This window comes from Coffea eugenioides, chromosome 8, assembly GCF_003713205.1.
Source record: "Coffea eugenioides isolate CCC68of chromosome 8, Ceug_1.0, whole genome shotgun sequence".
In the NCBI taxonomy this organism is placed as follows: domain Eukaryota; kingdom Viridiplantae; phylum Streptophyta; class Magnoliopsida; order Gentianales; family Rubiaceae; genus Coffea; species Coffea eugenioides.
This window is the reverse complement of record NC_040042.1, coordinates 10,598,578-10,670,666: the sequence shown is the minus strand read 5'-3', so window position 1 is coordinate 10,670,666 and position 72,089 is coordinate 10,598,578. Positions and strand designations below refer to the sequence as shown.

At 39.7% G+C, this 72,089-nt stretch overlaps 1 protein-coding gene, 1 long non-coding RNA gene, 1 other non-coding gene and 1 pseudogene across 3 annotated transcripts; 1 reads left to right on the top strand and 3 right to left on the bottom strand.

The window, feature by feature from the left end:
• Positions 1 to 3,771: 3,771 nt before the first annotated feature.
• LOC113779246 lies at positions 3,772 to 6,464 on the top strand. Its single transcript, XR_003469455.1, has 3 exons — positions 3,772 to 3,932; positions 4,249 to 4,484; positions 6,158 to 6,464. It is a non-coding gene; the product is annotated as an uncharacterized LOC113779246 (long non-coding RNA).
• A 19,705-nt stretch (positions 6,465 to 26,169) lies between these two features.
• On the bottom strand, positions 26,170 to 27,501 carry LOC113779315 (annotated as a pseudogene).
• Positions 27,502 to 34,726: 7,225 nt separating this feature from the next.
• On the bottom strand, positions 34,727 to 34,833 carry LOC113781802. Its single transcript, XR_003469707.1, has one exon. It is a non-coding gene; the product is annotated as a small nucleolar RNA R71 (small nucleolar RNA).
• Positions 34,834 to 46,412: 11,579 nt separating this feature from the next.
• LOC113781507 lies at positions 46,413 to 50,051 on the bottom strand. Its single transcript, XM_027327460.1, has 6 exons — positions 49,943 to 50,051; positions 48,135 to 48,276; positions 47,572 to 47,741; positions 47,165 to 47,447; positions 46,826 to 46,986; positions 46,413 to 46,711 (listed from the first exon to the last, which is right to left on the bottom strand). Exons 1-6 carry the CDS (start codon positions 49,992 to 49,994, stop codon positions 46,548 to 46,550), a joined length of 972 nt encoding a protein of 323 aa, XP_027183261.1. The 5' UTR covers positions 49,995 to 50,051; the 3' UTR covers positions 46,413 to 46,547.
• Positions 50,052 to 72,089: the final 22,038 nt, after the last annotated feature.

Here is a 72,089-nt window from a genome sequence, read left to right as displayed (position 1 = left end):
CGAAATGTGAGGGATAAAACAGGTTATTTTCTCCTCTATATTTCAAGGTGTACAAGAGAGTAGACAAAGTTTTCTTGAATGGCTTTAATGTAGAATAAATTTCTTCTTTCGCCTTTCACAAAGTGGACAAAGATAGAAATTTAGATTGTTTTTGCTGTTAGTTATAAATTTCTTGCTGATTTACTGAATTGTCTTAATTTTGTAATGAATTAATCATGAGGTTTTCCGGATTTATATTGCCTTGAAAATTGAAAATTTCTAATTCATGTTCTCATGATTAGTAATTCAAATATCTTCAATAATTGTGGAGAAGGAACTCCTTCACAGAGTATTCCAATTATTATCAAGGCTGAATCACAAATTCCATGCCTGATGATTTTTTTTTTTTGATGCACATGCCTGATGATTCAATTTCAAATTTCATCTTGAAACTGCGTGTATAGTGTGCTCACTTGAGCACTTTACAAGGTGGCTTCTAAGTTATAAGGATCTTATTGTGCTGATATGAACGGCTTTTAGGAATTTTGTAAGTACTTTTTATTATTTTTTTATAGAAAAAATTATTTCATTCAAACAAATATGCACTAATGACAGAAAATACATCAAACAAACATAACATGCATACATATAGATCTGAAATCAATAGTTATAACAGATCTAAGAAAACAATAAAAATAAAGATAAAGTTGATACTCCTATATATCTTCCATCTAGATGAATCACTGTAACCTAATACATCAGTGTATGTCTGCTGGCAATCGGATCTATTTAAAACTAGTTCAAATTCAAAGAGAAATTTGGATATGATAATAATGGAGAAATTGTAAATCTGAAAAACTAGATTCTAGATCTACAAAATCTCAAATTTCACAAAGATAAAAATCTAAAAATCCCTCACAAGAAAAAACACAGAAGAGAATAAAACTTTTACTAGAACAATTTAAAAGAGAAGAAACTTTCACTAGGAAATCTTAGGATATAAGAATCTCTCTTTAAGAAATTTTAGAAGAGAATTTATTCAAATAAGAAAAATCAAAACTATAAAAGAGTACTCCTTCTCATACGAAAAGACCAGCTTTAATGTTTTTTTTTTGATACCAAGAGTATGACAAGTATTTGCGTGTTAAAAGAAAAATATATTCTTGAGTTTTATCTACTAGATTGTGCATATGACCAAAATAACACATAACTAGCCTTTCCACCTTATAGTTTGTTAGGGGTTATGAAACATATTTATCATATATAGAATTCAATTCATGTGTTATCTAATCTTAAATTCTTATTTATTTGAGATCTAGGAGACCATATTGGTCTAAATTCTCAAATAAGAGACCAACAATGAAAAGCCAAAGTTCTTTTTAACTAAAGCTTATTTGATTTCCACTGTTAGCCATTGCTAATATCTGGTTAGTTGTCTTAATTAGACAAAAATAAGAAATTTTGAGTATCAAAATTATTTTGATAATAATATTATGAATCAGATTGGCATAGAAGCCAAACATTGACAACTAAAACTGCAGTTCGTTCCTTTTCTTGAAATGTACTTAGCAAAAGGATATCTTAGTCAATCAATATGTGAATCATATTAATTCCTAAAGAAATGTCATTAGTATTTGAATATAAAATGTTCGAATGCTATCATTTGACGAGGGTCTGATGACGCCTATGATTCCTCACCTTCAGCACTATTCAACCAACAAAAGACGATGATCCTGAAGAATTGTGCTAGTACTTTATTTAGTTAATAAGTTGCATCATGGGTTGAGAAATTGGTTGCGTGAATAGTTGCTCAGGAATGCTGCTCCCACTTGAGGCTTGGATCAAATAGGTCATTTTCCTGTCCAAGTAAATGTCTGGTGGCTTCAATGTTTTAGCGTTTACGGGCACCAATATTGTGAAAACTTATTACCAAATCAAAATGATATCAAATAAAAATTGTTACTCATAAAAAACTAGAAGAAGAAACAAAGACGGGTGAGCCATAATTTTGCCAGTACTGTATGCATTGAAGAAATAACTTGCATTTTGGTGATGATTGTAGGCCAAGAAATTGTGTGCTACGAGACTCCACGGCCATCGACTGGGATCCACTGCATAATTTTCGTGCTTTTCCAACAGCTTGGGCAGCAGACAGTATGCACCGAGGCCGCGCCAGAACTTCAACAATAGGGACTTTGCTGAACTTTACAATCTAGGTTTGCCTGTTGCAGCAGTTTACTACAATTGCCAGAGGCAGAGTGGTACTAGAGGCAGAAGAAGATAAAGGGCAATGCCATCTATACATTTACTGTTATATGTTACTCGTCAAATATTAGTACGAAAGTGCACACATGGAGACATGTATCATACTACCCTTGGTTAGTACTACATGGTGTGGACCAAAAAAAAAAGGATTTTACTGTATGATGATGTTTTAAGGTCATGGACTTACATAGATCTTCATTAATAGTGAGAAATTATACCATTGTATTGCATCTTGGTGCATATAGTGGGCTAATCTCCATTTGGCATGGGGAATTGCTACTATATAGTAATATAAATTATCTATTTTAGCCGGTACTATGTATGCAATGGGTACGCAAGAACACTAAAGTTGACGATGGTCGACATAGTTTAACTTTAATTGGAAAAGTTAATTTGTATGCCGTCTTATAGTCGAGTGATTAGAAGAAATTTGTATGATTTTAGTAGTACGGTAGTTGTCTTGATTTTCTTTTTCTTTCCTGATCTGTACATGCGTACAGACGAATTTGTTGTGTGTGTATTTGGATTGGCTTGAGATTCTACGTTTCTGGAGTGCACAATTTTGCTATTCAAGTTATGCCAAAAAACCACAAGCATAAATAATCAAGTGGTGGTACATTAAGCAAAGAATGACAAGGACTATTGATCACTTGCCATAAGTGTCAAAAATTATTTATTGAATTCTCAAAACTATAGCAGCGGAGTTCAGGTAATAGTGAAACTTTTATTTTTTTTTTCTTCTAAGTTGAATCAATGGAATGAACTGGAAGAAATCAAGAGGAATTTACTAACAAAATTAAGAAAGCAATATTAAAAACAAATAATATAATCAACAAGTGAAAATCAAGCCAAGAATTTGAAGGGTTTCACTCTGATTGATCATTAACTCCTAGAGATCTAGCCTTTTGATAGGTCATAATTTGTTGCTAAATTTATAATTATTCTTCCCTTGATTTTAGGCAAATATTGTTTTAACTGTCGGATTCTACTTATATTTGGTATTTGGTGTTAATTGTAGGAAAAGGAGCAAAACGTGATTAAAAATGGCAATTTTTCTGTTAATTTGATGGTGGTACGTTCGGGACCTACATTCAAGACCAGAAAGTCGGGATTGATATTAGGCAGTTTTCCAATCCAAGTCAAATTTCGAGTTTTATAGGTACTGGAACTTCCCTATTTGTTTTGGACATTATTTCTGATTAGTGAGAAAGAGATTGAGTGATAATAGGAAACCATTCATTCATTAGTTAACTTATCAACCTATATAGTAAAAGCGCGAATGGTGATTGTTAAGGGTGGTGATTGTTTTGCTGACGTGGCTGGGTTTTATTGGCTGGAATTTGGTCGTCAATCACGTGGGACTCGCGTGCCAAAAATTTTGTTTTAGGGCTTCCCTTGTTTTCTTTCCCCTCATTCATGTCCGCCGCTTCGTTGCTCTCCAGAGCTCCTCTCCTCTCCCCTTCCATTTTTCTTTTCTTTTCTTTTCTTTGTTCCTTTGTTCCTTTTTGTTGTTTTTATTTGGTCCTTTTTTCTCTGTTTTTCCTTCCCGTTTCCCCCCTCCCCCCTTTTTCCTTTCTTCTCTTTCCTTTTTTTTCAATTATATGATTCTAACTGATTTTTTTCCCTTGTTAGAATTGGTCTGGATATGAAGCTACTAAACGCATGAGACACAGAAATCATCTTAATTGGTAAGCTCCAATATTTCCCCAAAGTTTTACAGTTTCCTTTATTCAAGAAAGAAAGACATTTTTCCTGCTAAGATTTGTTAATCTTTCGATTAATAACCCAGAGGTCTGAAATACTATTTTTTCATCTCCTTCTTTGAGCAAACAAAGAAAGCTGTAGTAAAATCTTCATCCAAAAGCAGCGAAAGTCAGAAGTATTTATAAACCCAGAGATCTGCTGTTTTTTATTTTCTTGTTGAGTATGCTTTTGAGTTTGTAGGTGAAATATTAGAAATCTGCTTTCCTACCCGTAGTATGTTTTTTATTTTCTTCTGCTTAGATCTTGCAGGTGAAATATTAGAAATCTCTGGGTTTTCAGTTCCCTCGCAGCTGAAGCGCGGCCAGTTTATTCGAGCAAAGAGGCTAATTTTTCCGAGAAAAGCGCAGGCGAGTCCAACGAAGGTTTCTGCATCTTCGGATGATAATGGAAGCCCTCCCAAATCCTTTGATTACGATCTCATCATTATTGGCGCTGGCGTCAGTGGTCATGGAGCTGCACTGCATGCCGTAAAAAAGGTTCCAAACATTAATTCCATGGATTATTTTTTTTTGCTTTTAAAATGTCGGATTTTATGTGTTTTTGTGCTTTTGCTTATTCCTTTTCCGTTGTATAGTGTTTTGAGCTAAAATTTCAACTGAGTGATTGCACAGACGTCGCAAGCTTTGAAGTTTGAGCACATTAAAGTTGATTTTTTATTATTGCTGTATTTGTGGTGTCATTTAAGCTTAGGAACCAAGCCATAAATAAGTTATCTCATCTGTTGGCTTTGGTTTTTAGTGCAAAAGTTTCATGCTTTTCAGTTTATGCTGTACTATACTACTTGATCATTTGGAGTCTTGGAGCTCAAAATCAAGATTGCATTGGTTATCACTCGAGATGTTATATGCTCAAATTTCCCAGCTCTTGTTTAGTTGTTGCTTGGGATTTTCGAAATAACTTAAATTGTCAATTTTCTTTGTTTCTTTTTCATGTCTCCGCCATTGTCAATTTCCAATGGAATTGAACTTATTTCATCTTTTGATGACTTTAGTTTGAAGTTTTTAATTATAGTTTTGAATAATTTTCAACTAATTGTGGGAAAGGAGGTTAAAGTGGCAAAATTTGTTAGATTGGTTGGTAGATAACACTTTGGCCACAAATGCTGTTATGAAAGGTGTATGTTTACCAAAAAACCTATTATTTAGAAGAAAAAATCCCTAGATCTCTTTTCCTTCTTTGACCATATAGTTTTGGATTCATGGGTTGTTTAAATCTTAGCACAATGTCTTTGGCTACAAACTTGGTGATTATCTTTGTGTAACATTTTACAGCCTTCTTTTTTGCTACTTGTTTCCATTTTGCATATGAACAATTTATTTTTGCTCCTGTTTATTTTTGTTAACTTTTGGGTTGAATTTTATAGGGGTAATGCTTCGTTTAGTACCAGTCAGTCTAAGCCCAAGCTTTGGCCTTTTAGCATAGTTCAGCTTTAGACAAGTAAAGCTGTTTACACTTTATTTAAAAAAATATCTTAGTCAAATAGATGTGCTTGTATACTAATAATTAGTAGATGTCTTTGTTGATTATGTTTCTGTTAATTATGAGAAAATGATTAAGTTTCTGTTAATTGTCTTTTCTGCTATTTAGCTTGCGAACCATTTCTTTGTGTCCTTATTTGGCGTTAAATTAGATGGCTACCTGGCTCTTCATGATGGAATTAGGTATTAAAATTATCGGCATATAATAAAGCAAATAATGGCCTTCTACTACTTTTAAGGTGCTGATTCTAACCTTTTTTCTTTCACCTTTCAGTTTAATGTAACCATCTCTATGAATGGAATTTTTTTTTACAACAGTGTGTATATAATAATGTAATGGAAAATTGTTCATTTGTAGTTATTGCATGTTTTATATTGTAATTGAAGATTGTTCGTTTATTCTTTGGCCACACTGGTGCAGTATGCCCCGACCTATGAATTGTACAAAATCCTTTGCCCCATACTTTTGCCTTCAGGGATAATTATATGGAAAAAACTTGTCTGCCATATAGGTAATTGCATAGATAGGCGCTAATGATGATGTTCCTGTAAGTGAAAAAAGTTAGATTAAAATGGAAGTGACAATGATAAAAGAAAAAAATCTATGATATATTTTTGGAGAATATGGTAATTGTTACTAATATTTAACTATACGAAGTGGATTTTTGCAGTACCACTCAAGAATGCCTCTGCCATTTGATTAACAAAACTACGTGTTTATTTATGTGGGAAGCAGAATCGGCCACCCTTGAAGCTTTATCAAGATCAAAGCCTTGAAGCGTATGACCCTGGATACTAGATTTTGCACTAACTGTAGCTATCTGATCTTTGCATTACCTGCTGTATATGTATGTCAGCTCTTGATGCATTATATCTCACGCGGATGGTGTTATCATAATATTTTTATTTGGTTTAAAATCTTGTGTAACTGGATGAGTTATTTTGTGCCAAGAGTTTGACCATCCCTTTTGCTACTGATGTATTGAGAGGATAGAAGTATGGCCTATATTAATAATCCTCATCCTTTTTTGATCAAATGCAATTTATCCCACTAAGGTTGATACGTAAACACAGTCTCTTTTCATTAGATTTCTTGAAGTTATATGCTAATGAAAACCTTTTTAGTTATTGTACTACAAAGTAATGCATTTTTCGGTCTTTCGGTTATTTTGAAGTGTATGATTCTAATAACAAGGAAAAGGCTTGATGCACACTGTGCATTTCTTTTTTCTTCTTTTTCTTATATTCCTTTTTGAGCTGGAACAGCTTTGATGTGTAATGAGAACCTCTGGAATGCAGTCTACTGGTCGTAAGTTTCATAAATGCAGGCTTTTACATTATCTCATGTACTTGTCTTTCCTTTTACGGGATTCTGGTTGTTGACATGCATCAAATGATCAAGGGTAGAATTGCATCGAGGCCTGTGAAACTTCCTTTTTTCTTTTTTTTTTTGTGTATTAAGTAGTTGACCATCCCCTATGCTATTGATGTATTGAGAAGATACACCTGCATTAGGTAATCCTCCTCCGTTTTTGGTCAAATGCAGTTTATCTCACTACGGTTGATATGTGAGCACAATTCTTTTGCTTTCCGTAGATTTCTTGAAGTTACAAGCTAATGAAGCCATTTTGGTTATTGTACTACAAAGTAATGGGTCTTTCTTTCAGTCTTTGGGTTAATTTGATGCAATTACGAAAATAGTGGATTGGTTGTATCAGAGTCTAAAAATAAGGCTAAGCCTTGCTGCAATACTACACTGCTCTCTCTTTTTTTTTTTGAGCTACAAAGTCACAGATTTTGGTGTACATAAAAAATATAAGGCAGCATTACACAGTGTTATATTATTTTCAAACTAATGACATTGCCATTGCTGTCCAATTAGTCAGCATACCAAAAATGACTGTCATTTAGCAACTAGACTGAAATTGTGGCTCTCTTCATTGCATAATAAAATTATAAAAAATAATCACAAACATTTGGTTGCACCTTCATGTAACTTTTTATATTGAATATCCCAGTTTGAATAATTGAACGTTTTTGGGCAAACTTGAAAATTACACCGCGCATCGCGCGGTGTTCCCCTCCTAGTTCCTAGAAAATAGGGATTTGGCAGGGAGGGGATTCGGTGAAGATTTGGTCGGCAAGGCCATATAACAAAAGAGAAGCCGGATCCCGCATGAAGGATACGAAGAGGGGAGCCGCAGGGCTCTTCCTTGGAGTCTTTTGTTTTCTCTAGTATTTCTCTTGTCAAAGACTTATGCCGCTGGCTTTGGAAAAATGGTGTGAATTGCTTCAATTGGCCATGCGCAACTAAGTTTCTTTTCTAGTCAAGGGTTAATTTAAAGACGCGGTTCCAAATATCTGTGAGATCGAATTATTTTACTTATTTCTTTTATTTATTGGTATTTGTACGTTTTCTGATTTAATTTTTTATGATTATTATGTTATTTGAATGTCAAGGGCCCGATATTCGGATTAACCTAATAATCTACTATCAGATTAAGTGATTGAATCCGTAATTGTTCAATTCATTAACACCAGTGACGACTAGCGTGATTGGTTTCATGTTAGGGAAACGTATGATCTAAATTAAACAAACTCTTGTAGCGTGTTTGTTGGTTAGGGTTGGACTTTTCTAATTCTTAATGCAATCGAGGAATTAAATTTTATGGTCGTACCTAGGGTTATTTCTTGGTTAGAGAAATAGTTAACGGTCGTACCTTGACTATCGAAAAAGTAAGGAAATGTTGGTTGTTTATCGCGTGTATGACAACTATAACCAATCTAGTAATGAGTAATTGAATTATCTTTGCATCAATGATCAGTTGAATGGACTGTGTCTGAAAAGTTGCACCTTTGGCTAGAGTCGTATTGGTTATTGATTAATTTCTGTTTATTTCTAGTAGTTGTTTCATTAGTTGGTTAATTAGTTATTTTATATTTTCCAAAAACCCCCTCATGCTCTGAACTCTAGAAGAAACGAATTATCCCTAGTGCCTGTGGATTCGACCCTGCTTGCCACTGTCTACTAGTTAGTAAATTTTGTCAGTTAATTAATTCTGATATATCGAATTAAGCAAACTCTTCGGAACCAGGGTGAATCAAGTAACTCATTGCACATCCAGAGTCCCTGCTCCAGTACCTGGAATTGATTGTTGATTGTTTTTTGTGGTAGTTAGATTTTTATTATTGCACGTTTTTTGTGGTAGTTAGGTTTTTATTATTGCACAGTCTTGACATTTGTCACCTTTAATCAACCATTCGGCCTAAGTTACCCTGAATTAGTAATAACTCGTAGATTCTCTACAGTCAACAATTAGAATGATACACTGTAGTTGTATTCTTATTATCAAACTATTTAGGTATTAACGCAATTCCAAATTAATCCGATAGTAGCTTTAGGCACTAAGAATCAGCTGAAATTGATGACAACCCGTGACACACGCAATCATCTAATCAACACCACAATTCCCTCTAAGGGTTCATAAAAGAGGACAATCAATTACTAGTCTTATTTTCTACATGAAATACTAAAACATAACAATTACATATCACAATTAGTACTTTGGCATGAATATGACACATATAGAGAATAATTCGCGACTTACTCCACTATACATGCATAAACACAAATCAAGATCAAGGAATTGCAGATAGTTAATTAAAAGTTGGAAAGATCAAATCGATTTCACAATACTAGGAGCCATCACTTCTTTCCTTGGCTTGAATAAAAGAACTAGCAAGACATCATCATTGCAAGAGTAAGAGAGATGCTCATAAGTGAATAAAGAAAACTAATTCATAAAATATACTACGCTAATTCTAGCAAACGAAAAATTATAGAGAAAAATTTGTTGCTTCTCCTTTTGACAGCCCTTTCTAACGGCTCTTACTCGTGTACTTATAAGGTCCCCTCCAGTAGGGTTTTTAGGGTAGAATCAAGTAGTCAACTTAAATTAGAAGTCATTTGTTTAGTACATGTCGGTTCTTGAGTTGGATTGTGAGACAGGCGCCCATCATAACTTAACTTGTCAATTTAATTGAAATCCGCTTTAAAGTCAAATGGGTGTTGTGTTTGGCCCCCATCCTATCACTCATTAGCTGCTGACTTTTTGGACTCAATATTTTCCTGCTAATTGATCTCTTTTTGCATCATTTTTACCGCAAGTGCTTTCTACCCTGTCCAACCATAAAAACATATCTAAATAGCACTTTTTAAAAATAATACATGCATAAAATCATAGTGATAGAGGAACATAAAAATATATGAAACACGACACATCAAATATCTTTTGTTGATTAGATGAAAAGGTTTGTCACATTGTAAAAGTTAGATCAATTACTAAATGCCATAACATGTGTCCTGGTACCAGATTGAGAAGATGGGAGAGCATGAGTAGTAACTAGAATTGAAGATCTTGTTGACATTTGCAAAATTTTACACTTTTTTTCTTTTAAACAAGTTTCACCTTTAAAATGTGCTCCATTAACCTTTTTTTTTTCTCAAACTTTTCCACCCTCCCCATGCTATTCCGCCCCCAACTATTGCCCTTATTACCAGGCACAGGATTTGAACATTGAACTTGATAGTGGAAAAGATTTTAAAAATTCTCATCTGATCACTAAGTACACCCCCAGTGGTTACTTGCTCCATTAACTTGCTAGATTGCAAGGATTTTTTTTTCGGTTTCTATTCTTTTGTTTATATTTTGTTTTCTTGATTTTCTGATATGTCAAGACCAACAAAAGTTCAAATTAATGTATACATAGATGCCTTCTGACCTCGAAACTGGACTACAAATGTTTTCAGCAGTCCGGGTTGTTTTAAGCAGTCCAGGTTGTTGCTTGGCCATTGCTGGGCTTTTTAAACTAGTGCTGGGTTTAAGCGGTTCTTGAATTCTAGTCCATGGCCATGTTCACTGTAAGAGAGAAAAGGAAACTATGTGATTATTTTTATTTTTCTCTTGCAATCTTGAATTCTAGTCCATGTCGCTGCAATCTTGCAATTGCCTCTCTAATATTTCGATTTCGCCAAATCAACCACGAAGGTATTAGGTTTATGTAAAACCTGCCAATTGTGGAGACTCTTTACAAAACATTCCTCTTGACTTTGTTAAATAAATTGGTTTTAACTATTTCCAGCAATCTCATTAACAAATCTTTTTTATTTATGAAAAAACAAACTATAAAGGTATTAGGAATTTTCTCCATCCAAATTAATGAATACCAATTTTCATATTATTCTCCTGATTTTGGAAGCCAATTTATTGATGACAATAACAAAAGATGGACATAAGTTTGGGGGAGGGTTGGGTTCAGTGGTAAGAGGGGAAGGATTGTAAGTAAAACATCATGGGTTCAAGATCTCTCCTTTAACAAAAAAAAAAAGAAGATGAACATAAGCTTTTACACAATAAAATACATACATTAGCTTGATATATAGTACGATAACAACATATAAATTATGAGATTATAATTGAATGATCTATTTGTCAATCTATTTTAATCAGAGTTATTTTTCACTCCTACATGGCATTTTCTATTTGAAGAGAATTAATAGGTTATGGATCGCATGGGTTTTACACATATTGAATCGTATTTGGATTACATAGAATTATAGTAAAAAAATTTTCAAATCACAATTGTTGAAATCTTACATATCTTATAAATTACTTCATTTCATCACTTGATTAGTATTCAAATTTTTTATCATCTGTTCCTTAATTTTGAATTAATTTAGTGTAAAAAAAAATTAACTACTATACTGATAGATTTTTCAATATTGTTCGAAATTGAATATTTATTGATGAAGAAAAATAGATTACTGAATCTTTTGTACTTAATTAAATATGAATTTATGGTTCTAGACTTATGGCCATTATAAAAATTTAAATTATCTAAGAGAATGTTTATAAGAAAAAAAAAGAATATCTACCAAGGTTTTGATATGATGTACATTATTTGATTTATACTATCATATTATAGAGAAAGTATATAAATAAATTTTTAAAATTTAGTAAATAATTGAACATTTAGAATACATTAATTTTAAAGTTAATATGAATGAACATATAGGATTGTTGTTAATTTTTGTATTTAAATTATTCAGATTTGTATAAATTCACAATAAATAAAAAAAGTGTGCTAAGGCATGGGCAAAATTCTAGTGTATAACTAAGTCTTGTCATATAAAAGGGAAGAAATAAAAGTTTACTAGCTCTGGCCTCTTCTAATAACTTGAATATTAAATGACATACTAAACATTTATGAAATCTTCTTACTTTATTAAACAACTAAAGATATGACCGTATTTAGTAGAAGGCATTTTATCTTTTTTTAATGGGATTGAATGGATATTATGGTTTCATCATACGCACACCTAGAGAGCATCTGATATAATTACTGTAATTAATTGTGCATTTCATCCATTTTCTACTTTACATAAAACCGCAAGGAGTTTACCTTAGGAAGATCATCTGTTATTATAGAAAATTATAGAGGGTTATATGTAATTTGCCCTAAAATTACTAAAACTTTTTGTCCTTTTGACAGGTGTCGAGCCTGTGCAATAATAAAAATAGAACCTAACTACCACTAAAGGCAGTCAATAATTGATGTTAGGTACTGGAGCAGGGACTCTAGGTGTGCAATGGGTTACTTGATTCACCATGTTCCCGAAGAGTTTGCTTAATCCGATATACTAGAATTAATTAGTTGACGACAATTACTAAATAGTAGACAGTGGCAAGCAGGGTCGTCTCCTCAGGGACTGAGGATGTTTGTTTCTTTGAAATTCTAATTGGTAAAGGGGGATTTTATCGGAGTGGAACTAAAAACAATTAAGCAATTCAACTAAAAATAAATAAATAATTAACTAGCACGAATATAACAGGAATTAAATCAAGAATAGATAAATTTTAGTCAAGAATACAACTACTCAGGTACAGTCCACTCACCCGATCATTGATGCAAGGAAGGTTCGCTTAACTTATTAATAGGCCAGTTATAGTTGCCGACGAACTCTAACGACCAATTTTTCCTTAATTTATTGATAACCAAGGTACGACCATTGATTACTTCTAACCAGAAAATACTCCTAAGTACGACCATAGGAATTAATTTCTCAATTACATTAAGAACTAGAAAAACCTAACTCTAATCAATAACACGCTACGAGGGTTATTTAAATTAGATTGCACATTCCCTTAGTGTGCAAACACGCCAGTTGCCACTAATATTAATCAATCAAACAATTACGGATTTAATTAAATAATTTGGCAGGAGATTAATGAGTCACATTGAACATCGGGCCCTTGACATCCAATTAACAAAATAATCCCATGAAAATTCAAATAGACAACGTGCAAATATTAACAAATTAAGGAACGCGTGAAAACTAATTAGATCTCATAGATATTCGGGACTGCGCCGTTGAGTTGATCCTTGACTAGATGAAAGGCTTAGCTCACCGCATAATTAAATCTCTACGCAAATTAATTGATTGCAAATGCATCAAGTTTTCACTAGGAAGCGAGAAATAAAAGATGTTTTTCCCGTTGAGGAATATTGTCGAACAGTAGGCATGCGCCTGACAAGGACAGAAAGAAAACTAAAAACTATGCTAAAAAGAACCAAGCCTCTGTACGCTTGTCCTTAAAAGCCAAAAGTGACTAATGCTCCACTCGTCCGTGGTCCCCCACCGAATTGAGATAGCTAAGTACAAAAGATGGGCCCTGCCGAATTTGAGAGCAAAAGTCTAAAAGTGAGGCTCCCCCAATTTTCTCTTGTTTCCTCTTGCTAGTAGGACTCTCGGCCAAGAGCAAAAGGAAATCCATTTCTTCCTCTCCTTGTGGGCCAGGTCCATGGAGCTTTTTTTCTTTTTTGAAGTCTCCCACTTATGGAGCAAGTCCCTCCTTTTTTGTAGTTTTCTGCTCCAATCCCTGAAGTTGAGTCTAGATATCAAATATGAGTAGATGTTAACAATTAACACAATGTTTGACAGGAACAAAAGGGCAATTAATAATAAAATTGCTAACAATTAATACCCTATCAATTCCCCCCATACCTGAATCATACTTGCCCTCAAGCATGGGGACAACTAAACTCAACCATGGTCAGCTCTCACGTCATCTATTGCCAAGCTGTGCTTATACCAAAATCAAGATTTAGTGGCTAAGTGTCGAGACATTTCTCTCCCGGTTAGCTCCTAAGATCACAGACTCGTCCAATTCATGGCTAACTCGCCTAGGAAATCAAAATATTAAACTAGCAACAGTCGGCAATTAAGTCAACTGGCAACCAAAATCTCAACATTGAAAACCAAGGATCGGCGGGCCAACATGATCATAGACTTACATATTTTCCTCATCTGTTCTTTTTTCCTTTTTCCCTCTTTTTTTTTCTTTTCTCTTTCTTTTTTTTCGAATGAATAAATGCTTAGTCCCAAGCCATTCAAGTCTTTTGACGTGAACTCTGACATTTTTAAATGAAAGAGCCCAGTTACTCAACTTTCCACAGCTCCGGGACTACTTACTCATAGATATCGCCACTTTTATATGCGAGAATCAACACTTGTGGTGAAGACTCCTGGTTACTGGGTGACGACACTAGCGGAATATAGTCATATGTTATTCACACTAAAATACCAAAATACCATACAATATCATGGCCCATGTCATCTCCTAAACATGGAGAACTAAGGTCAACAGGGGGCCAATCCACACAACAATGCCAGTAAAATATTTACATTGCCTAAACAAGTTAGCCACAAATTGCACCAAGTCATTAACCTCAAAATATTCACCAGGACAACATGCTCTTACTCGCCACCGAAACTAAATTCATAGAGTAAACTACAACCAGCAATAGAAGAGTGAGTTGTCAAAATATTCATCAAGACAGCAGCAAGCCAGGCAGAAAATTAAAAAAAAGGCAGAAAATTGAAGAAATTCACTAGTCAAATCCAAATCCCCCCCACACCTAGGTCACACAGGAAAAAAACACGTAAACTAAAAACAAAGGAAAAACACCCAAAAACCGGAAACTGGAAATACTAGCATCCAAACTGACTCCCCTACACCTAAGGCACACATTGCCCTCAATGTGAAAATGTAACAGCAAAAGGCAGGATAAGGGCAACGGAACTTCCCTGAAGTCGTCAAAACAGGGGTGGGTCGGGCGGGAACTGAGGAGCGAGACCCGCATGGTGGACAAATACTGCCAAATTCTGCGCCATGTTATGCAAGTTGATGCCAATGTGAGTCACTCGAGTCTCCAATCTCTCAATCGTGTTCCGGAGTTGGAGCCAGTCGTCAGCCCCTGGGGTGGGAGGAGGCGGAGCGGAAGTAGAGGGGCCGGGATCACCGCCATCAGTGGAGGCGCGGGCAAAAGATGACCGAGGGGGGGCCGACGACTGGCTCCAACCTCCCATCCGTCGTTGCCCTCCCGAACCAAGCCTATTTTCTCTAAATAAAGAATGTCCAAGGGCTCCATTTGACAGGCAACATGTAAATCATGGTTAGAAAGATCAAGCACATGCAAATTAACAGCCAAATGAGTAGTGTATGACCCAAGAATCAAGGGGCGCTTCTTCTTAGGCAAAATAGATTTGAACTGAGAAGTGAGCCAGCACCCAAGATTAACCTTAATGTTATTATGCATGCACCAAATAAAGAAAAATTTTGACTTAGACAAAATGCCCGAGCTATCTCGCCTACCCGAGAAACTATAGGCCAAGAAACGGTGGATATAGCGAGACGCCGGGTCTTTCAGATAAGAACCCTTAGATAGACGAGGGTCATAATTATTACGATCCATGGACATCTCCTCCCAAATATGCCGATAGTGGGAGAAAAAGGGCTGTACATAGTCATAAGCACTCTCGGTATACTCACGTGACTCGACATAAGCCTGATCAATAAAACCAAGTGCTAGATTGAAATCAGTAATGGAATGGTGGAACTCTTGGCCCATTAATCTAAAACGGATGACATTAGGAGTAGAAACTGTGTAACCCGTGGGGAGGTCGAACTCGAATATGGCATAGAACTCCCTAACCAACTCGACAAAAGCTGGACGGTCAACAATATAAGTGTAGGGACGCCACCCAATGGCCCGGATCAAGCGATCAAAGTCAACTCTAATATTCAAAAGGTCCAAGGTGGCGGCGTTCCGATAACGGTAGGGAGTGATCCTCCGTTCACAACAAGTAGCATATCGCTGCTTGTCGGCGGCCCGAGTAAAGTTCAAATTACCCCCAAAATGTGCAGGGTCAGAAATATGAACGCCTCTTTGCCTCTCCAGGCGAGCCCTCATCCTCTGGGTCGTACAAGGGGTCAAAGGCGGGAATTGAGTGCTGAGGTGGAGGGGGCTGTGAGGTTCTAGGAGTCCTAGACCTAGAGGAGGATCTGGGTCGCACCATGGGTACTAAGAGGTCACTTAATCAACCAGAAATAGAATGCGCAAAAGATATGAACTGAAAGACCTCTAGAGAAACCAACCAGCACTATAGCAGAAATTAGCAATACCAGAAATCAAGTCCAAAGAGTACAACAGTTATAAGTAGTGCTAGTGTTTAAACCGATCACCAAATTTCAGCAATTAGAAACACTACCACCCAAAATATCAACAACTGCCGTCAATTGGACAGTTAATTGCACACTCACCCAACCAAAAGTTCTAACAACAGCAAATCAGAATTTGAGCAACAACTTAATCACAAGAACTTGAACTTTCAAACAAGCAAGCATCTCTAAATATAAGCAACAACTATAGTCAAAAGACGAAAAATCAATTCAGCCAAACAATTCAACTAAATGTACCTATCCTCACATCAACAAATCAATTGGCACCGTAGCCACACACAATACCAGAACACAGCCCCAAACAGAACAACAGATTATTGCAATTTATCACAAATCTATCCAAAAGCGTAATAAACTCCTGTACAATCAGCAAACACCCAAATTAACTCAGAAAGTGCCCAAATCACCTCCTGCTATATCCATCAAGAAACCTACGAAAAGGCACAAAACCCAGCACTTGAAGGTTCAGGGAAAATGTTAAAACAAGGGTAGAAAGTTAATACCAAATTGACAGGTGACGATGCGTGGCAAGGAGATGCCGGACAGCAGCAGCGGCTGCCAGCATGCGAAGGAGAGCTGGTGGTGGTCCGTAAGGTGGAGTTTGGAGCTTGGAGGCGGCAGCGATGGCGGAGCGGCGTGCTTCGTGGAGAAATCCCAGGAAGCAGCTGTGGGCTACGCTTGGGCGAGCCAGTGACGCGCGCGGCTGGCGGTGAAGCTGAGGCTGCTGCTGGTAGCGCGCGAGGGGGAGGGAGAAGTGGCGTCTCTGTTGTCGCGCGACGGAGTGGACTACTGGTGGCGCGCGAGCTTTGGAAGAGAGTGGTGGCTTGCGGCTGTAGTGGAGATTGCGACAAGGAGAGAGAGAGACAGCGTCCGCCTTGGGTGAGCGGCGGGCAGCGACGGCGAGGCGGAGCTAGTTGTGGGTAGTGAGATCGAGAGAGGGAGATGGATGGAGAGTGGTAGCGGTGTCGGCATTGCCGAGGCGAGTGTGGCCGCGACCGTGGAGGAGTTAGTTGTGGGTAGTGAGATCGAGAGAGGGAGATGGATGGAGAGTGGTAGCGGTGTCAGCATTGCCGAGGCGAGTGTGGCCGCGACCGTGGAGGAGTTGGGAGCTGCTGGTGGTGAGCGCGGACCACACGGTAGGAAGAGAAGTGCGGCAGTGTTTGGCTGTCAGCTGCGTGCGCGGGCAACTGGTGATGGCAGTCGTGCAGCTGTGGGCTCGCGAGGTGGGGCGGACAGCAGTGAGGGGGAGAGAGAGAGAGAATGCGGCACGAGGTGGGTAGCGGCGGAGAGAGACGAGCGGCACTGCTTGGCCGCGAGGGTGCGCGAGCGAGTAATGGCGGCGATATGGACTGAGAGAGAGGCGCGGCGGTGAGCGATGGAGTAGTGTCGGTCGAAGAAGAAAAGAAAAGGGAAGCAGGGCAGCGGGGAAGAGAGGAAGAAAAGGGAAAGAAAGAAAGAAAGGGAAGAAAGAAAAGAAGAATAAAGAAAGAAAGAAAAATAAAGGAAAAAAGAAAAAAGGATTTTTTTTTCTTTTTCTTTTCCTGATTGCAAACCCAAACTTCAAAATTCAAATTGTGAGAACCAAAACTGAAGGTGTAAAACAGGAAATGTTTTTATTGTGAATTTTTTATTTTTATTTATTTATTTTTAATCAAGACTGAAGGTATAAAAGAAAAGAAAATAATTTGTAATTTTTCTAATTTATTTATTTATTATTATTTTTTTTTGGTATTTTCTTTGTTTTTGAGTTATCAAGCACAGTGTGGGCACGCCAAGATTATAAAACATCCACTGACCTCAGGAGTCACTAGCACGGCGTGGGCACGCCAAGATTGCACTTCCTGCCAACGTCGCGAGATGTTGAGATTTGACCAACATGGCGCGGGCATGCCAAGATTATAAAACGTCCACTGGTCTCAGGAGTCACTCACGTAGCGTGGGCACGCCAAGATTGCATTTCCTGGTCACAGTGGAGGAAAATATTAGGGCCAACTACCACCCAATTAAGAAACGACAAAATGAAAAAAATGAACAACGAAAATCAATAAAATCAATATTTGGGTTGCCTCCCAAAAGAGCGTCTTTATTTAATGTTTTGGCTAAACATAACCCAAAATTTGCTTAAACTAAGCAAATCGGGTCTTCCAAGTGCATCATCTCCACCCGTTCAACTGGAACCCCTTCATAATACGGCTTAAGACGATAATCATTCACCACAAATTTCTTCTCCTTCCTTAAACTCTGGATCTCCACTGCACCATAATAAAAGATATTAGTTACAACGAAGGGACCGATCTAACGAGAACATAACTTACCTGGAAATAACTTCAATTTTGAGTGGTACAGTAAAATTTTTTACCCACATTCGAACGTCTTCCTAGAGATCTGCTGATCATGAAATATCTTATTCTTCTCCTTATAAATCACAGCACTCTCGTAGGCTTCATTTCGAATCTCCTCCAATTCTTGTAATTGTAATTTCCTTTGAATTCCGCCCACTTCGATGTCCATATTGCATTGCTTGACTGCCCAGAACGCTTTATGTTCGAACTCAACTGGGAGGTGACATGGCTTCCCAAATACCAATCGGTAAGGGAACATGCTAATGGGTGTCTTGTATGCCGTCCTATATGCTCATAATGCATCTTCAAGTCTCACACTCCAATCCTTCCTATCAGGGCGGACCATCTTCTCTAAAATCGACTTGATCTTTAGGTTCGATGCTTCCGCCTGACCATTTGTTTGAGGGTGGTAGGATGTGGAGACTTTATGTAAGACGCCGTACCTCCTAAAAAGTGGTGCGATCGTCTTGTTACAGAAATGAATACCCCGATCGCTTACAACTGCTCGCGGCATCCCAAAGCGGACAAAAAGGTTAAATTTGATGAATTCTGCAACCACTTTGGAGTCATTAGTACAGGTGGCCTTTGCTTCCACCCATTTTGAGACATAATCCACAGCAAGCAATATATACAAAAAACCAAAAGATGAAGGAAAAGGACCCATAAAGTCAATACCCCAAACGTCAAAAATTTCAACAAAAATCATGGGAGTTTGAGTCATTTGATCCCTACGAGAAATGTTACATACTCGTTGACACCTATCACAGGACTTACAAAATGAGTAGGCGTCCTTGAAGAAAGTCGGCCAATAGAACCTGCTCTCCAGCACCTTACGAGTTGTTCTTTTTGATCCAAAATGACCTCCACACGCAAAAGAGTGACAATAGGTTAGTATAGATTGGAATTCATCCTCACCTACACATCTTCTGATGATTTGGTCGGCACCACGCTTCCAGAGGTAAGGATCATCCCAAATGTAAGATTTCGCATCACTCCTTAACTTGTCCCTCTTTGCCTTAAGCCATCCTGCAGAAAACTTGTCAGTGACTAGAAAATTAACAATATTCGTATACCAAGGCAAAGATAAATTAACAGCAAATAAATGCTTATCGGGAAAAGTTTCTCTCAACGAGAGGTCATCCTCAGTGACTTGTACTCGGTTCAAGTGATCTGCTACCAGGTTCTCCGCCCCTTTTTTTATCTCTGATCTTCAGGTCGAACTCTTGTAGCAGTAATATCTACCTTATCAGTCGCGATTTTGCCTCTTTTTTGGTCAACAGATACCGTAAAGCTGCATGATCAGAGAAAATAATAACTTTAACACCAAGTAAATAGGACCGAAATTTTTCTAAAGCAAAAATAACAGCTAAAAGCTCTTTTTCGGTGGTCGAATAGTTCAACTGAGCTCCGTTCAAGGCTCGAGATGCTTAGTAGATAGCATGGACTGCCTTTCCCACTCTTTGATCCAGCACCGCGCCCACTGCATAGTTGCTGGCATCGCATATGATTTCGAACGATAGGTTCCAGTTAGGAGGTTGAATAATAGGTGAGAAGGTCAATAACTCCTTCAACCTATCAAACGCCCCTTATATGCTTTGTCGAACTCGAAAGGCACCTCTTTCTGCAAAAGTTAGAACAATGGGGTTCCAATCTTTGAGAAGTTTTTGATGAACCTTCTATAGAAACCTACATGACCCAAGAAAGAACGCACTTCCTAGACGACACCACATGACCCAAAGCTATCCCGTACTCGACCATAAAGTGGCATTTTCCTCAATTAAGCACGAGATTAGCTTCTATACACCTTATCAAAATTAATTTGAGGTTATCTAGACAGTTATCAAAACTTTTCCCATACACGCTGAAATCATCCATAAAAACCTCAATAATCTTTTCAATATACTCTGAAAAGATACTTACCATGCATCGTTGGAAGGTAGCAGGTGCATTGCATAGCCCAAATGGCATCATTCGATATGCAAATGTTCCAAACGGGCATGTGAAGGTGGACTTCTCCTGGTCCTCGGGTGCGATAGCAATCTGGAAATAACCTGAAAATCCATCCAAAAAGCAATAGTAAGCTCGACCTGCTAATCGCTCTACCATTTGATCAATGAAAAAAAGAGAAAAATGATCCTTTTTCGTGACGGCGTTTAGCTTCCTATAATCTATACACTGCCGCCATGCGGTGGGCTTTCGAACTGGTACGAGCTCACTCTCTTGGTTTGATTCCACCGTTACCCCTGCCTTCTTCGGGATCACCTGTACTGGACTCACCAAAGGGCTGTCTGATATGGCAAATATAATTCCGACGTCGAGCAGCTTCAGGATCTCCTTCTTTACTACCTCCATCATGAGAGGATTTAGTCTCCTCTGAGCTTGCCGCACAAGCTTAGCACCCTCCTCGAGTCGAATTTGGTGCATACATACGGCGGGGCTAATTCCCTTGATATCGGCGATAGTCCATCCTATCGCCTACTTATGTTCCCACAGCACTCGAAATAGTTTGTCTTTTTGAACTTCTGATAAGCTCGCGGAGATGATCACCGGGAGTGTCTCCCCCTGACCCAAGTATGCATACTTGAGGTGTTTCGGCAGGGATTTCAACTCTAAGACAGGTGCCTGCACCACAGATGGAAGTAGCCTTTGGTGAGGTTCAGGTATGAAAATGGGTGCGAGATCATATCTTGTTCTTGTGGGCGGTAACGTTTACAATGATCCAACCACACATTTGATCTCTTCACTCAACTCCACCCCAGAGGTCGTCTCTGATTCGAAGTGCCTGGTCAAGGCGACTTCCAACTCATCCCTGACTTCAATTCAAAAACTTCTTGTACAGCAGGGTTAATAACATTTATAGACAAAACAGAGCCAGCATGTGATTCTGAAAGATATTTCATGGTTTCAAAAATGTTAAAATGAACAATCTCACCACCAAATTCCATAGACATGGTACCTTTATTAACATCAATTTTGGTTCGAGCTGTGCTCAAGAAGGGTCTACCTAACAGTAAAGGTGATGGGTCGTGAGAGTGTTCATCATCTATATCAAGTACATAAAAATCAGCGGGGAAGACCAATTCATTAATTTTTCCTAAAACATTCTCGACCAATCTATCAGGATATGCATTTGTTCGGTCAGCCAATTGGATTATTATTCCCATGTCTTTCAACGGATCTAAGTTCAAAGAAGCATATATGGAGTTTGGCATGACATTAATTGATACTCCCAAATCCAACATGGCCCTACCAATCACTATATTACCTATCCTACAGGGGATAGTGAACATACCTGGATCCCCACATTTCGGTGGAAGTTTCCTTTGCAAGATTGCTGACACATTCTCCTCCACTATAACCCGTTCATCTCCTTTCAACCGCCTTCGGTTAACACACAAGTCCCTCAAAAATTTTGCGTATCTAGGTACTTGTTTAATCACATCTAGTAGGGGAATGTTAATCTCCACCTTGCGAAAGATTTTCAGGACCTCTTTCTCCTTGTTCTGCTTCTTTGATTTCTCCAATCTGCTTGGAAAGGGAGACGGGTTAGTCTTAGCTGGAATGAGTGGGTCCGGAAGTATCTTTGAATTTTTACTGTCTTTGCTCTCTTCTTCCAGCTCTTTCTTAATTCGTTTCTCGTCCTTGTCTTTAGGAATCACAGGTTTGGGTCCTTGGACTTCTTTGCCACTTCTCAAGGTCATTGCACTCACATTCTTCGGATTCAACTCAGGTTGAGATGGCAGCTTCCCTTGAATTTGGGATTCCAACTGGTTGATCGTGATTGCCAATTAATTTGCAATGATTGCACTTGTCCCAATTGATTCCTCATGTTTTGCAAGTCTAAATCCGTCTTCTGTTGATTCGCAAGTAATTGCTTCATCATCTCTTCCATGGACGGACTCGAGTTCGAAGGGGGTGGTGGTGGGCGAGGTTGGTACTACTGCTGGTACCCTTGCTGCCTATTTGGTAAGAAATTGGACTGCCTGTTCCCTCTATAGCTGAGGTTGGGTTGATCTCTCCAACCAGGATTGTAGGTGCTTGAATAAGGGTCGTACTGCTTTCTTAGTGCGGGCGCGTGGCCAGCCATGTTCACCTGTTTTGCAGTTTCTTCCTGAACCAGTGGACACATCTCCCTAGAATGACCCCACGGCAGTGCATACCCCACATACTTTGGCTTGTGAGGCACTTCCTATGGCTAGTTGTCGCACGAAAGACGTCAATTCGGAGAGCTGCTGTTGTATAGAGGATGTTTCTACCTCATTCACCTTATGCATCGGGATGTCCTCCCTTGAACCAAACTACTGTGAGTTCTCAACCATCCCTTCAATCAACTCCGATGCTGCCCGAGGAGTCTTGTTTACCAACGCTCCTCCACTTGCAGTATCAATTATGCTTTTGTCCCTGAAGAGTAGCCCCTCGTAGAAATATTAAATGAGTAGTTGCTCATTTATTTGATGCTGAGGGCATTTGATGCACAGCTTCTTAAACATCTCCTAGTACTCATATAGAGACTCGCCTGGGTGTTGTTTGATGTCGCATATCTCCTTCCTTAGGCTTGCAGCTCGAGACGCCGGAAAGTACTTGTCCAGGAATTTTTTCTTCAACTGGTCCCACATGGTGATAGGTAGTACAACCAATCTTTCGCGGAGTCCTTCAAAGAGAAGGGGAAAACCCTCATCTTTATTTGCTCTTCTGTAATTCTTGGAGGCTTCATACTGTTGCAAACGATATCGAACTCCTGTAAGTGCTTGTAAGGCTCCTCACCTGGTAGACCATGAAAAGACAGCAAGAGATGAATTAGACCAGATTTTAGTTCAAAGGGAGTGTTATCATTCAAATTTGAGAAAGTAATGCATAAAGGTGATTGATTTAAATTAGGAGCAGCCAACTCCCTTAATGTTCGTGCATTTGCCATGGTGACTTCCTCTTGGTCCGAATCACTCGAATGGCCACCCTGCAAATTTATCGACTCCACTTCTGGATCCAGTCCTTGAGGTGCAACACTGGATTGCTCCTCTCTGAGCTGTCTAGTTTTTTTCCTAGTTCGGTGTGCGGTCTTCTCTACTTCAGGGTCGAAAATCAATTCGCCTGTACGAAAAGAACGAGGCATAAAATAGAAAAAAAAATACCAGAAAATTAAAACAAAAAAAAACTTAAAAAGAAACAAATAATTAACGCCAGTCCCCGGCAACGGCGCCAAAAATTGACAGGTGTCGAGCTTGTGCAATCATAAACATAGAACCTAACTACCACTAAAAGCGGTCAATAATTGATGTTAGATACTAGAGCAGGGACTCTAAGTGTGCAATGTGTTACTTGATTCACCCTGTTCTCGAAAAGTTTGCTTAATCCGATATACCAGAATGAATTAGTTGACAACAATTACTAAATAGTAGACAGTGACAAGCAAGGTCGTCTCCTCAGGGATTAGGGATGTTTGTTTCTTTGAAATTCCAATTGGTAAAGGGCGATTTTATCGGAGTGGAACTAAAAACAATTAACCAATTCAATTAAAAATAAATAAATAATTAACAAGCACGAATATAGCAGAAATTAAATCAAGAATAGATAAATTCTAGCCAAAAATACAACTACTCAGGCACAGTCCACTCACCCGATCATTGATGCAAGGAAGGTTCGCTTAACTTATTAATAGGCCAGTTATAGTTGCCGACGAACTCTAACGACCAATTTTTCCTTAATTTATTGATAACCAAGGTACGACCATTGATTACCCCTAACCAGAAAATACTCCTAGGTACGACCATAGGAATTAATTTTCCAATTGCATTAAGAACTAGAAAAACCTAACCCCAATCAATAACACGCTACGAGGGTTATTTAAATTAGATTGCACGTTCCCCTAGTGTGCAAACACGCCAGTTACCACTAATATTAATCAATCAAACAATTACGGATTTAATTGACTAATTTGGCAGGAGATTAATGAGTCACATTGAACATCGGGCCCTTGACATCAAATTAACAAAATAATCCCATGAAAATTCAAATAGACAACGTGCAAATATTAACAAATTAAGGAACGCGTGAAAACTAATTAGATCTCACAGATATTCGGGATTGCGCAGTCGAGTTGATCCTTGACTAGATGAAAGGCTTAGTGATGCGAGAGACGGAAGCTACTTCGGATCTAGAGGAACACGATGAAGATTTGATGGAGTTGAACCCAAACTTGGACCACTCAAGAACAGATTTAACGGTAGAGGACGCCACAATCAAGTATGTGTGTTTGATTGATAAGTCAAGAACAGCCTAGGATCAACTCTAGGATGTTCAACTTAGCTTTCACAAGCTAAGGGAATTTGCCACAAGGAATGGACGAAATTCTAGAAATTTTATTCAATACTCTCCAAAAAACTCAATGTAACATGCGACTTTAGGCTATTTATGGCCGTGACTAAGACCTAATAAACTGGAAAAATAACAAGGAAAGTTCGGCCAGCCCCTTGGGCCTTCACTTGACCGAAAGCTAGCCCAACTAACTATAGATCATAGCAAGACCCCCGTACGGCTCAGCGAGGGTACTTAACTGCGGCTCAGCCCGCCGTTTGGAGTTTGAACACTTGCATCTTCAATTGTAAGCAGCATTTTAGTAGTCGTGCAAGGATATTCCAACTCAATTCCTTCAATGCTCGGTTTCTCTTGGGTTTGGATGGCACGTACCAAGGCTTGGAGGGACTCCTTGAATCTCTTAGCTAGTGCTCGTGTCACTGGGCCTTGGGGCACCTTCACAGGGTTTACTTGTACACTTTGGGCCTCGTGCTCAACCGCATCACTTAGCCTTACCGCGTAATTAAATCTCCACGCAAATTAATTGATTGCAAAGGCATCAAGTTTTCACTAGAAAGTGAGAAATAAAAGATGTTTTTCCCATTGGAGAATATTGTCGAACAGTGGGCGTGCGCCAGACAAGGACAGAAAGAAAACTAAAAACTATGCTAAAAAGAACTGAGCTCCCAAGCCTCTGTACGCTTGTCCCTTAAAAGCCAAAAATGACTAATGCTCCACTCGTCCGTGGTCCCCCACCGAATTGAGAAAGCTAAGTACAAAAGATGGGCCCTGCCCACTTTGAGAGCAAAAGTCTAAAAGTGAGGCTCCCCCAATTTTCTCTTGTTTCCTCTTGCTAGTAGGACTCTCGGCCAAGAGCAAAAGGAAATCCGTTTCTTCCTCTCCTTGTCGGCCAGGTCCATGGAGCTTTTTTTCTTTTTTGAAGTCTCCCACTTATGGAGCAAGTCTCTCCTTTTTTATAGTTTTCTGCTCCAATCCTTTAAGTTGAGTCCAGATACCAAATATGAGTAGATGTTAACAATTAACACAATGTTTGACAGGAACAAAGGGGCAATTAATAATAAAATTGCTAACAATTAATAACCTATCACCTTTTCCTTTTGCTTGGAGCTGCCGAGAGAGTTGATGTGTTCCACTCTGAATATCTGTAACATCATAATAAACTTGGCATCACTAAAATAAGTTACCGGGTAGCTGCATGTTAGTACAGGAGTTTTAACATGAATTACGTGCATCATTAAAAAAAAAGATAAAATTGCACAAAATACAGATGTAGTAATAATTCACAAAAAAGTAGTAACAATTCACAAAGCTAGGAATTTTTATGATGGAATTCTGACGTTGAAAACTTTTCCACATCCCCAGGAAACGTGAAAAGAAATTCAGGGAGAAGAACAAACTCTAATATTTCTATAAAGCAGTTTGCATAATTCCAAAAAGGTTGTTGAATTAATTCGAAGGATGACTATTTTCCTTCACAAGCTGAGTGAGCAAATCCACAAGCTCATCAAACACTTGATTTTCCTTAAATTTTATTTTCTCACTCACTTCCTTCATCTTCGCCCTCAGATTTTCTCCCATTTTCTCCACCACTACATTTTTTATTACTTCCACTATCACTTTTCTATCAAATTTCCCACTATGATTTCTCACAACCTCCACTCCTGCACCAATATCCACCATCAACCTAGCATCGAATGGCTGGTCAAAATGCATAGGATATTTATAATTGGAACACCAAGCTCTATGCTTTCCAAAATTGAATTCCAACCAGAATGAGTAATAAAACCTCCAATGCTTAGATGCCCCAATATTTTTGCCTGTGGTGCCCATTCTTCCACAATTCTTTCCCCATCTCGCGTTCTCTCCAAGAACCCCTCAGGAAGACCCTCCTCAGGCCTAATTCTCTGGCCGTGAGGAAACCTTACAGCCCATATGAAATTGACATTGCTAAGCTCCAATGCAAATGCCATCTCATCCAACTCTTCTTTAGTCAAGAAATACTCACTCCCGAATGCGATGAAAACAGTCGAATGCTTGGTTTTTGTCCCAAGCCATTGGATTAGCTTGGTGTTCTTGTCCTGCTGATCATCATCAACAGGTTCTGGAAACAACGTACCTACAGGCATAATCTTCAGCTTCAAAATATCAGAGAGATAATCCATATATTTTCCATCAATTTCTCGAGCCTTTTGCGAGCATGATGTTGTCACAGAACCTGTTTGGCCTTTCAGTTGCGGGATCATTTTCGTCAACATTAGCTCTTGCATCTTCAGCAGCAATTTGAGCCTTGTGTCGCTCAAAATCTGAAAGATAGATGGCTGGAAAAGGGAATTCAAGACCTGGCTTCGCAAACGAATGGCAGAAGTATGCAATATTTGTCACACTTGAAATTGCAAATATTACCGCTGGAATGTTATAGGTTGCAGTCAATGCAGCAGTCCACGACTGGAGAACATCGTAGAATACTAAATCAGACTTGATGGTCTCTAATACATTGGATAGATCAGGTTTGGCACTGTTCAGGGCTTTTTGCAGGGTGGAAAGGAGATAGGGTGGAAGACCACTGGTGGTGTGATAGTAAGAAGGAAGTTCAGGAGTGTCTGGAAGATGAAGTTCCACAAGTTGAATTGAGGCAGAGTAATCTGGGGTGATCTTTTTCTGGATGAATCCAAGATTGATCGGGGTTGAGCAAATGTATACGGAAAATCCTCTACCCGTCAGTTTCTTGGCTAGTTCTAGGTTGAGAGATATGTGGCCATAAGCCAACCATGGAAACATGAGGATCTTGAGCTGAGAAGCGGCTGGGTCTTCAGAATTTAATATTTCCTACCACCTAATGTAGGTATACTATGTAAATCACATATATCACTATGAATAAGATCTAAAATTTTTGATATTCTTTCAAATTTTGGAAAAGGATTCTTGTTTTTTTAGTCAGCATGCATCCTCTGAATTTGTCTTCTTATTCATCACAATATTGTAACAAATTTAATATTATCATATCATGTATTCTTTATAGTTAACATGTCCAAACCTTTGATGCCATAAAGTCAAAAAAAGACACAAGCATATAAATAGAAATGTTATCCTTCTTATTGATAGATAATATATTGATTTGAATATACAATTACACAAATACCTTTTCCTTGCAAACATGCCATCCTCAGAGAGTATAAATTTATCAGTCTCAAAAATAAGTCTAAATCCAAATTATTTGATATTAAATTCTTCCTAACTTTGAACATTCGAAAACAACATTTCTTAATAAACTTTGATTTCATTCACTAATTCCTACAACTAGAATGGTATTAAAATTTGTCATGTAGACAACGGTGCCATCTTTAACTACTTTCATGAACTTGAAAAATTCTTTATTCTTACATAGATGTCAAGTAGCACCAGAATCAATCTACAAGTCATCTTCAACAAGATTGATTTCAGAGATCCTTGCGACAAGATCTTTGCTTGTAGTGTTGGAAGAATCTTGCTTCTCCTTCTTCTTTTTTAGAATTTTTTGTTCGGACTCGTAATATCCTTTCTTTTGGCAATAGAAGTATTATCCCTTCTGTTTTCTCTTCTTATTGTTGCTTGATTGTTAGATTGGTTTACTACCTTCTTGCCTCCTTGGGACTGTTTGATTGTCCCTTTTGAACTACATGTACTTTGTTGGAGAAGTCTAAGTTCTCTTCATGGACTTCTCTTCATGGACTTGAGAGTCCTTTTTCTCCGGGATGCAAATTTCTTCTTTTGCATGAAGAGATTTAGCAAGACCTTCAAGAGAGATTAATTCTTTCTTATGTTTTAGATATCTCTTGAAATCTGTCCAAGAAGGTGGCAATTTATCAATTATGGAACATACAATTACAGTTTCATCCATATGCAAATTATGTTAATTACAATGATTTAGAAATATTTCTATTTAAGCAAATTATTCTATAATACGCCAATCATCTACCATTCTATAGTTATTTAAAGCAGAAACTAAGAACTTCTTACTGGTTTCTTCATGCATATATATAGCCTCTAATTTGTCCCATACTTCGTTGGCAATATTGGTGGTGTGGTATATATTGAACAAGCCATCGTTTATGGCATTGAGAATGTGTCTACAGCAGATCTCATAATTATTCTCTCATTTTTATCTCTTCCTCAAGTCATATTTTTTCTCTTCTTCACTGCCTACAATCAGTTTGGGAGTCGTCGGCACACAAACCACTTGCAAGGAAATTAAGAGGAAGCGAACTCTTTTTTCATTGTATGAAGTTGCCTCCATCAAATTGCTCCAACCTGACAATGGCCCCGTTTGGAACCTGAGTTTTTTGGAAGTTTGTCTAAAATTTTACTGCAGTGCACTGTAGAAGTTTTTGGAAAAAATTATTGGTATATGAAAAACTTTTTTTTCCTTTTCTTTTTTTTCTCTTTCTTTTTCTTTCTTTCCTTTTTCTTTTCTTTCCTCTCTTCTTCTTCTTCCTTCCCCCTCTCCCGCCACCTCTGCCTCCGACATTGAAGAACCAGCAGCCATGTCCAAAATTTTTTTTTCTCTTCCCCTCTTCTCCCTCCCTCTCTGCTCCCCTCTCCCCCTCTACTCCCCTTCACCCTCCCCCTCTCCCTCCCGAAGCCAGAGAACCAGCAGCCATGGTTTTTTCAATTTTTTTTTTTTTTTTCTCTCCCCCTCTTCTCCATCTCCCTTTCCTACTCTCCTCCCCTTCCCCCTCTCCCTTTGCCCAATCTGGTCGCGTGACCAGATCGCAGGTGCGGTCTGGTACCGCAAATGGCTGTGATCTGGTCGTGGAAAGAGGGAGGGTGGCCGGGGAGGGGAGGGGGAGGAGAGGGGGAGAGGGGGAGGGAGAGAAAAAACAAAGAAAAAAGAAAAAACATCACAGAGGGTCGCCGGCGTCAGGAGCTTTCTTGTTGTCTGTTCTTGAGCTATTCCCCGAGCTGCTATTTGAAAGAGAGACGAAAGTTGACTTCTACAGCACCCTAGTAGGAGAGCATCCCATCTGAGGGCTATCATCCCAGACGTCTGTCATGAGGTTCAGAGTAGATGAGCTCTTGAAAGCTCCTGCATTGCTAGAAGTGCTATTCAAAACCTCTCCCAGTGGCCCAACTAAAATTGAGGGGAAGTTTGGAACAGGTTGGCATTTTCAGAAGGGGGAGGAGGAGGGTAGGAGAGGGGGATATGGAGAGGGAGAAAGGAAAAAAAATTGTTCAGGCCGGCGCTGGAAGCAGCGGAGGTGGTGGCCGGCGGTGAAGGTGTGGTGGATCGGGGTGGGAGAGAAAGAAGTAGAAAAGAGAAAGTTTTTTGTGTATTAGATATTTTGAAGTGTGTAGGTTAAAAACTTTGATAAGTTTTTTGGGGTTTCTGTAGCAAAAGTTATTAAAAAACTAGTAACTTGCAAAAAAACTGAGGTTCCAAACAGGGCCAGCAGCCAATTCTTTCAATGAACTTGCCTTCACTATGTAGGCAAAATATAGCCTAAAGATTATTGGTAGAAAACTTGAGGAAAATAGCAAAGATGAACAAGAAAGAAATAGTTTCAAATCGTGAATGAAAAGAATTCACTTTTCTTTGGGCTATATTTGTTCGCTATTTGTGCAATGCAAGGACAAATGTCCTCTAGGATAAGATAAAGTTTGTCCGTTTCCAATATGCACTTATGTGACAAACCAACAAGGATAATAGGGCATGTTTTAGAAATTTTAGAGGTAGAGGAATGATATTCTGTAGCAAATCAATCATCTACTTGACCTTATATAAATAGGGTAGCTGATAATCAATAATGGTAACTTATAGTTAAATGATCACCTTTCAATGATTTGTTTTATCCAATCGGTGTTTAAACCAGTAACATAGGTGATCAAAAAGTTCTCAGAAGTTAAGGCACCATTTGGTTGGTAAACAACCACTTAAATCATAAAAAGCAAAGATGAACAAGAAAGAAATAGTTTCAAATCGTGAATGAAAAGAATTCACTTTTCTTTGGGCTATATTTGTTCGCTATTTGTGCAATGCAAGGACAAATGTCCTCTAGGATAAGATAAAGTTTGTCCGTTTCCAATATGCACTTATGTGACAAACCAACAAGGATAATAGGGCATGTTTTAGAAAATTTAGAGGTAGAGGAATGATATTCTGTAGCAAATCAATCATCTACTTGACCTTATATAAATAGGGTAGCTGATAATCAATAATGGTAACTTATAGTTAAATGATCACCTTTCAATGATTTGTTTTATCCAATCGGTGTTTAAACCAGTAACATAGGTGATCAAAAAGTTCTCAGAAGTTAAGGCACCATTTGGTTGGTAAACAACCACTTAAATCATAAAAAGGTGCCAAACCATAATTTTGAACTGATATGACAGTCATTGAGGATCCAACGCCGGATTCAAGTGATTTGGACCAGATTTACAGTCGGGCCAATTTGGACAAAAGCTTCACAACTCTCTAGACTGGATCCAGCTTCAATAAAACCACATCCGGTGCTAAATCCTTTTTTTTGTCGAAACGTTAGATTTATATATCATCACAAAAGCATTATAGTATCTGGACAAGGGTCCAAACAAAAGAGAAAACTGTCCCGTGATGATCCATGATGCGTTAGCATCTAAGATTGGGGGTTACCCATTCTTCATCTAATTAAATGTTAAGAGCATGCAAGCTCAGTTTAATACTATCTAATTTTCCTGTATTAGTTAAAGAAAAGGAGCACAAATGAAACAAGCTACAAATAGACTGAATATCCTCTATTAGTGTTGCCAACCACCAGTTGCTGTGTCTTGAGTCCATAATGTATCCCTTGAGTTTGCTGTTGTCCAGCTCTACTTCTATGTTTCTCCAGCCTTGGTTGGCAGCTTTCAGTAGAGCTAGTTTAACAGCTTCTCATCCGGTGCTAAACCCTGAAAGGAGATTTTCCCTTCCTTCTAGGAACTGATCTGACCCACAGATTTGGCTTCAGTCAAGCTAGATCTGGCGCTGAATCTTGCCAAGATATTTTGAAAATTTCCAACAATGCGTTCTTCAACCGGAGAAGTCATTAGAAGAAAACCACTTCTCATTACTCTTTGGGAAAAAATTTTGTCCATTTTTAACAAATTTGATCATCATTATTCCATTTAACAAAGTTCTTCAGTTGTTGTTGTGTGAGTATTATCGAATGAACATGTTCCTGAAGTTCAAGAATACTACCAGTATATACTAATTGCATATAATAATGTTAAAAAAGGAAAAGGAAATCATTCTCATTTCAAGCTTGGCATGAAGCAACCCTTCGGAACAATGAACAAGCGAATGAATTTTCATTATCCCTCCCCCTAAGTCCCTAGCCTCCCGAGGAGTAAGAAATCTCCAGGCTTATCGAAATATTTTTTGATTGAGTCCTTGTAGCATGACAGATGCGGTAAGTTGGGCAGCTTCCTGAAAATTTCAGAAAAGCTCCTACAACTCATCTTAATTGCAAAGTAGACCCTCTGCTAATATTGCCGGCTTCCTAAGCTCCACAACCACCCCTAAGAACCTAACTTTGTTCTGTCTTCAGAACTTATGCATACCTGCTATGCGCTCTTTGTATCTTTCTTTTGTTGTACCGTTGTCTCCTACTATTCCAATCAAAACCAATGTTTTGAAAATCAGATCGAGCCGACCAATTCGACTGATTGAACCATCCAACCTTGACTCTGGTACTAAACTGGGGAGCCATCCAACCGTGAACAGGCGGTTTTGATAGGGTATCATTTGTTAGTAATTTTATTATTAATTTTCTCTTTTATCCCTGACAAATATTGTGTTAATTGCTGATATTTACTTATATTTGGTATTTGGAATCAATTTCAGGAGTGAAGCAGAAAATTACTAAAAAGAGCTTTCTAGAGCATATTACTTCACACAGGGGAGATTTCTAAAAAGCTCTATCAACGCGGCCCACAAGAAAGGAACAAAAACTAATTTCTTACCCTTTTACTGATAAGGAGAAGACTGGTACGGAGAGGTCCTACTAGCAAAAGGAAACAAGAGACAATTGGGCTAGGGCCCACCTTTTGTACTTCATTGGCTCAAGTCCCACGGGAGAAAGCATTAGAAAGTGGCCTTTTGGCCTTTAAGAGAAACAACATACAGAGGCTCAAAACAAGAAGAAGAAGAATTCGACAGGCTTGTGCTACTTCGTGGGGACCATTGGAGGAGCATGAGTCAACCTTCTTTTGGCTTTTTAAGGGTAGAACGTAGGGAAGAAAGGAGAAAAACGGACCTCTAGTTGAGTTTTTAGTTGAGTTTTTAGTTTTCTTTCTTTCTTTCCTGAGACTGGCCTCGGACACACGCCAGGTTTTCGACAATATTCCCCAACGGAAAAAACATCTTTTATTCCTTGCTTTTTAGTAAAAAACGCAATGCCTTTGCAATCCATTAATTCGTGTGGTGATTTAATTATGCGGCATGGCTAAGCCTTCCATCTAGTCAAGGGTCAACTCGACGGCGCAGTCCCGAAAATCTGTGAGATCTAATTAGTTTTCACGCGTTCCTCAATTTATTAATATTTGCACGTTGTCTGCTTGAATTTTCATGGGATTATTTTATTAATTGGATGTCAAGGGCCCGATGTTCAATGTGATTTATTAATCTCGTGCCAATTTAGTCGATTGAATCCGTAATTGTTTGATTGATTAATATTAGTGGCAACTGATGTGTTTACACATTAGGGGAACGTGTAATCTAATTTAAATAACCCTCGTAGCGCGTTATTGATTAGGGCTAGGTTTTTCTAGTATTTAATGCAATTGGGAAATTAATTCCTACGGTCGTACCTAGGAGTATTTTCTAGTTAGGGGTAATCAATGGTCGTACCTTGGTTATCAATAAATTAAGGAAAAATTGGTCGTTAGAGTTCATCGGCGACTATAACTAGTCTATTAATAAATTAAGTGAACCTCTCTTGCATCAATGGTCGGATAAATAGACTGTGTCTGAGTAGTTGTATCATTGGCTAGAATTTATTTATTCTTGATTTAATTCCTGCTATATTTGTGCTAGTTAATTAATCATTTTTAGTTAAATTGTTTAATTATTTTTAGTTTCATTCCGGTGAAATCCCTCTTACCACTTGGAATTTAAGAGAGGCAAATATCCCCAGTCCCTGAGGAGACGACCCTACTTGCCACTGTCTACTATTCAGTAATTTTTGTCAACTAATTAATTCTGGTATATCGGATTAAGCAAATTCTTCGAAAACAGGGTGAATGAAGTAACCCATTGTACACCTAGAATCCCCGCTCCAGTACCTAGGATTAATTAATGATTAATTTTAGTGGTATTTAGGTTCTTATTATTATTATTGCACAGGCTCGACGACCTATCAATTTTTGGCGCCGTTGCCGGGGACTGACGTCAATTATTTGTTTCTTTTCAATTTCAATTTGTTCTAATTTTCTGGTTTTTTTCTAGTTTATGCCTCGTTCTTCTCGTACAGGTGAATTAATTTTCGATCCTGAAGTAGAAGAAGATCGCACGTAGAAGAAAAAGAAACCAGACAGCTCAGAGAGGAGCAGTCCAGTACGCATCTCAAAGACTTGAGCCAGAAGCTGAACCAGCATATTCGTTTGGTGACACTTCAGCGACTCGGATCAAAGGAAACCACCATGGCTAATGCACAAACACTAAGTGAGTTGGCTGCTCCTAATTTAAATCAGACAACCTTTGTGCATTACTTTTCCAAGTTTAAATGATAACACATCTTTTGAGTTGAAATCTGGCCTAATTCACCTCTTGCCATCTTTTCATGGTCTACCAGGTGAGGAACCCTATAAGCACTTGCAGGAGTTCGACGTCGTATGCAACAGTATGAAGCCCCCGGGAATCACTGAGGAGCAGATAAAAATGAGGGCCTTCCCCTTCTCTTTGAAGGACTCCGCGAAGGACTGGCTGTACTACCTACCACCGGGTAGTATCACCACATGGAACCAACTGAAGAAGAAATTTCTGAACAAGTACTTTCCAGCGTCCCGAGCTGCAAGCTTAAGGAAGGAGATATGCGGCATCAAACAACACCCAGGCGAGTCCCTCTATGAATACTGGGAGAGGTTTAAAAAACTGTGTATCAAATGCCCTCAGCATCAGATAAGTGAGCAACTGCTCATCCAGTATTTCTACGAGGGGCTACTTTTCAGAGACAGGAGTATAATCAATGCTGCAAGTGGAGGGGCGTTAGTGAACAAGACTCCTCGGGCAGCATGGGAACTGATAGAGGATGGCTGAAAATTCGCAGCAGTTTGGCACTAGGAGGATGTCCCAACACGTAAGTGAATGAGGTGGAAACATCCTCCATCCAATAACAAATTTCTGAATTGACATCCTCGTGCGGAGCTAGCTGTGGGAAGTGCCTCACAAAGCCAAGTGTGTGGGTATGTGCTGCTTTGATCATTCTTAGAGACGTGCCCACTAGTTCAAGAAAAAAATGCAGAGCAGGTGAACATGCTGGCCATGTGCCCGCGCCAAGAAAGCAGTATGACCCGTACTCAAGTACCTACAATCCTGGTTGGAGGGACCACCCCAACCTGAGTTATGGGGGGAACAAGTCGTCCAATTTCATGTCAAATAGACAGCAAGGGCATCAACAGCAATAGCAGCCTCGCCCACCCCCACCCCCTTCGAACTCAAGTCCGTCCCTAGAAGAGATGATGAAGCAACTACTTGCGAATCAACAGAAGACGGATTCAGACCTACAAGCTATGAAAAATCAGTGGGAACAAGTGCAATCATTGCAAACTCAGGTAAATCAAATGGCCATCACGCTCAATCGGTTGGAATCCCAAATGCAAGGAAAGCTACCATCTCAACCTGAGTTGAACCCGAAGAATGTGAGCGCCATGACCTTGAGAAGTGGCAAGGAGGTCCAAGGACCTGACCCGTTGATTCCTAAGGACAAGGACGGGATCAAATTGAGAAAGAACTGGAAGAGGAGGGCGGAGACAATAAAAATTCAAAGGTAATCCCGGACTCACTCATTCCAGTTAGAACCAACTCACCTCCCTTCCCAAGCAGATTGGAGAAACCAAGGAAGCAGGACAAGGAGAAAGAGGTCCTAGAGATTTTTCGCAAGGTGGAGATCAATATTCCCCTTCTAGATGCAATTAAGCAGGTACCCAGATACGTAAAATTTTTGAGGGACTTGTGTGTCAATCGAAGGTGGTTGAAGGGAGATGAGAGAGTGGTAGTGGGGGAAAATGTGTCAGCAATTCTGCAACGAAAGCTTTCACCAAAATGCGAGAACCCAGGTATGTTTACTATTCCTTGTAGAATAGGCAATACCTTGGTTGGAAAGGCTATGTTAGATTTAGAAGCCTCAATTAATGTCATGCCGAAATCTATATATGCTTTTCTGAAATTAGGACCTCTGAAAGACACTGAAATAATAATCCAACTGGCTGACTGAACCAATGCATACCCTGACGGGTTGATTGAGGATGTTTTAGTGAAAATTAATGAATTGGTTTTCCCTACTGATTTTTACGTGCTTGACATGGATGATGAACACTCTCACGACCCATCACCTTTACTGTTAGGAAGACCCTTCTTGAGCACAGCTCGAACTAAAATTGATGTAAATAAGGGCACCCTATCTATGGAATTTGATGGTGAGATTGTTCATTTTAACATTTTCGAATCCATGAAATATCCTTCAGAATCACATGCTGGCTCTGTTTTCTCTATAAATGTTATTGACCCTGCTGTACGAGAAGTTTTTGAAATTGAAGGCAGGGATGAGTTGGAAGTCGCCTTGACCAGGCACTTCGAGTCAGAGATGGCGTCTGGAGTAGAGTTGAGTGAAAAGCTCAAATGTGTGATTGGAGCGTTGCAAACGTTGCCAACCACAAAAATAAGGTATGGTCTCGCACCTGTTTTTACACCTGAACCTCACAAAAGGTTACTTCTGTCTGTGGTGCAGGCACCTGTTTTGGAGTTGAAATCGCTGCCAAAACACCTTAAGTATGCATACTTGGGTGAGGGGGAGACACTCCCGGTAATCATCTCCGCGAGTTTATCTAAAGTCCAAGAAGACAAATTGATTCGAGTTTTGAGGGACCATAAGCAGGCGATAGGATGGACCATCGCCGATATCAAAGGAATTAGCCACGCGGTATGTATGCATCGGATTCGACTCGAGGAGGGTGCTAAACCTATTCGGCAGGCTCAAAGGAGACTGAATCCCCTCATGATGGAGGTAGTGAAAAAAGAGATCCTGAAACTGCTGGATGTGGGGATAATCTTTGCTATATCAGATAGCCCCTGGGTGAGTCCGGTACAGGTGGTCCCGAAGAAGGCAGTAGTGACGGTGGAGTCTAAACAAGAGGGTGAGCTCGTACAAGTTCGAAAGCCCACTGGGTGACGGTAGTGTATAGATTATAGGAAGCTAAATGCTTCACGAAAAAGGATCATTTTCCCCTTCCTTTCATTGATCAAATGGTAGAGCGATTAGCAGGTCGAGCTTACTATTATTTTTTGGATGGATTTTCAGGTTATTTCCAGATTGCTATCGCCCCCGAGGACCAGGAGAAGACTACCTTCACGTGCCTGTTTGGAACATTTGCATACCGGAGGATGCCATTTGGGTTATGCAATGCACCTGCTACCTTCCAACGATGCATGGTAAGTATCTTTTCGGAGTATGTTGAGAAGATTATTGAGGTTTTTATGGATGATTTCAGTGTGTATGGGGAAAGTTTCGATAACTGTCTAGATAACCTGAAATTAATTTTGGTTAGGTGTATAGAAACTAATCTTGTGCTCAATTGGGAAAAGTGCCATTTTATGGTCGAGCACGGGATAGTTTTGGGTCATATAGTGTCATCTAAGGGTATTGAGGTTGATAAATCAAAAGTAGATGTTATATCTACTTTACCTTACCCTGCGAGTGTGCGGGAAGTGCGTTTTTTCTTGGGTCATGCAGGTTTCTACAGAAGATTTATCAAAGACTTCTCAAAAATTGGAGCACCCCTGTTCCAACTTTTGCAAAAAGAGTGCCCTTCGAGTTCAATGAAGCATGTAAGAAGGCGTTTGATAGGTTAAAAGAGCTATTGATCTCTTCACCCATTATCCAACCACCTGATTGGAACCTACCATTCGAGATCATGTGCGACGCCAGCGATTATGCAGTGGGCGCGGTGCTGGGTCAAAGAGTGGGAAAGGCAGCCCATGCTATATACTACGCATCTCGAGCCTTAAACGGAGCTCAGTTGAACTATTCGACCACCGAAAAGGAGCTTTTAGCTGTAATTTTTGCTTTAGAGAAATTTCGGTCCTATTTACTTGGTGCTAAAGTTATTATTTTCTCTGATCATGCAGCTTTGCGGTATTTGTTGACCAAAAAAGAGGCAAAATCGCGACTTATAAGGTGGATACTATTGCTACAAGAGTTTGACCTGGAGATCAGAGATAAAAAAGGGGTAGAAAATTTGGTAGCAGATCACCTGAGTCGGGTACAAGTCACCGAGGACGACCTCCCACTGAGAGAAACATTCCCCGGCGAGCACTTATTTTCTGTTAATTTATTCTTGTCTTGGTATGCAGATATTGTTAATTTTCTAGTTACTAACAAGTTTCCTGCAGGATGGTCTAAGGCAAAGAGGGACAAGTTAAGGAGTGATGCAAAATCTTACATCTGGGATGACCCTTACCTCTGGAAGCGTGGTGCCGACCAAATCATTCGTAGATATGTAAGCGAAATGAATTCCAATCTATTTTAGCTTATTGTCACTCTTTTGCATGTGGAGGTCACTTTGGACCGAAGAGGACGGCTTGTAAGGTTTTAGAGAGTGGATTCTATTGGCCGACCCTCTTTAAGGATTCCTACTCATTTTGTAAGTCATGTGATAAGTGTCAACGAGTAGGTAATATTTCTCGTAGGGATCAAATGACTCAAATCCCAATGATTTTTGTTGAGATTTTTGACGTTTGGGGTATTAACTTTATGGGCCCTTTTCCTTCGTCTTATGGTTTTCTATATATATTGCTTGCCGTAGACTATGTTTTGAAATGGGTGGAAGCAAAGCCCACCCGTACTAATAATTCCAAAGTGGTTGCAGAATTTGTCAAATCTAATATTTTTGTCCGCTTTGGGATGCCGCGAGCAATTGTAAGTGATCGGGGTACCCATTTCTGCAACAAGATGATTGCAGCACTTTTCAGGAGGTACGGTGTCTTGCACAAAGTCTCCACTTCTTACCATCCTCAGACAAACGGTCAGGCGGAAGCATCAAATCGAGAGATCAAGTCAATTTTGGAGAAGATGGTTCGACCTGATAGGAAGGATTGGAGTATGAGACTTGAAGATGCCTTATGAGCATAGAGAACGGCGTACAAGACGCCAATCGACATGTCCCCTTATCGTTTGGTATTTGGAAAGCCATGTCACCTCCTCGTCGAGTTCGAGCATAGAGCATTTTGGGCGGTCAAACAATGCAACATGGATATTGAGGAGGGTGGAATTCAAAGGAAGTTACAGTTACAAGAATTGGAGGAAATTCGCAATGAAGCCTTTGAGAATGCTGTGATTTATAAGGAGAAGAATAAGATATTTCATGACCAACAGGTCTCTAGGAAGATGTTTGACTGTGGGCAAAAAGTTCTACTGTACCACTCGAAATTGAAGTTATTTCCGGGTAAGTTACGTTCTCGTTGGATCGGTCCATTCGTTGTAACTAATGTCTTTGATTATGGTGCAGTGGAGATCCAGAGTTTAAGGACGGAGAAGAAATTTGTAGTGAATGGTCATCGGTTCAAACCATATTATGATGGGGCTCCAGTTGAACGGGTGGAGACGATGCATTTGGAGGACCCGATTTGCTTGGTTTAAGCAAATTATGGGATATGTCTAGCCAAAGACACTAAAGAAAGGCGCTCTTTTGGGAGGCAACTCGAATATTGATTTTATTGTTTTTAGTTGTTTATTTCTTTCGTTTTGTCATTTCTCCGTTGGGTAGTATCAATGCTAATATCTCCTCCACTGTGACCAGGAAGTGAAATCTTGGCGTGCCCACGCGGTGATTGTGTCTCCTGAGATCAGAGGACGAAGACCAATTTTGGCGTGCCCACGCGGTGTTCGACGACCCAAAACAAAAAAAAAATTATTTATCATTATTATTATTATTACTTTCATTAAAAGGAAAAAAAGATTATTTTCTTTTTAAACCTTAAAAAAAATATATAAATTAATTAATTAAAAAAAAATTTTTAAAAAAGAAATTTTAAGAAAAAAAAAATTTTAAAGTAATTTCCAATTTGGAGGATTTACGTTGGAATAATTTTTTGAAAAGAAAAAAAAATTTCCTTTTTCTCTTTTCTTCTTTTTCTTCTTTTCTTTTCTTTCTTTTCTTTCTTCTTCTTTTCTTTTCTTTCTTTCTTTCTTCTTCTTCTTCTCCGCTGCCCCTGCTTTCCCCTTTTCCTTTGTTCGTCCACCACCGCCGCTAGCACCCCTTCCAAAGCTCGTGGCCACCACCATCAACTCTCCACCCTGCGCACGAATTTCCGACCACCGCCTCCCTCACTCACCTCGCGCGCTCGCCGCCCTTCCTTAGCCGCGCCTGTCCCCGTTTCGATCTTTCCCTCCTCACAGCCGTCCACCACCGAATGCCGCAGGCGTGCTCAGTCCACGCAGGTCGCCGCGCCCAAGCTCCACCAGCTCGTGCGCCTCCTCCTCAGTTCAGCTCGCACGCCGCCGCCCCTCTCTCCCTACCGCCGTCCTCGCCCGCCTTTTTCTCCCTTACTCTCCCGCACGTCGCCTCCACCCAGTTCGTCCTCCCCTAGCTCGCGTGCACCTCCACCGGAAGCATCCGCCACCTGAGGCCCACAGTGGCGCGCGCCGTCCAGCGCGCAGCTCCACCTCCTCTCCGGTCTCTTTCTCCAGCCGCGCGCCACTACTCTTCCCTCTTTTCTCCCCCAACTTCACCTCGCGCCACCTCCAGTTCAGCCCACGTTGTTCGTCCGCCGCCGCTGCTGTTGGCCACCTCCACCTGTGGTCAACCTTGTACGCCACCAGTTCTGACCCATCGACGCCGCGCCTCCCTCCAGCCAGCTCCACCTCAGAACCTCCAAGCTCCACCGCTAGTCCACACAGCGCAAGCCACCTGTCAAATTTCTTTGACAGGTGGAGGTATTGAATTCTTCCCCTGATTAGCATTTTTCTAGATCCAAAATTGCTGGAGTATGTGTCTCTTTCTTGGGTGTCTTGCCGGATAAAGCAGGTGGTGATTTGGGCATTTTCTGGGTTTCATTTTAAGGGTGCTATTACGTTTATTTCCTGCATCGTTTGGGGGTATTTTCTAGCATCGATTGCTTTGTTGAGTTGGCCATTTGCTTTAATTTTTCCCTGTGACTCACCAGTGGTACTGGTTGAGAACTTTTGCCTATCGTTGTTGCTTCTATTTGAAGATACTTGATTGTTTTAAAGTGTAAGTTCTTGTGGTTAAATTGTTGCTCAAATTCTGGTCTGTTGTGCTAGGCCTTTTGGTTGGTTGCCTGTGCCATTAACTGTCCAATTGGTGGCAATTGTTGAGACTTTGGGTGCTATGTGTCTTATTGCATTGTTGGGGGCTTTGTTCTGGTATTGTGGGTGACTACATTCTATGTTTGTTAGTTGATTTGGACGGCTATTGTGGTCACTGCTTGGTTGGGGTCGTTTTTTATAACACTTGAGCCCATTTACCACGTTTTTGGGTAACTTCTGCATCTATTCGTCAATTAGAAACCTACTGTGGTACTTCCATTGCTTATTGTGGTTGGGCTGCGTTGTTTCTGCTTTTGACTAAATTGGACCTCCAATGCTTGTTGGTTACATTCGCTGTCTTGTTGGGGTAATTTTTATAACTTGTGGGTGCTTGAATTGTACTTTCTATTGATTGGGTCACCTGCTCGCTACCATGGTAAAACCACGGTCTTCCTCTTCTAGGTCTAGGACCCCTAGGACCCCTCAGCCCCATCCACCCCAGCACTCTATTCCCGCCTCTGACCCCTCGCACGACCCTGCACATTTTGGGAGTCATTTGGACTTCACCAGAGATAAAGGGGCGTCCATATCTCTGACCCTGCACATTTTGGGGGTCATTTGGACTTCACCAGGGCAGCCGACAAGCGGCGATATGCTGCGGCTTGTGAACGGCGGATTATTCCATGCCGTTATCGGGACGCCGCCACTTTGGGCCTCCTAAATATTCGAGTTGGTTTTGACGATTTGATTGAAGCCATTTGGTGGCTTCCCTATTCTCGTATTACTGACCGCCCGACCTTTGTTGAGTTAGTTAGGGAGTTCTATGCTACATTTGAGTTTGACCTCCCCACGGGTTACACAGTTTCTACCCCTAATGTCATCCGATTTCGTTTAACGGGTCAGGAGTTCCACCATTCCATTACTGACTTCAATCTGGCCCTTGGTTTTATTGATCCAGCCTATGCCGAGTCTCGTGAGTATGCCGAGAGTGCATGCGACTATGTCCAGTCCTTTTTCTCCCGCTATCGCCATATTTGGGAGGAGATGTCCATAGATAGGGATAACTATGACCCTCGTCTATCTAAGAGTTCTTATCTAAAGGACCCGGTGTCTCGCTATATCCATCATTTTTTGGCTTATAGTTTCTCGGGTAGGCGAGATAGTTCGGGCATTCTGTCTAAACCCGAATTTTTCTTTATATGGTGTATGCATAAAAATATTAAGGTTAACCTTGGGTGCTGGCTCGCTTCTCAGTTCAAGTCAATTTTGCCTAAAAAGAAGCACCCCTTGATTCTTGGGTCATACATTACTCACTTTGCTATTAATTTGCATGTACTTGATATTTCTAACCATGATTTGCATGTAGCCTGTCAAATGGAACCCTTGGATATCCCGTGTTTAGAGAAAATGGGCTTAGTTCGGGAGGGCGACGACGGTTGGGAGGTTGTTCCCCCGGGGCCGCTACGCGCTCCCTCTCGGTCATCTTTTGCCCGAGCTTCCACGGATGGCGGCGACCCCGGCCCATCTACCTCAGCTCCACCCCCTCCCGTCCTAACGGCCGACGATTGGATCCAGATTCGGAACACCGTTGAGCGACTGGAGACTCGCGTTACCCATATTGGCATCAACTTGCATAACATGGCGCAAAATCTGGCTGCATTTATGCAACATGCGGGAATTGCTCCTCAGTTCGCGCCCGATCCACCCCTGTTTTGACGACTTCAGGGAAGTACCATTGCCCTTCTCCTTCTTTTTTTTTGCTGTTACATTATCACATTGAGGGCAGTGTGTGACTTAGGTGTGGGGGGGGTCAGTTTAGGTGCTAGATATTTCCAGTTTTCGGTTTTTGGGTGTTTTCCCTTTGTTTTCTGTTTAGGTGTTGTTGCTTTGTTCTTTTTAGTTAATTTTTTTATCTGGGTAAATATTTTGGCAGCTCTCTCTTTTATTGCTAGTTGTAGTTTACACTATGAATTGAGTTTCGGTGGCAAGTAAGAGCATGCTCTCCTGGTGAATATTTTGAGTTTAACGACTTGGTGCAATTTATGGCTAACTTGTTTAGGTAATGTAAATATTTTGCTGGCATTGTTGTGTGGATTGGTCTCCTGTTGACCTTAGTTCTCCATATTTGGGACATGACGCAGGTTATGATCTTTAATTACTTGTTATTTTGGTGTTTTATGGTGAATAACGTATGGCTATACTCCGCTAGTGTCGCCACCCAATAACCGGGAGTCTGCACCACAAGTGTCGGCTTTCGCATCAAAAAGTGGCGATATCTATGAGTAAGTAGTCCTGGAGCTGTGAAAAGTTGAGTAACTGGGCTCTTGCATCTAAAAATGTCAGAGTTCACGTCAAAAGACGTGAATAGCTTGGGACTAAGCATTATTCGTTCATCCAAAAAAAAAAAAAAAAAAATCAGATGTGGAAAATATGTTGGTCTATGATCATGTTGGCCCGCCGATCCTGGGTTCTCAATGTTGAGATTTTGGTTGCCAGTTGACTTAATTGCTGATTGTGCTAGTTAATATTTGGATTTCCTAGGCGAGTTAGCCATGAATTGGACGGGTCTATGAACTTAGGAGCTAGCCGGGAGAGATATGACTTGACATTTAGCCACTAAATCTTGATTCTGGTATAAGCACAGCTGGCAATGATAATGTGAAAGCTAGTCATTGTTGAGTTGAGATGTCCCCATGCTTGAGGGCAAGCATGATTCAGGTGTGGGGGGAATTGATAGGGTGTCATTTGTTAGTAATTTTATTATTAATTTTTCCTTTTATCCCTGACAAATATTGTGTTAATTGCTGATATTTACTTATATTTGGTATTTGGAATCAATTTCAGGAGTGAAGCAGAAAATTACCAAAAAGAGGGACTTTCTAGAGCATATTACTTCACACAGGGGAGATTTCTAAAAAGCTCTATCAACGCGGCCCACAAGAAAGGAACAAAAACTAATTTCTTACCCTTTTGCTGATGAGGAGAAGACTGGTACGGAGAGGTCCTACTAGCAAAAGGAAACAAGAGACAATTGGGCTAGGGCCCACCTTTTGTACTTCATTGGCTCAAGTCCCACGGGAGAAAGCATTAGAAAGTGGCCTTTTGGCCTTTAAGAGAAACAACGTACAGAGGCTCAAAACAAGAAGAAGAAGAATTCGGCAGGCTTGTGCTACTTCGTGGGGACCACTGGAGGAGCATGAGTCAACCTTCTTTTGGCTTTTAAAGGGTAGAACGTAGGGAAGAAAGGAGAAAAACGGACCTCTAGTTGTGTTTTTAGTTTTCTTTCTTTCTTTCCTGAGACTGGCCTCTGACACACGCCAGGTGTTCGACAATATTCCCCAACGGGAAAAACATCTTTTATTCCTTGCTTTTTAGTAAAAAACGTAATGCCTTTGCAATCCATTAATTCGTGTGGTGATTTAATTATGCGGCGTGGCTAAGCCTTCCATCTAGTCAAGGGTCAACTCGACGGCGCAGTCCCGAAAATCTGTGAGATCTAATTAGTTTTCACGCGTTCCTCAATTTATTAATATTTGCACGTTGTCTGCTTGAATTTTCATGGGATTATTTTATTAATTGGATGTCAAGGGCCCGATGTTCAATGTGATTTATTAATCTCGTGCCAATTTAGTCGATTGAATCCGTAATTGTTTGATCGATTAATATTAGTGGCAACTGATGTGTTTACATATTAGGGGAACGTGTAATCTAATTTAAATAACCCTCGTAACGCGTTATTGATTAGGGCTAGGTTTTTCTAGTATTTAATGCAATTGGAAAATTAATTCCTACGGTCGTACCTAGGAGTATTTTCTGGTTAGGGGTGATCAATGGTCGTACCTTGGTTATCAATAAATTAAGGAAAAATTGGTCGTTAGAGTTCATCGGCGACTATAACTAGCCTATTAATAAATTAAGTGAACCTCTCTTGCATCAATGATCGGATAAATGGACTGTGTCTGAGTAGTTGTATCATTGGCTAGAATTTATTTATTCTTGATTTAATTCCTACTATATTTGTGCTAGTTAATTAATCATTTTTAGTTAAATTGTTTAATTATTTTTAGTTTCATTCCGGTGAAATCCCCCTTACCACTTGGAATTTAAGAGAGGCAAATATCCCCAGTCCCTGAGGAGACGACCCTACTTGCCACTGTCTACTATTCAGTAATTTTTGTCAACTAATTAATTCTGGTATATCGGATTAAGTAAACTCTTCGGGAACATGGTGAATCAAGTAACCCATTGCACACCTAGAGTCCCTGCTCCAGTACCTAGGATTAATTAATGACTGATTTTAGTGGAATTTAGGTTCTTATTATTATTATTGCACAGGCTCGACGACCTGTCAGGTTTTTTTAATTTACTATAAAAATAAGTTAAACACAACCTGCACTCAACGATAAAAATCTAGCACTCACTAGTAGAGCCACTTTCCTCTGTCCCTTGGTCCCTTTTTCCTCTTTTAATTTCTAGACCTTCATAGATTTTGTTCCTTCCTTCAAGCTTCCCCTACAACTATATAGATCTACAAATTCTCGATCTGCAATCTAATCGGAAAGAGAACAAGGTGTTGAAGACTCTATTTTCTTTTGCCAAATCCGGGATCTTGGGTGCGCTCAACATTTAAATTTTTCCTCGTTGAAGATTTCGATCTGTATGTTTTCTTTTTGGGTCTTTAGTGCTAATTAATTTTGATTTATTTTTCTGCCCCCTAATTTTGATCATTTTTTTTTAATGTAAAGTTCGACTTTGATTTTTGGCGGCAATTACATATCAACATGTTTATTCTTTTTTTTTTTTGCCTTCAACTCAACCAGGAAAAGTTGAGTAGTGGTTAATCCACTAATGGATGTTCTATCAACCCATATATACCGGATTTATTACGTGGATTATTTATCTTTCTCATTATTCGTCCAAAAAAAAAATAAAGTAAAAAACATCTATCAATCCCAACCTCGGACCTCTGACTGGATTTATTACGTGGATTATTTATCTAGATTGGAATAACAAGTCGAAGCTCTCTTGAGAAAAATTACAGCAGGCTACTAGATTTCTTTCCAACATGGCAGCTTTCTTTTCCCTTTCATTGTTGTTCCCTTGAAAAGAAAAACTAGAACGATTAAAAAATTTTGAAAAAAAAATACAGAAAGTTTGAATCGAAAATCAGTAATTCAAGATGAAGATGATGTTGATAGTCTGAGAGAGGTGGAGAAGTTAAAAAAAGACAAATTTGCGAACCATATTGAGATATTCTTTTATGTTTTACACATATAACCGGACAAACCAGTATTTCTTTCCCCTTTATTATAATGTACGGTTGGATTGTGAGACCGTCATCTACTAATTTCCTCACCCTTCAGTGAAACTCTTCACGGATGAAATGCGAACAAATTCCACTTCGACGATCAAAGTGTCATTCACGAGGAAGCCTTTAGAAGTATCCGCAATATCATTCAATGATTGGAAGGCACCAAAACCCCGGTAACTTTGTATACTAGTGAACAAGTGATCAGCTGCAAAGTGGAATTGGTCAAAACCACCAAAGATAAGGACATAAAAAACATGATTTTAAATTCTTCACCAGAGGTTAAGTCATGTATGGAAAGATATACGTCGGATTGATTGACCTGTTTGCTCAATATCCTTGCCATTCTGTTGGTGTTTTACGCGTAGCTTGAATTCTGCATACACGCTAAGGGTAATTTTGGAGTCGAGCGAATTTAGATAGAGTGAAAGGTATTTGGCTTCGTCACGTTTTGTTCCTCTGGGAAGAAGCATTATTAGTCTCCTGAGATGAATAAAGAAGCCACAACATTTCTTAGTCAACTGATTAATGTCCCTATCATCTAATCAAACACAAAGTCATGCTAGAAAAGTAACATTTGACCAGACAGACATCTCCAAAGTACTGCCAAGTGCACAGCGTCATGAGAACAAAAATAACTTTGAAGAATGGGAGGACATACCACTTGAAATCCTGCCGAGTAAAAGCATCTGAGAGTCTCGGCTCATCACTCTTAGAATAGTCAACTATTTTCCAAGTGTAAGTTGCGCTGCTAGGTTTCACAGGCATAGCTAGATACTCTCCTCTACCCTTATAACTGTTAACGGAAACTTCCACTCCAAAAACACATTTGTCCTGAACAAGGTATCCATTTTCTTCATCTTTGAAAACATCAAGTTGCATTAGTCGAGGAAGTCCAGTGTCTTTCTTCAGCGCATACAAGTGTCTGAACTTCCCACAGACATCTGGTTGTAAGAAGAGAGGAAATGATTATAGCGCAAGTGATAATGTCTAATTACACATATAATGGAAGAAGGCTAGAAAAGACAGAATATGAAAGACAAAGCTTGGAAACTAGAAGAAGAAAACCTTGGATAGTTAAGTACTTCTCTTGAATCTGATCAAGCACAAAAAATGTACAGTTCAGATTGATCTCCCACCCAACAGGCAGAGCATTAGTCTCTTCGATTCTCAAATAAAGGGATATGAATCCTTTTGCATTTCTTTTTTGGTCACCATTGGGGTAGAGGGAAAGCTTCCTTCAGTGGAAAAGACCAAAATAATAATAATAGTAATTTTCTTGAGCATTGTGTAAAACAGACAAATGCATACATATATAATCATCAAAATGCTCTTGAGTGACTTCCTTCCTAAAAATTTTGATCAATTTGGGATTTGAACTCTAGAGTTCAGATAATTTGTTTGAGGCTAAACAGAAATTAAATGATATTCAATTTAGAATTAGCTATTCACAAATTTGTTTGTGTGTGTGTGGGGGGGGGGGGGGGGCAGGAGGATATCTAGATTAGCTTAGTACTGCTGAGTTTAATCTTTGTGCGTGACATATGAATTTCTACAACGATTAACAAAAGAAGTTTATTTGCCTAAGAAAATAAATTAAATGAAATTCAGTCTTGAAATTCAGACTCAACCATTTATAACCACAGGCTTCAAAAGTCATTGAATCATAACTCTTTGCGTCTGATTTTTCTAGAATTTTAAGAAGCAAGGAGAATGAGTCAATCTGCAATATGTAGTGCGCTGGAGGCTTGTCTCTAAGCAATTTCATGGTATCTGCAAATCAGAAATAAACTTCTCATTAACACCTTCAGAATAACAATAACGCTGCCAAAAATATGATATATACATGATGTTTAGATAGAATCTGCGGTATTGTTTACTTTTGTTAGGTTCAATTTGATCGAGTAACTTTGGTGTTTCCAAGTCGCACGAAAGATCAAGCACTTGCACACATATTACGTGTCAGAAATTCATAAGTTCTAAAATAATTTCATAATGTACGTTACAAACTACAATAGCTACCGACAAAATTGTCAAACTAGCAGTAATAATTCTCCGTAATACACAAGCCATAACTTTTAACCTACACAGCTTCAAATACTTGCAGAAAACCCATATACTTCAGCGATTGCCAGCAAAATCGTGTGTTTTGAGTAGATATTGTAATTATTATCATTCATGATGTATGACATAAACAGAGGATCAACAAACTTCAGATATTTTATGTAAAATTTAAGAGAGAAATTGATGGCTTGTCAGCTGTAATGCAGATAGACGTTTGGAAGAACAAAAGATACTATCAGCTTCATCGCTTCCATGCATGGTACGGCAAGTTTTTCCTCCTCCATAATCATACTTTAAGTTGATTATTAAATTCTTTTGATTTATATATAGTCAAGGGCTCATCCATTTTTATGTTCAGAATAACTGAATAGCATTGAAGCACTTCGGTAAGCTCAATGGTCATACTGCTAAACTCGAAGGGTCATTGTGGAGGGCTTTTCAAGGTTGAATTGACTCCTGCATTCTCCAACTGATAGATTGTGCCAAAGCAAAGCCAAAAAGGATAATACCCAATAGATACACGAATAGCTTGAATAAATCTCACTAATTTTGCCTAAACAAGGGGGAAAAAAAGCCTCACTAACTTTATGATAACCTTACCTGCAAACCACACGTGGTTATTGGATCATTCGAATCTATTGCATGGTTTCGGTCATTGAGTTATTTTGACAGTAAATTATGTAACTGTAACTCTTTAGAGTGCAGAATTTCTGCCCTGTGGTCTTTTTTTGATCTAAATTACTTGTTGAGAGTGACAAATAATTTTATTTTAGGTCACAACAATACTTCCAGTGAGGCTTAGAATTTTCTATAAATTAAGGATCGACTACGTTTACATGACCCTTTGAGGTTTAGCCAAACCACAAATCAAACCTTGAGGTATGGAAAGTAACAAAGCCTTAACAAACAGCCCCTCCTGTTAGCTGCTGTCAGCAAAAATAAACATGTAAATCAACACCATTCTATTAGTCTCCTTTTCTCCACCAAGCGAAGCCCTGGGCATAATTAATTGCAGCAAAACAACAGCCTTTATTCTGGCCGCCAATAACAGATATCATGTTCTTCCATAACAACTATCAGCAAATTATTTCCAATCTCCAATAAATACATAGCCCACACAATCCTTGAAGGCAAAGAGTTGCTTATGTTTACATAAGTCATCACTTTCTTACAAATCATTGAAATTCTAAAGCTTAGTTAAACTTCTGGAAGGGAGAAACAAGAACCTAACTATTTCTAATTTGAGTTGATTTACCATTAATTTGTTTCTGAAAATGTATATTTAGAAAGGAAAAAAAGAGACAGTAAAGTTCATCCCGTTAGTCTATTAACCATGAAATAGTCCATGCAAAATAAAAGGCGAAAACAAGCGTACCAGAAACGGGGTCTTCTATAGGAAATGGATTATGCGTCTTCACCTCCGCCATGCTTGTGCTGTACTGTCTAATCTCTAGGAGTAGAAATGAAGAATTAGAGAATACAACTCGAAGAAATTAGGGAAATTGAATGGTATTGATGAAGAAAACGAAAGTTGGAGCGAAAAGGAAGGTACAAGAATTTAGAAGATACAGATTTGGAAGGAAGGTACAGATTTAGAAGAAAATTGGAGGAAAAGGAAAGTACAAGAATCAGATTTAGAAGAAAGTTGGAGGAAAAGGAAGGTACAAGAATCAGATTTATAAACCTTAGCTTATCCTCCGTTCCCGCCTCTCTTTTAGTACTAATCAATTACACTTAGAAAATAGCAAAGCAGCTCCTCCCTGATTTTATTTATTATAAAATGTATACTAAACAGAAAATTGAATGCAACAAAATAGCCTCCTCTCAAAAGCAATCCTAGTCCTGGTTGGCTCAGAAATACATAGCGGAAGTATAAACAATTCGACACCCTTCTTCGGAAATTTTTAGCTCACGCGATTTGAACAAACAAATAAATTGGAGGCACAAAAATAATGAAGGGAAAGAAGTGGCCAAAAGAAAGGAATGAAAAGGTAATAAATTCGAAAGTTTCTTTTATAATCAAATTATATCACTCGCTACAAATATTACATCTACTAAACAATTACAGATTTAGTATTTTAGATGACAGTAAATTATTTTGTCAAATCAAATAATGATCCTTTTTTAATTCAATCAAAATAATCATCTCGTTAACGAACAAAGTATATATAAATACTTATAAATAAATAAAACAAATAAAACAAAGTTATATCTCCTAGTTATTGACGAACCAAAACTTCAATTAACCTTAGACTATAAAAGGAATTAGTCACTTCTCATGGTGGATTCGCGGCCAAAACAAATTAGGGTTTATTGGAGAGAAAAGAAAAAGAAAAAAAGAAAAACGGCACGAAAGCAAAAGAGACGACGTCTTTTACTTCCGGTTCCTTGCGTCCCAAAATGCTACTCTTCTCAAAAGTCACAACTACTAATCTAAATAGTACTTATGTTTCCTACCATTAAAGTAAAAGATTCTTTTTGCTAATATAACTCTAATAAATACTAAAACTAATAGCTATGAACAAAAAATATAGTTCCTAAAATAATCAACAACTTCTAACTCTATAAGAAAATAAAGATTCATTTCCATTGATCAGCAAAAATTCCAAACTGGCGAGTTTGCTTCCAATTCCCGCAATGCCTGAACTTTACAGCATAATAAGATGTGGTCGCGTCTTACAATGTAAAGTCTTCTGAAAATTTCATATTTAATACATTTTTTACTCCCTTTTAATAGCAAATTTCTAGAAACAACACCAACAACCAAATATAGTAGAATCTAGTGATTAACACCATATTTGACCAACGTTAAAAGGGAACATTAACAAATAAAATGCATAACTAGTTCACTAACATGATATGAAGCCCACGACATAGAGATTCTATGTTCTGATTCTCCTGCCCCTCCTTACTTCTTAATCCCATCCTTCCCCTACTAGAAAATTTTTTTTAAAAAGGTAATACAAACCTATAATCTGGGAGGCAAAATGATATTTTCTATTGTTATAAGACCTCACAAAGTAGTACGTCCACAATAGCACATGTAGTGGGGCCAATCCACCGGAGCCATGTGTCAGTTCGGACATGGTGACTTGTCAGTTCGGCCAGATCAGTTCAGACATGTATGGAGGCCAGTTCGCTCGTGACCACCGCCTCCTTGCTAGTAGGCTGAATGGGCCGGAGCTCCCTAACTTTTCGGAACTAGGTAGGAGGTAGAATCCTAAGGGGAGTTCATCTTTACTATGGCTCATAATCCTATAAGGAAACTACTATTAAGAGTCCTATAAATATAGCACAAAGGGATCAAACAAGGTACGTCATCTGCAATAATCAATACTATTGCTCTACTCGTAGACATAACTGACTTGACCATCGAAGTTACAATGGGGAGCTAATCCCATAGTTCGTTCCTTTGCAGGTCAGCTCGGGCCACCCCTCGCTGACACCAATTCGCTCAATTCGCTAGCTCAGTTCGGATCGCGTTCTCGGCAGTGGCATCAATTGGCGCCATCTATGGGAAACACAATTCTTCTCTTGTGAAACATGCCAAGGACTAGATCTCAGAGGAACGCTGGTGAATCCAAGGAGAATGAGTGAAGCGATCCCCAAAATCCCTGCCAAGGACCAACTCCTGGTGAAGAGGGGGCGGAGCCCTCGCAGATCCAGCCTGAACAGTTGATACAGGCGGTGGCAGAGAACCTGCTTACCTTCGAGGCAATCATGAACTACTTGAAGGGTCGGACCAGAGATCCGCGTGACCCAGATCTAAGGGGCAAGATGGAGGGAAGATTGGAGCAGTTAGAATCCTGAACTGGAAAACCCAACCCCCAAAAAAGCAGGCACGGAAGGAACCCTCTCACGAACAAATAGAAGTTCTGGAGTCGTCTCGCGAGAACTCCCGAACAGACCACCATGAATCCTTTCGAGGAATCCCTTGGAAGGAGTACTCTCCGAGGAAAGAAGAGTATCCAGTTCAGGATGAACTGGACCTGTTGTTAGATCCGAAGGGGAACAAGTATTCTACCTCCCCCTTCATGCCAGACATCGAGAATTACTCCTTACCCGCTAAGTTCAAAATACCAAGCATGAATCCCTACAATGCGACTACGGACCTGGAGGATCACCTGTTTGCATTTTTTACCCATATGCGCCTACAAACAACTCCTGATGCGATCAAGTGTAAAACTTTTCCCATGTTCCTGGAAGGAAGGGCGCGTCAATGGTTTCGAGGGTTGCCCTCGCGGTCTATTCGGTCCTTTGCTCAGCTTGCGCGTCTATTCGCAACTCAGTTCGTTTCGTCTCGAGCCTTCTCCAAGAACATTGCTCACCTGATGGCAATTCAGCAAAAGCCCGAGGAGTCGCTGCGCGAGTACATGGTACGGCTCAACAACAAGTCTCTCCAGGTCAGAGATCGGGATGACAAGGTTGTCATGGCTGCCTTCATCAATGGATTGCACGTACAAAAGCTATACAGGGAGTTTGTTGAAAAACCTCCCAAGTCTATTCGGGAGATGCTAGACAGAGCTCACGAAAGGGCCAATGCTGAGAAGGCCAATCGCTTGAAGAGCGAACAGGAGAGATAGAGGGACGAAAGGAAAAGGAAAAACACGGATACGGGAGATGCGCGGGGTGGTCAACCGCGGAAGAATACATTCGTCCGCTTGCCAAGTAACAAGGCCTTTGAAGAACAGAGGGGATGGACCCCTCTTATGGCACCAAGGGCTTAGGCTCTTGCGGTGATGGAACAGGAAAGCCTCTCTCGATCTCCCCGAAAATTGGCCGGTAATAAGAACAGAAGGGATCAAAACTTGTACTGTACTTACCATCGGGACGTAGGTCATGATACAGAGAACTGTCGGGACCTCAAGAAAGTCATTAAAGAACTGATCAAATGAGTGCACCTAAGACAGTTCATACGAAACGGATGAACTGAACAGAGGTGAAGGGAGTACAAACGGAAGGCATGAACTACTCACGAGACCGACTCCGGAGTCGTAGGGACCAAACTCCTGAACAGGATACACAAAACTTGGCGGCAGGAGTCATCAACACCATTGTAGACACCTAATTTTTGGCCTTTCTTTTATTTACTTATTTATTTTTTAATTAATTAGTTTTGTTTTAATTTTTCCTAAGAAAATTATTTTGCTATTATTAATTAGTTCATTGGGAAAAACGGAAAATCATCAATCAAACACAAAAGATTTTTATTAGAGTTTTGTTTTATCTTTTACTTCGTAATTGATTAAAAAGAAAAAAGAAGGAAAAGAAGAAAATTGCTCACAAAATTTCCTTTATTTTCTTTTCAGCTCAATCTTTAGCATTTATTTATTTTTGTTTTGTTTTTATTTAGCTTTAATTGTTATTATTTTTATTTAAAAAAAACGCTGAACTTCCTAAATAAGCAACGTACTAACAGAATGCAGAAAACAAAAATGCAGCTCCATTTTTTCCAGTTTGTTTTCCGGGCATTTTGCCCATTTTTCTACTCCATCGGATTGACATAATTCAAGGCCATCTGGCCTTCATCCGGCAACTCAAGGTTGAGAAACAAAGAGTCATCCAATGGCTTGGAATTCAGCAAAAAGAAAAACGCAGCAGGTGAACCATAGATGCTAGGTTTTATGAGAGGTTTCGGGTGCCTATAAAGAGGAAAGAATAAGAGTGACGGCAGGGAGGGTGAAAAAAAGTGAGAGGTTGACGGCGGGAGAGCTAGAAAGAAAACAAAGAGGAGAGTTCACGGGCGGAGAATTGGAGAAGGCTTCTGAAAAAAAAGAAAAGGGAGGCGGCTGATTAAGAAACAAGGGGAGAATCTGGGAGAGGACGGCTGAGTGAGAGGAGGGAGGTGGCTGAGTAAAAAAGGAGGAGCTTCGTGGAAAGGAAAAAGGGGAGCTTAGTGAAGGCGAAAAACGCAGGGCAGCAGAGGGCAAAGGTGACGGGGGAAGAAACCAGAAAGGGGGAGGTTTGAGCAGGGGGCGAAAGAGAGCCGAGGGTTTGGGATAGAAAGGGAGAGTCTTTGCAGAGAGCAGAAGGAAAACTGAGAAAGGTAGGAGCTTGAAGCTGAGAAAAAACAAGCAGGGCAGTGCTGTGGTGTCACCGGTTTCCTCCTCTTCTGGGTGCCGACGTCTCATCTGGGATTTGATCAGCAGCAGCAGCGGTAGCAAAGGCTCCCGACAGTTGCCTCAGCAGCCTAGGAAGTTCATGGATCTTGGCCGACAGCAACTTCCTTCCAGTGGCCGAGAGGAGGGTCAAAGGTGATGTATCCCGTCGTTTTTCATTTCAGCTGGATTTGCTATGGCATCAAACTTGTTAAAATTTCTTGCTCAACTTGTTTTTTTGTTTCCTCTCATTCTGAGATTTTTGCCGTTTATTTTTGCAACTCATTTGGTTGGGTGCTACTGGTTGATGAATGTTTTAAGTGTAGTTTATGGGTTTGAATGTATAAAATGTGGTGTCGTCCTTAAGTCTGAAGCTTTGGGAAATATGGGTTTCTCTCTTGCGTTTGCAGAACCCCAACAACCAAAAATGAAGAAAGCTTCATTTGATGCATGCATGGACATGTTACTAAAGTGGCATGAACATATGTTTCGGCTAAGTTTCTTTGCTGCATTTTGCTGTTCTTGTTTTTGGGCCTGGATCATCTCGTTTGGGATAGTTAGGGGGAGGCACCCATGTTCAAGCTATGTTAGGATTTATGTTTACAGATGTGCGTGAGTTTGATTGATGAATGATGAAGTTTTGCACGATGTTCTCAGCATTTCATCCATGCTAGTATGAAGCTGCGAAAAATTGCAGCAGGGCAGAGGTTGCCGCACCCACTTTGCTGTTTTTCCTTTTCCATAACCATTCATCAGGCTTTAGCCTCTTCTAATTTGTTAGTTAGTCTTGTGTGAAAAGGGGCAGTGGAAGATTGGTTTTTGTTTGCACGTTGAGTCCTTAAAACACTTGAATCATGATTCGATGCTTGCTGGAAAATGAATACCAGCTTGCTGCCGAACCTTTTTGTATAAAGTTCTCCAGCATTTGTATGATTCCCTTCTATGTTTTTGCCTGTTTGGATGTCAAAGTTATGTTTTGTGTTGTTTAGTGTAAAGTTCGGATGTTGGACTGAGAAAGTTTGGGATCAAGCCTTGTGTATTTGAATCTGAAATCTGAGTTTGGAAGTAAAATTGCAGCAAGCCTTCCTTTCTGTTGCAGCAACTTTCCTCGTAACATTTGCAAGAAAAGTTTAGAAAATGGCTGTCTTTTGCTTGCTTGGTGCTGAGTTTGTGTGTTTGGGTTTAAAAGACATTTGAATCATGCCCAAGTACTTGCTGGAAAACGCATTTCAACTTGCCGAACCAGAAACTCACGGCCTTGTCTTTTTGTTTTCTTGCTTTTCGGTTCCAAGCTCTGGTATTTTGCTCTAGATGACGATTCAATCATATCTTTTCTTGGTTTGCTTGCATGAATGTGTCTAAGTGCATAAGGAAACTGCGTGAGAGTGAGTGCGGAAGAAAGAAAAGATTTCTGAAGCAGTTACAGAGGTTTGTGAATGAAGCCTGTGGGTGAAATCGTAGATGAAGCCTACTGAAAATTGTTCATTTGATGTTGCAAAGAGTATTCCGTAGCTTTGCATGCACCTTTGCATTAAAATGCTTTGGAAGTTACAATTAACCCCCTAAGCTTCTCTTTATCTCACTATGGCCCAAATAATTGAAAAATCAATCAAAATTGATCTCTCAAACTTTCTTTTTCCTTTCAATTGGACCCTAATTTTGTGAATATGAACTGTTTAGTTATTCAAATGCTTTTAATGGTTCAATTTCATATTTTTGTGACGATTTGTTAATTAAAGCGATACCTTGACCTTTTCTTTTATTTTGGAGGATAAATAAGTGATTTCACTCCATTAGGGCCTCAACTCAAGGGAGGTACACTCTACCCCTTATTTTGACTTTATTTGATCTTATGTGCCCTTACGTGATTTATGTGCTTAATTGCATGCCTTTTGAATGTTTTCGTTTTATTTATTTATTTATTATTTACTTTATTTGTTTTAGTTTTGAATAGTTATTTTTAATTTCGATCATTTGGAAGGCACTTGAATGCCAAAGTTGTAATAGTTAGGGATTTAATCGTTTATTCCTTCTTATTTCCCCTTTTAGATTGTAGTAGGCCTTCCCCCTAAAAATGTAATAGTTAGGGCCTTAATTGTCTTATGTATTTTGCATGTCTATGTGCTATGTGTTCAATCGCTTTCTTAGGTTTTGGCATCTAGATATGCATGCTTATGTGTTATGTGAATTATGTGCTCACATGTCTACTTGCTTTAATTATGCACATTACTCATATATGTGTATGATGGATGCAAATGGACGTAACCGTGGCTAGTCCAATGCTAGTCATGGTTGTCCCCTCGAGCTCTTGCAAGTCCAATGCTTGTGAGAGAGCGTAAATGTGGGCTAGTCCAACGCTAGACCCTTAGGAGCCCTTCGCGCGTTAGATCATGATTGTGTGATAAATCACTTCATCTCATGCATATCTTTACTTTTTTAGGGCCTCTTTCACAATATTGCATGACACTTTTCTTATATATGTATACCCTTATCCCTAATTTCCCTATATATATACCCCTATGCATGATACATGGCATTAGAATTACATTTCATTCTAGAAATAGGGTTAAGGTAGTGCATTTGCTTGATTAGATTAGGAAATACCCCATTGGATATGGGATATGGACAAGTTTGGCTTTTCTAGCCTTAGCACGCTCGTATTCCCTCTATTAAAGGGAAAATTGAGTCACGAACATTAGTCCCCCGTACCCGACATGATGCATTCATTTAAGACATGTATATTTTTATAATTATTTTATCCTTTTCCTCTTCTTAGAGTCTCATATTCTTGCATTATTCGTGACCTCTCCAAAGAGTCATTATTGGGCATCACAATTAATGTGATTGGCACCACTCAAATTTTGAATAGAAATTTTGCCCCCCGATGCCCCCTAGGTATAGGATTTGCATTCATATAGTACATCCAAATGTGATAAATGCTTTGGTTAAAACAAGAAAATCTTTGACTAAATCGCGCAACTAGCCTTGGCTAAGTCGAAGTGGTGCCTTGAATTTTTATCCTTGCCTTCCCCTTGGTCAAATGTGACTCCCGAACCTTTTTCGTTGGTTTACGTGGACTAGGAGTCGTTTAAAAAGGGTTTCTTTCTACCTTTTCCTTTAAAAAATTCATTTTTAGGTGACTTGGTACACCTTAACTCTATACCAAGTGGCGACTCCGATTTCTATTTCAAAAACCCTTTTTAAACTATATTTTAGGTCAAATCGTCGCATTTTTAAGTCCCATTTAGACCCATATTTTTATTCGTTTTCTTTGTAAATCAAAAATTCATTTTCAAATCAAACATTCACTTTTTTAAACCATTCATTTACATTTATTTATTTTTCTTTTTAAAAATGGGGCGCGACAGCCATAGCTGGAGGACCTGTTGGAGGTGATAGTCATTCAGCTCGACGGAACAACCGCCCACTCCCTAGTGGAGAGAATCCGAGCAAGCAGTTGAAAATGTACAAAGAAACCATCTATGGACCTGAGAATACAGTTCCTCTCGCTTCTAACAGCCATGAAACCATCATGATAGAGGTCATAACGTGCAACTACAAAGCGAAAAAGGTGTACATAGACAATGGGAGCGCCATTGACGTGTTATACTACAAGACTTTTAAGGAGTTGTAGCTGGAGGACAAGCAGCTCATTCCAGTCTAAACTCCCTTGATTGGATTTGTAGGTCCACCGGTAAAACCTGAGGGAATGGTAACTCTCATGGTCGCGGTGGGGGTGTCACCGAAATGCCGAACTGTCCCAGTGAATTTCACGCTGGTGAAAGAGCCATCGTCGTATAATATGATCCTGGGCCGGCCTACCTTGAACGCACTCCAAGCTATCTGTTCAACTCTGCACCTCAGCATGAAATTCCCCACACCTGCGGAATAAGCTAAAGTGCTAGGAGATCCAGAGGTAGTTCGAGCTTGCTACATCGCAACTCTCAAAGGCAAGGAGAAGTTGGTAGCTCAAAAGGCCTACTTAGAGCCTTGGGAGCCAACAGAGATGAAGGAAAGACTGGAGACTGATGAAGGGCTGCTCGAACTCCCGGTCAGCAAGGGATGATCAAATCGGGTGGTCAGGGTCGGTGCATACCTGGACGAGCTGACCAGGAAGGCATTAGAATCCTTTTTGTTGGAACATGCCCAAATCTTCGCATGGAGTGCAGATGACATGCCCGAAATTTCGCCTGAACTAGCAATTCACAAGTTGCACGTAGATCCCAGCGTCCGACCTGTGAAGCAGGAGGAACTTTGCGCCCGAACGGAATGAGGTCGTCAAGAAAGAGGTGTACAATCTATTGGAGGCAAAGATCGTGAAGGGGGTCTACTACCCAACCTGGCTGGCCAACCCTATGCTGGTCAAAAAGGATGACAAGGCTTGGAGAATGTGTGTGAATTTCACCGACTTGAATAAAGTTTGCCCAAAGAATTGCTACCCTCTTTCCTGAATAGACCTACTCGTAGACTCAACTACAGGATATGAGATCTTCTGTTTCTTGAATGCCTTTAAAGGGTACCACCAAATAGCCATGACTGAGGAAGATCAGGAGAAGACCTTGTTCATCATCGAGTACGGTACGTATTACTACATCACCATGTCCTTCGGACTAAAAAATACAGGGGCGACATACCAAAGGTTGGTGAACATGTTGTTTAAGAATCAGATAGGTCGGAACATGGAGGTCTACGTGGATGACATGCTGTTCAAGAGCAAAACTCAGGAACAGTTCATCACGGACCTTAGAGAAATCTTTGAGGTTCTTCGGAGCTCAAGGATGTGGTTAAACCCCAAGAAATGCATTTTCGGGGTCAGGTTGGGCAAATTCCTAGGATACATAATATTCAAAAACGAAGTAAGAGCCAACCCTGATAACGTCAAAACCATCATGGATATGGCTCCTCCTAAAAATATTAAGGAAGTGCAGTGACTAGTTGGTAGGATAGCGGCCTTAAACAGATTCCTGTCGAAATCAGCAGTTCGGGATTCCCCCCTCTTTAAGCCTTTAAAAGAGGTCCCCAGCTCGAGTGGATCTTTGAGTGCCAAAAAGCATTCGACGAGCTGAAGGGCCACATCGCCGAATTGCCGACCTTAACTTCTTCCGAATAGGACGAAACACTGTTCATCTATTTAGCTGTGGGAGAGGAGGCGGTCAGCGTGGTGTTAGTTCGGAAGGAAGACAAGGTCCAAAAATCGATGTACTACATCAACCGTGCTTTATAAGAAGCTGAGCTCCGATACTCTGCGGTGGAACGATATGTCCTAACACTTGTTCAGGCAGCGTGAAAACTCAGGTCATACTTCCAGGCTCACCCCATTATGGTGGTGACTGACCAGCCATTGAACCAGATCTTGCCTAAACCTAATATGTTAGGGAGGGTGGTCAAGTGGGTTTTAGAACTGTTCGAACATGACCTTGGTTTTCAGTCCCGGACAGCCATCAAGGCCTAGGCGCTAACTGACTTCATAGAAGAAGATGTTTCTTTCGGATTGCAGGAGGCCGAACAGGCAAAGGAAGGGTCGAGCGGAGAGCAATCCGAGGTCGAACGGGTTACAGGAGCAGCCGAACAGCCATCTCCGACCTGGACGTTGTACGTAGACGGAGCATTAAGCAAAGAGGGGTGTGGTGCTGGACTCTTCCTCATCAGCCCCACGGGAGAAGAACTAGCTTACGCCTTGAGGTTTGACTTCAGAACCTCCAATAACGAGTCCGAATATGAAGCTCTGATCACGGGGATAGAAGTGACTCGGAAGTTTGGGGCTGAATCGCTAAGGGTCTATAGCGACTCACAACTGCTAGTAAACCAAGTCATGGGGAATTATGAAGGTGCATGAACTGAGAAGAGTCGCTAAAGAGATACGTCGCCAAGGCGCATGAACTGAGGAGTCTGTTCAAGCAGTTCACACTCAAGCAAGTTCCTCAGAGTCGGAATTAAAGAACCGACGCCCTTTCCAAACTTGCCTTCATTTCGTTTGACACATTGAACAAGGAAGTGTTGGTAGAGGTCATTAAAAGGTGGGCGTATGAACAGCTGGACACAGTAGTGATTCAACTGGTGAACTCATGGATGGATCCTATCGTGCGGTATTTAACTAACGGAGAACTCCCCTCGAACAGGGTAGAGGCCCGAAAACTACTCCTCAAATCATAGAGGTACGTGCTCACGAATGGAGTGTTGTATAGAAAATCATACCTAAGTCCGTGGCTGAAGTGTGTGACACCTGAGGAGGGGGATTACATCCTGCGCGAAATACATGAGGGCAGCCACGAAAATCATGTTGGCCTGCGGGTTATGACCAAGAAGGGAATGCTATCCGGGTATTACTGGTCTATCATCTTCCTAGACTCGGTTGAACTAGTGGCAAAGTGCAAGTCATGCCAGCTGCATGCGCCAGTTCAACACCCCCCAACTTAGGAGATGGTTCCCCTTCAGAACCCATGGCTATTCTTTTAATAGGGAATCTACCTGCTCAGTCCATTTTCCCGAGCTCCAGGAGGTTATGAGTATCTGATGGTGGCAATAGATTACTTCACTAAGTTGCTTGAGACCGAACCACTCAATACCATTACTAGCAGGTCGATCCAGAAGTTCTTTTGGAGGAACATAGTTTGCCGGCTTGGCATACCACGAGCTCTGGTCTCGGATAACGACCGGCATTTCGTTGAAAATTCCTTCCTAGATTGGTGCGCCGAGATCGGGATCCAACAGCACTTCACTTCCGTGGGGCACTCTCAAGCTAATGGCCAAGTAAAAAATATTAACAAAACTATTCTGCATGGCTTAAAGGCTCGAATAGAGTCTGTCCGAACTGGATGGATGGATGAACTGCCTAGCATACTCTGAGCTTACTGAACTACACTCTGAACTGCCACCCAAGAGACTCCATTTGCTTTAACTTATGGGGCGGAAGCAGTAATTTCGACGGAGACTGGCTTGCCATCAAGCAGGGTGACTTGCTTGAACAGAAGAGGAAGGAAACAGCCATAAGAATGGCCAAGTACAAGGGGCACGGTCACACAACACTATAACGCCAGGGTGAGACACACCTGTTTTAAACCAGGGGATCTAGTTCTTCGAAAAAACTCAGTAAATCGCGTCTTGGGCATGAGCAAGTTGGATCCGAACTGCGAAGGACCCTACGTGGTGAGGGAGGCAAATCGAGTAGGCTAACTCACCTCAGTGGAGAGAAAGTCCTACGTACATGGCATAATTCAAATCTGAGACTTTTTCGTTAGAACTCATTTACTTTGTTCATGTATGATCTGAACTGTTTTGCTTAAGTTAGATATCAGGTCGCTCAAGTCTGTTCGAACGTGAATAAGTTAGGATTCAGTTTGCACAAGTATGTTCAGACATTATGACAAGAAAGACATGAATGGAAAATTTTGCTAAGTATTGAAGGAGCAAAAGTCTATTCATTCATTAAAGCATCAATTTACAAGGGGTGAGATCATACAAAAATAAACTGACTCTACTCAGTTCGGTATCCTACCTATGTCTTATACTAAGTCCTATCTAGTACTCCCCTTGGTCTTCTGGAGTGGTTACAGGCAAGGAGGGGTCAGCCATGAGGTCGGACAGTTTGAGCCCACGCGTGTACCCTTTAACCAACTGATCTACCAGCTCAAGCGCGCCAGGATTGTAGCTGGCAAACCTCCCTAGGTCGAAACCTGGCAGTTTCAAGGCTTGCACGTCGTTAATCGCCTAGGTGTACCCATGCTAAAGCATCGATTTGTTCAGGATGGCCAGGTCATTCAGGAAGTCCTCAGACATCTTGAACTCTTGAACACCCAGTTGGCGACCCTCCTCCCGAGCAGCCTCAACCTGGCCAAGCAGCTCAGCAGACCTTTTCTATTCATTCTCTAGCTGCAAGGTCAGGTCGGCATTCTTCTTTTTTTCCAGCTCGCATGTGGCGTTGGCTTGCGCGAGCTGCTTCTTCAAGGATTCTACCTCAACAGCAGCAGCATCGACCTGGCTAGACAACTTGTCCTTGGCAGCCCCAGCCTGGAACAGTGTCTCCTTTATGTTCTTGAACCTCCTTGACAACTCGGATCCAGCCACATTCAGCTGACAGTTCCGAAAGCAAGCCAAAGGTTAGCATGCCAAGTAGGTCGATAGGAAAACATGAAAGAAGAAAGGAGTGCATGGGCAGTTCGGTACTGACCTGAGCTGTGCTGAGATAGTAATGTTCAGGAGTTCAGAGTCAGGTGCCACCCGGATGAAATTGTAGTCACAGGGGAGAATTGAGCCTCGAAAGAGTTCCTGAACTGCCTCAGGATACCGAGTTCGATCGTTAATCGATAGCCCCCACTTCGAACAGAAGTGCATTGGGTAGGGGTGCGAGGTCATCTCGGTCAGCTGATGAAGAGGAATGGTATTCCTATACAGCCATATGTTGGGGGGAGCCTCTGAGGTGGTTTGCTATTCGGGGGCGTTGACCCCGTAATGCTCGAACTGGGTAGGGCTAGGTATAGGGGCCCTCTCCTGAGCTGGCGAAGAAGTTGCCTCAGGTCGCTCCTTCTTAGCCGTGGGCTTCTTTCGCTTCTTTTTTCCTCGATCTTCAGCGGGGGACGAATGAGCTGATAAAGGCTGAACTGTCGTTAGCTAGGACTGAGGAGGAGGAACTGAACTAGCAGGAGCAGTAGAAGGCGCAGGAGTGGGCGTGTCCGAACTGCCAGCTCCGCCCATGGTCAGCAGCTGTGAAAATCTCTTCATTGCTAAAGGAAAGAGGAAATGGTCAGCACTGGAATGAACAGAACCTTTCAGGTCGGACAAAAAGAAAAAACACAAAGGCATAAGTATGTACGGGTGGTCAGATCATCCGGAGAAAGAGATCTGGTGTCAGGGGTAGGATTAGACGCGTTTGCTACGATCAGACTAGCTGCCCAAATTTGGGCGTTATTGAACTCCTTCACGTTCAACTTCAAGTCCGAACTGAGCAGATGGTCCAGCTCGGCTTTAGGCAGGAGAGAAGGAACAGAGTCAGTGACCTGGGTCTTTTCTCTCCAGGTCAACGAGAGGAACCCAATATTCTTCACATAAAAGAACTGGGTCTTTCATGCCAGAATTGAGGAAGGAACGCCAGCGAATAGCTCTCGAGTGGGATACTTCACTTCACTCCTACGAGCAAAGTAGAACCAACCCGGAACGTGGCCACTGATTTTCATGTGAAAGAACGATCTGAACAACTCTAAGGAGTAAGGAATTTCAAGAATTCGGCATAAGATGAAGAAGCCCAGGATTGAGCAAACAACATTGGGAATGAGTTGGGTTATTCGAATTTCCCAGAAGGTAAGGATTTGGAAAAGAAATTGGGGAATGAGAAGGTGAAAACCTGCTATGAGCTGGTCCTTATAGATAGCCACATACCCAGGCGAAGGTCAGCAAGCAATCTCCCCAGGTTGGGCAGCTCGGGCTTCGAACTGGGTAGGGATGTCATACTTCCCCACCAGTTCGTCCACATCCTCCTGCTCCAGGATTGGAGGGATGGTATCAATTTCGCTAAAATTAGAACCAGTCCCCTTGGAAGTTCCTGCCTCAGCCTGGGCTGGGACCGCTTATGCAGTAGTAGCCACAGGCTGAACAGGCTGTTTGGGTTGATCCATTGCTCGAACAAAAGAATGAGCAGGGGAGGCTATGTACTCAGACTCTGACGAGTTGAGGGATGATGAGCTAGAAGGAGAAATAGAAGAAGAGATAATTTCTACTGGGACAGGTCAGGCTATCCTACGTCTAGGGGCTGAACTAGTGATGGCGAACTATTCGGAAGAAGACTTAAAAGAAGAGGCAGGGAACTTACTGGTAAAAAAAGAAGGGTAGCTCGAAGGTGACTAGAAAAACATACGAACAGACTCTCAACGCCTAAGGTTAGGACGCGCAAACAGACTCTGGCGAGAAGGGAAGATGTGCGAACTAGCTAAATGGGAAGAGCAGGTGAAATGAATAAGCAAGTGTAAAAAAAACGCCTGGTGGGACCTGTTTATAGAGGGTACCCAGAGTGGGAAGATGAAGAGTCCCGAATTAAATTCGAATTTAATACTAGTAACTGTTGCACGATGTGACGGTTGAGCTAGTAACTATCATTACGGAGCGACGTGACGACTCATGTGGCGGTTACGCGGAGAAATGTGACGGTTACCCGAACAAATGTGACGGTTACAAAATCGTGGACCCCATACCCAACTGACGCGTCTCTCGAAATTCGATCCAAACTCATTCGACCGTTTGATGACTCTAAACTCCTTGGGGGGCTAGTGTAGTAGTGCCAATCCACCGGAGCCACGTATCAGTTTAAACATGATGACTTGTCAGCTCGACCAGATCAGTTCGGACAGGTATGAAGGCCAATTTGCTTGTGACCTCCGCCTCCTTGCTAGTGGGCCGAATGGGCTGGAGCTCCCTAACTTTTTGGAACTAGGCAGGAGGCAGAATCCTAAGTGGAGTCCATCTTTACTAGGACTCATAATCTTATAAGGAAACTACTACTAAGAGTATTATAAATATAGCACAAAGAGACCAAACAAGGTACGCCATGTACAGTAATCAATACTATTGTTTTACTCGTAGACGTAACTGACTTGATCGTCGGAGTTACAACGGGGAGCTAGTCTCGTAGTTCATTCCTTTGCAGGTCAGTTGGGCCACCCCTCATCAGTTCACTAGCTCTGTTCGGATCGCGCTCTCGACAGTCGCATTAGCACCTATTTATGGAAGACTAGTAAGTTGGCTAAACCAACTTAAGGCGCGAAATCTTAATGCTGAGGAAACTTAAACCGTCAAAGAAACTAGGAATACTTTGTTCCAAGACAGACTACTAAGACTTCTTCACACTTAAGAAAGCCGTGATATTGCACTAGCCTACCAAAACAAAACATACAACCAATAAATGGACCAATGATGTAACAACAGCTTTAGCAACTAAATACAAAGGAATTGACTTGGTTTAAACTGCACAACAGTCCTCAATTGTTTGAGATCATATCAAGAGTCCCATGTTGTGTCGCTGAAAAATGAATTGCTCCATTAAACCAGTACCTTGGTAGCAAGAGAGTTGCCTCTTTTTACCAATTGTTGATCCAAAAATGTAATAGGTTCCAACATGAGTTGCTCTTGATCAGTGACTGGAGAAGGAATGCTAGAAATGACTAAATGATTGACCATCTTCTTCTTCAATAAAGACACATGAAAAGTAGGATGTATCTTCGCTTCCACTAGACCAACTTTCTTGATTACTTGAAAAGGCCCATGGTAATTGGACGCTAACTTTTGGCAAAAGCGTTCCTTCAGAGAATGTTGCTTGTAGGGGTGAACTTTAACATATACCGAATCACCAACTTCAAATTGCCAGTTAGACCTATGTTTGTTTGCTAACTAATTTATTCAATTTTATGACTTATGTAGATTATGCTTTAACCGATCAAAGATTGTTTTCCTTACTGCCGAACTTCTGCCTACTATATCTACTATGCAATTACCAAGTAAATATGGGATATGTAAAGGTGGTGCTTGACAGATGTCGAACCTGTACAATAATAATAACCTACTCGATAAAAATATACATTTGTATATAGCGGTAAGTAGGGTCGAATCCACAGGAATTGGGGATAATTCGTTTCTTCTGGAGTTCAATATATGGGGGATTTTTTGAACATTAACATCAAGCTATGCTAATTGAATATTGCAATTAAATAAAAATTAAATGGGAAATTATAAAAACTCAAATAGTATTGGACAAGCTCTAGTCAAGAAGCAACTTCAGAAATGGTTCTCCTAATTGATCATCGGTGCAAGAATAATTCCACTTATAAATTGATAAACAAGTTATAATTGTCAAACAAGCGATGGCAATCAATTTCTCCTTAATTATCGATAGCCAAGGTACGACCGTTAGCTATTACCCTAATTGCGAAATAACCCTAAGTACGATCATAAGATTCAATTTCCCAATTGCCTTATGAATTAGAAAAACCCTGTTCTAACCAAACAACATGCTATGAGGGTTGTTTCAAATTATCTCGTATATTTCCTTAACACAAAACCAATTATGCCAGTTACCTCTAATTTAGAATAATTAAAAAATTACGAATTTAATTACTCTAATTGGTTTTAGGTTGTCGAATTAATCTCAGATCTGGACCCAGGTTAATTGAATAATAAAATAACCATAAGAACATAAGGCAAGAAATATACAAATACTAGAAAATAATAGGAAAAAGTAAATCAGTTCGATCTCACAATTTAAGTTGAACCAAGTTCTCCATTGTTCCTTGACTAGAAAAAGAGATTTAGTTCATCTCCATTGAAACAATCTCACGCAAAATTACTGAAATAATTGTTGTGTGCATCGTCCTCAATTGAGATGAAAAATCCGATGGAATAAGAATAAGGAACAACTTCAAAGTCAAAAGAATGATTAATGTTTCTTCCTTGGGATCAGTCATACGATGGAATAAGAAAAAAAAAAAGGAATTAGCCAAAAACCAAAGCTAGATTTCTCCCTCTTTGCTTGTGGCGGTTGGCTCTCCAAAACCTAAGTGGAGTCCTAATCTCAATTGACTTCTATCTCATATTTAGCCGCAGCCAACAAACTAGGAAATCTCCTAATTGGCACGTTTTTCTATTTGTGCTAAACTACCTTTGCCAATTCAAATCAAACAATCAACTAATGGAATGTTTGTGACCCCACATTGCACTTTCAATTGGCAATTGGTGCCACGCGTCTTTCCCTCATTTTCTGGATACGTTAAAGCCTGACTTGACGCGACTATGCCAATCAGCAATTGTAGTGGGAAATTTGCACCTTTTCACCACATTTTGTTCCAACTCCTTGCGATGAATACAAATTTTCAAAAGTGAGTAGAATCCGTCAATTAATGCACATTTGGTAAGATAATAGGAGGAAATTAATTATAAAATAAATTTGACAAGTTGTCGATGCCTATATAATAATAAAAATAAATCTAGTTACCAACAAAAGAGGTTTCGAGTCAATTCTAGTACTGGAGCAGGGACGCTGGATGTGTAATGGGTTACTAGATTCACCCTAATTCTGAAGAATTTGCTGAATCTGATATACCAAAATTTATTCACGAGAAGGACAAGTAGGGTCGAATCCACAGGGATTGGGAGTAATTCGTTTCTACTAAAGTTCAAGTTAACAATGTGGGGGATTTAGGAAAATTAACAATAAACTATACTAATCAAATATTGCAGCTAAATAAAATTAAGTAACAATAAGGTAAAAACTCAAACAATATTGGACAGCTAAAGTCAAGAAATAACTTCGGCAATGGTTCAACTAATTGATCATCGATGCAGAAATACTTCCAATTATTAACTAATAAATAAGTTATAACTGACAAACAAGCGATGATAGTCAACTCCTCCTTATTGTGTCGATGATTGAGGTACATCTGTCAATCACTATTGTAATTGACAAATAACCTTAGGTACGCCTGTAAGATTTAATTTCCCAATTACCTTACGTATTAGAGGAGCCTTATTCTAACCAAATAACACACTACCAGAATTATTTTGGATTAGCCTATATATTCCCCTGACACAAACCCAATTATGCCAGTTGTTACTATTTTAGAACAATTAAACAATTACGAATTTAACACTCTAATTGACATCAGGTTGCTAAATTAATTCAACGTTCGGGTCCAGGATATCCAATTAACAAAACAATCATAAACACTACAAACAAAGAACATGCAAATACCAGTAAATAAGAGGAATAAATAAAATTAATTCGATCTCAAAATTTTTAGATGAACCAAAGCCTCCGTTGTTTCTTGACTAGAAAAAGGAATTTAGTTTATCTCCGTTGAAAAAAACCCACGCAAAATTGTAGAGATAGTTGCGGCGTACATTGTCCCAAAATGTAGATGAAAAAGGTGATGGAATTAAGAACAATGCCAAAGAACTCCAAGCCAAAAGAATGGCTAATTGTTTTCTACCTAAGTGTCTAACATACAATGGAATAGAAAAGCAACATAAAAGATGCAAAAGTCAATTGCCAAAAGGGGTCAAGAATGACGGCTACTTTTTTCTCACTAAATTCCTATTCAGCTAGCAATAAGGAGAAAAAGGCAGACTCCTAGTCTCTTCTCACTTCCTCCACTTTGAAAACTGCCAATAAGAAGAAAAGTGGTCTAGTCTTCCAAATTTGCCCCTGGCTGCTGCATATCTTCCACGCAACAAGGAAACAAAATTGAATCAGTCTCCACCTTGTTGACTGCTACTCAAACTCGTATGCTGGCTACAGTCGAATTGACACCTTTTTATGGTATTTTGTTCCACTCCTTGCAATAACCATAAATTTTCAAAATTGAGTAGAATCTGACAATTAATTCATATTTAGTAAGGTAATAGAGGAAATTAATTATAAAATAAATGATAAAATTGTGACTTATCAATTCCTCCCACACTTAGACCATACTTGTCCTCAAGTATGCGAACAGCAAACAAACACCAATATTTGACAATGGCTGTTGCTCCATCTACCCTATTGCCGAGTTACCAAGAAAAACACATATCAAGCATCAATAGTCAAGATCCAAGAAACATCATCTCGATTAGTTTCTAAACCGCAGACTCCTCCAATTTAGGGCTAACTATTCTAAGAAAAAGGAATGGTCGCTCAACATTTATCAGCAAATGATCCAACTATTAACCAAAATCTCAACATAAAACCCATAGATCAAACGGCTAACTTTAGACACACATTTACACAACTTTCATACTTCTTTTTGTTCTTATGATCTTTTTTCTTTTTTTTCTCTTTTGGAGTAATGATAGGCTTAGTCTCTAGTGATCAGAGTCTTTTGACGCAAGTTCCAACATTTGTCAAAATTGAACTTCCAATGTCCTGAACCAGATAGGACTTGAAAAAAATTCCAAGAAATTATTGCCGAACTTTTCAAAGAACATTAAACTTCACTTGCTCAATAATTAGACAAAAAAAAGAATACAAACATTTGTAATATTTTAGGAATATATATTTCGTGACTTTTAGTGTCTTTCAAGTAATAAAAATTTTGGTGTACGGCAGCTTTAATTATAAACCACAAGAGTGAACATGACGTAAGAATGCATACTTTGTGTTTAACCCTGAAGAAATTAGTTATGTGATTGGATTTGTCAAGCTATGGTCATGATCTTAGTAATGATGCTTTTTTTCGCTTCATAGTTTAAGATTAAAAAAAAAAGGGAAAAAGAGATCCCCAGCAGCATAGCTGTAGCCAAAAATAATTTATTTTGAGTAGGCAAATTTCATACAGATCTAGACTTGGTCTACAGTACATAGTTCTTGTGGGGGAAAAGGTTTTAATCCTCTGTTTGAACAGAAAAAAAATTGCATGGGAAAATGAAGTGAAGGAAAGTGAGATAAAGGAAATGAGAATGAGTTTCCCATAAATGGTTGGTTACTAAGAAAAATATTGAGAGAATATAAATAGTAGCAGTTACTAAGAAAAGTTAATGATAATTAGTAGCAGTTATTAAAACTTCTATAAGTAACCAACTATTTTCTTCAAAATCCTGCAAATTTTGCAAGACACAAAATGCTAGAAAGTGCAGGAAAATGTAAGAAAATTTTTCAACATTCCTGCAAACCAAATATGCATGAAGGAAAAAATAACCAATGTTCCTTCATTTTCCCACATTTTTCTCTACAAACTAACACTAGGAATATTGACAAAAAATTTCAACATTTTATGGAAGAGGAACCTGATATTTATAATTTAGAGGTAGGCCTTAGATAGTGTTTGTTTGCAAAGAGAAGTATAGGAAAGTGAAGGAAAATTAGTTATGTTTCTTTCATTTATGGTTAGTAGGAATGTTGAAAAGTTTTTTTTTTGGTAATTTCCTGCATTTTGTGTCTTGCAAAATTGGTAGGATTTTAAAGGAAAATGGTTTAGTTAGACACACAAAAGGTTTCTTGACAACAAAATGTAAATCAAAAAATAATTTTCATTTCCTTTTACCTCACTTTCTTGCACTTTATTTTCCCACACAACTTTCTTTCTATTCAAATATATTTTTAATGTTTGGTCTGAGCATTAAACTAGTCCCTAATATTTCGATCAAAACAAATGTGACCCTCAAAATTTCTAATTTTAGGAAGATTTAGGATAACTAAGAAAAAATCACAATAACTAATAGTCAAAATCAAATTGGCGTTGGTAAAAACTTTGTATATTTTTCACCCCTAATATTTAACGTTTTGATCAGTACTACTACAAAAAATTGTTATACTGAAAATGGCATCGCCAATTTTCTAGCTCTACCAGTGAAAGCAATTGTTACACTTAAAATGGGATTCCCATTGTAATTGTTATATTGCTCATATGTGCAGAAGACCATGATCATGACGGTACAAACCGTGTGTCGTCTTCCGCCAAATTGAAGCAGGGGGAAAAAAATTACGGGTGACAGTAGGTGGGCTATGAGTAGTGTATCGATCCTCTAGTCTTGTGAAGCCACCAATTAAGTTGACATACAACATTAAAAATACTCTTATTTTAGTGTGCATGCTTCCGAGAAAGGTTTTTTTTGCTATCTTTAGCTCCATCCTTCTAATTAATACTACCATATTTATTTGGTTACAAGAATGCCAAAAAAGGGCATATCAACTATCACTTTCATCTTCCTCGCTCATTTGAGCCGTAAACATATGTCTCTTATTCATTTTGCTTTAGCTGATCTTGTTCAATCTTTCTTTCTTTTTTTTCCCCCTTTTTTCATTAAATTGGCTCGAAGCAAGGTTACTTTCATTGCAATCCTCTTACGGGTGTGTTAAATTTTGGACAACCATTCATTTAACTAAATTTGTATTTTTAAAACATTTCACTTACTGCCTACCAACGGTGCGAGTGAATTTGGCTCTTAAGTTGATGATAAAGTAGGTCTGTGATAGGTTGCGATTTTATCATTTATTTTATCATTAATTTCTCCTATTACCTGACCCAATCTGGATTAATTGTTAGATTCTACTCACTTTTAGTATTTTACATATATTTCAGGGAGTAGAACGAAAATACCATAATAAGTGCCGATTTGACAGTTATCAGGAAAGAGTTCAAGTAGCAGGCATCCAGGGTATTTTTGGAACAAGGAGATACAAGTCCTATTTGGTAATTCACGGAAGACAGTATAAAAAGAAGAAAAAAGGAACGCAGGGGAAGTCTTCTTCCCCCTGGGGGAGCCGCCGCACAGCAGGGAGCTGGCTTCCCTCTTAGTTTCTCCATTGTTTAGTTTAGCCTAGCTTTGTTTGACTTTTCCATCTTTTCGTCTTCTAGTAGGAACTTTTCCTCTTTAGCTTTTGATTGTGGAGTTCTCCTGTGCATGTCAGGAGCCTTACGAGGAATTGAATCATTGTTTGTGGTTGCTGGTTTCTCCTTATTCAATCGAATAAAT

Coding starts and splice junctions, on each gene's coding strand:
- LOC113781507 (XM_027327460.1), bottom strand. CDS start 49,994: ATGGCGGAGGTGAAGACGCATAATCCATTTCCTATAGAAGACCCCGTT. Junction 48,277..49,942: donor TATAGAAGACCCCGTTTCTG/GTACGCTTGTTT, acceptor TCTGATTTGCAG/ATACCATGAAATTGCTTAGA. Junction 47,448..47,571: donor GAAGTACTTAACTATCCAAG/GTTTTCTTCTTC, acceptor TCTTACAACCAG/ATGTCTGTGGGAAGTTCAGA.